The sequence below is a fragment of the Mytilus edulis genome, chromosome 11 (assembly GCF_963676685.1).
Source record: "Mytilus edulis chromosome 11, xbMytEdul2.2, whole genome shotgun sequence".
NCBI lineage: Eukaryota > Metazoa > Mollusca > Bivalvia > Mytilida > Mytilidae > Mytilus > Mytilus edulis.
In genome coordinates, this window is record NC_092354.1 from 40,187,507 (window position 1) to 40,259,595 (window position 72,089).

The following is a 72,089-nucleotide window of genomic DNA, read 5'->3' on the forward strand; positions in this document are numbered from 1 at the left end:
GATCTGAGTCCTAATCTCCTGACCAAAATTTCCAAATCTCCTGATCTGAGTTTCACAGTCCATCACATGTATGTGCAATTTCCAATTTTTCATTAAGAGACTCAATTTTTGTTTGTAATAGATAAGCCGTTTCTTGAATATCAAGACTACTCAAAGTTTTCTCCAACATTTTCATTGTAAAGCTATAGTTGTGTTCAGCAGAAGGGACTGTAAAATCATTTTGATCATCCAACCATTCTGTCTGTCGCAGTGGCAGTCCAAATTTCCCCAACCGTCATCCCAAATGGCCTCTATTATGAAAAGACCTACCTAATGTATATCATGTGAACTTGTTCTCGTCCTGAATATGCATGAAATATTTGCCACTGGACGTTAAGCAATCAACATTCAATCAATGGTAAAATACAATGTGTTGTATCTTGTACGTAAACTCAAGTTGACAAAGTTATTTTCTGTTTTACCTGTGTGACCTGCTTTTCGAATTAGATTGTTTATCGAATCTACATCCGTGTTGTTGGGGAATGTATCGTAAAATTTATCGTAGCTTGATTGTAACGGAGTAAATAAGATGATGTTTCCAAGTTGACAACAAATGGATACGAAAGCAAATCTCTATCGGTTTGAGCCGTAGATTTTGCCATTTCTGATTATAGTAGAAGATATTTTATTTCCAATTATGCGTATCAAAGTGTATAAGTTCCCCTCCAATCGGTTAATAATTCTGTCTATTTCTATTGACCTCTTTTTTTTTACAATGATTACGGTTTTCTTTCAGATTCTAAAGTGTCAGTAATTGATGTGTCCAATTAAAAGGGAAACAGCAATTATATCATACATTAAACGACAAAATTAATTTCTGACACCAGAATTCAAACACAATTATATAGTAAATTAAGGGTTATGTACCCTTGTGTTGATTCAATGCTAAACATTTAGTTTGAATGGGAGTTTCAAACGTGCCCTCGATGACCTAAATTCTAGAGGTCAGAAGGCATTTTTTAAATTGACTAATATATTTAAAAATACTCCTTGTGACATTCAAAATTTTACATTTATATTTGATCATACTGTAAAACCAGTTGTACTGTATGCTTCTGAAATTTTAGGCATGTTTGACACCAGAAAATGTAATAAATATAACAGTGAAAATATATTTGACCAGCTTTTTAATACTGTACCAATTGAAAAGATTAATCTTAATATGTGCAGATATTTGCTGAAAGTAAATAGAAAAACATGTAAACTGGCATTGTATGGTGAGCTAGGCCGTTTTCCATTATATATTGATATTATAATGTCAATGGTTAAGTACTGGATTAGATTATATAATGATAAACCTAAAGATGCTTTACTGTCAGAATCATTAGCTGAAAATATTACTATGATAGATAATAACCAACAATGTTGGCTTGATAGTTGTCTGATTGGCAATCATACCACATCTTCTTTTTTATATTAGTTGTATTAAATGTATTTTGAATGAATGTGGATTGTCACACTTTTATAAGAATCCAAAATCTATTAAAAATAATTTTTTGTTAGTATTAAGAAAGTGTCTTAAGTGTAAATTTGAAAAACAGTGGTCTCAGCAATTACAAACTAGTGATAAGTTGAGAACATATAGATTATTCAAGAATATTTTTAAATGTGAAAAATATTTATCTGTTGTAAATAATGATAATGATAGAGTAAGTATGACAAGGTTCAGAACCAGCAGTCATAAATTTCATATTGAAATTGGTAGATACACTATACCAAAAACTCCTATAGATAACAGGATTTGTAAGAACTGTAATATAAATTTGGTTAAAGATGAGTTACATTTTTTATTAAGTTGTCAAAAATAATCTCATTTAAGGAAGGAGTTAATCTACAACTATTTAAAAATAAACATTACTAATTCCACAAATATTAATTCTCAGTTTATGTGGTTGTTAAGTAATGAAGACACTGGTGTATGTAAAAGTATAGCTAAGTACATAAACATGTGTTTTTTACTTAGTATATAAGTGTGAAATTTTTGTTTGCTGCTTATAATATGTCAAATGATTACTTATATTTTTTACACTAGAGTTACTCCCCTTGGAACACACATACCTTGATACCTGTGTAGTATCAGTTTTAGTTAAGATTGTTTAAATGTTATTCTTTGTTGTATCTATGCTATTAATGATTATGTTCATAATTGAGCTTTCTTTAATCAAATATTTCGTATTTCAAATGGAAATTTTATAGAAAATCCACAGCCTTTTATCCTTGGACTCTCATATTTGGCAATTTGATGACTGATAGATATAGGATTATTGCATGCAGTGCTAGCATTGCTTTCCTAAAAAAAAAGTTTATCAATGTAGTTATTGGTTCAAACAAATAAAAAAATGGACAAAATCAAGTACACCTTTAAGGGTGCACTCGAATTTGGTGACTCAGCACGAGGTATTTTGATCTTTAAAGACCCAAATGTTGCTAAACACTTATCCGACCTCCATGATAAAAATGTTGTTGTCCCCGCAGACAAAGCCCCAAAATAACATCGTTTTTGTCTGTAAAAGTCATTACATTAATTGCTTGATAAACGAATTAGGTTATAGACAATTCACTTGGAAACTCAACATATACCCTCACGACACTTACCAAAGAGGAAATCCTGGATAATCATAGGTCTGTTCTTTGTTCCTTTGGTATTTCAACCAAAGATGAAGAACTGGATCTTCCATCACTGTATTAGATACCTAAACTACATAAGTGTCCTTACAAGCAACGGTATATTGCTGGGTCTTCCAAGTTATTGTGAAACTGCCTATTCTAGAGGTGGCGTGAATCAGATGTGGATACTTAAAAATTCCAAAGATCTTTTAGAGTACATACAATCTAACTCTCTTTCATCTGGTAACAGTATTAAAACATTTGACTTTTCTACTCTTTATACAAGTATTCCACATTCCAAACTTAAAGACAAATTGAAAGAGTTGGTATTACTTTGCTTCATAAAAAAGAATGGCCAACGTAGATACAAGTATCTTGTCTTAGGGAGGGATAAATCATACTTTGTAAAGAATCACTCTGATTCAAACAAAAAATTCTCTGAAACCGATATTATCAAGATGCTTGATTTCTTGATTGACAACATATTTGTAACGTTCGGAGGACGTGTTTTTCAACAGACTGTCGGCATCCCAATGGGAACAAACTGTGCCCCTCTACTTGCCGACTTGTTTCTTTATTATTGTGAGGCTGACTTCATGCAGGAACTTCTAAGGAAGAAAGATAAGACTCTACTTTCCGCTATATAGATGACGTTCTTTCACTAAACAATTCAAAATTTGGTGACTATGTGGAACGCATCTATCCCATCGAATTGGAGATAAAGGATACTACAGATACAGTTAAGTCGGCTTCATATCTTGACTTACATCTAGAAATTGACAATGAGGGTCGATTGAAAACTAAACTTTACGACAAAAGAGATGATTTCAGCTTTCCAATTGTGAACTTTCCATTTCTAAGTAGCAACATTCCAGCAGCACCTGCATACGGGGTATATATCTCCCAATTGATACATTCCCGTGCTTGCATTTCCTATCATGATTTTCTTGATAGAGGGTTACTGCTCACAAGGAAGCTATTAAACCAAGAGTTCCAAATGGTGAAGTTGAAATCATCCCTTCGTAAATTTTACGGACGCCATCACGAGTTGGTTGACCGTTATGGAATAACCGTTTCAAAAATGATAACGGATATGTTCCTTACGTCGTAACTACAATCCCTTTCCCTTTCATGAATATGACCTACCGAATTAGACTATTTACCGGATTTGTAATCACATAAGCAACACGACGGGTGCCACATGTGGAGCAGGATCTGCTTACCCTTCCGGAGCACCTGAGATCACCCCTAGTTTTTGGTGGGGTTCGTGTTGTTTATTCTTTAGTTTTCTATGTTGTGTCATGTGTACTATTGTTTTTCTGTTTGTCTTTTTCATTTTTAGCCATGGCGTCGTCAGTTTGTTTTAGATTTATGAGTTTGACTGTCCCTTTGGTATCTTTCGTCCCTCTTTCTTTTACAACATTTTGCAGAATATTAACACTAGCAAATCATAGTAAAGCAAGTGAGTTATCTATGTTTCAAATTTTATGACGAAAATCTCTTTATTAAAGGCTGTGGATTTTCTATAAAATTCTTGGTTTATTTGCCACAAAGTACTCTTTTTCTAGTAAATGCAATGAAACAGTAAATAATTATGCTTTCCATCAAGTTTCCCTTTGGTATATGTACTAAATGCCCTATCTCTATTATTCATTATATCTGTAGTTTTATTACAATTGAAGTTTGAAAATTTAAAGTTTGAAAATTTCTTACAAAAATTGCTACAGAAGGGGTCATAAACCTTAAAGATTGATTGTTCGCTGCATTTTGTAATTTAAAGATATGTTGTTTCTATTTGATAAGTAGCGTTCATGACTTCCATGACCGATAGTCACAAGTTAATTGCCATCTGATGCATCCATCTTTACTGCTGAAGCAGAAGCAATAATTTTGGCTTTGAAATTTATTGCTTCTTCAGATAAATCCAAATTTATTACAAGCTATACAAAATACTAAAATTAAAAACCCAACAGTTCTCCAAATTTTATATGTAATGAGGAATTTAAAAATTCTTCTGAAAGAAATAATATTTCTATGGGTTTCGAGTCATGTTGGAATCCTTGGAAACACAGCTGTAGACCTTGAGGCAAAGCATGCCCTGGGTGAACCTTTATCTAACTGTGATATACCATATACTGATTTTAAATCTAATATTAGAGAATGTGTGTTTAATATTTTAAAAAATGAATGGAGTAAAAAAGATGATAATAAATTACATGAAATTAAACCTAATATAGGTAAACCTTTTAATAATTTTATGTGCAGAAAAGATCAGTGTATTATTTCTAGATGTCGTATTGGTCATACTAGAATAACACACGAGTATCTTTTAAAAAATGAAGATGAACCACAATGTGTACCTTGCAACTGCAAGTATACTATTAAACATGTTTTAATTAATTGTATTGACTTTGCTGATATTCGTAAGAAGCATTTCAATGTCAATAATATGTATGATTTATTTAATAATGTTCCATTTACAAATATTGTTGCATTTTTAAAAGAAATTGGAATTTATTATAGAATATAAAAATGTTATTTTATTTAAGTCGTTTTTAATTTTTATCACGTTATTTTACTCATATTGATTTTTATTTGTAAATAATCAATTTGCTTTAGTTTAGAATTTTAGTATATTGAAGGACTTTTTGTCTTATTTTAAAAATATGCTTTAAATTGTAAAAATATTCGAATTAGCTCTCGCCGCGATATAGCCTTTTTGTGCTAATGCGGCGTAAAGCAACCAACAATCAATCAATCATAAGTTAATTGTAAATACCCAAAATTAAATTTTTAATATATACCCTAGATTGGTCGATGTGATTTGGCGACAGAGAAATAGTCCTAGGGACATCCCACTGCATTGATTTGCGTATAAATCTGTACTAATCCAGCTGCCCAATCACCAAACGGATGAGGGCGTCCATTTGCTCAGCCTCGCTAGGAGTGATGGGTACACATCGCACATAAAACCCTTCTCTGCACTCGTCACATCTGAGTTGGTATTATAAAATGAAAAGAAAAAAGAATGGCGAACGAAGATCTGAAAAGGAGTGGAAGTGGATGTTGCGCTTTCCGTCCTCGAACGACACAGCCGGACTAAAAAAACTTTGAATATGAAAATTGTGCATTTTTAAGACATCTGATATGATACGACTAATCCATTATTATGAGTACAGTACATTCTTGGTCCTGTGTTGAATAAATATATAAACATATATGGGTGTAAGATATATCTTATTTTTTTATAGACCTTTAACTTCATAGCAGTGTGGTTCTATTATCGTACATCTACTCTTTGCATGTTGAAGAACCCTTGCAACAACTCTTTGAGAGGTCCGTAGGGGTCTGTTGCAGGGCTAAATTTCTGCCCCTATCCATTATACCCTCATTTTCCAGTGGCAGTCTAATATGTCAAGACCTACGTATTGTATGTATTGTGAAATCATTCTCGTCCTGAATATGCATGAAATATTAGCCACTGGATTTAAGCAACCAACAATCAACCATAGTAGTGTGGTTCTATGAACATACATGTACTCCAAACATTCCAGTCTTCATCATCTGATATGCAATAAGTTTTTCTCTTGACACCTGTTGATGTTAAGTTTTCTATGAGTGACAAGAGAGCTCCCCCATTTCTCACCTGTATTTTGCAATGTATAAACTGTTAAAGTTTTTACGGTAATTAATGAGAAGGTCAATTCATATGTTGATTGAAGAGACATACTAGTATCATTGTTGTGAAAATCCATGGATGGTACCAGCGGGATTCGAACCCTCAATCTCGGGATCTAAAGGCAGCGCTCTAACCAATTGAGCCAAAGAAGATCTTCCCTAACTCAACTAGTTAGACTACCTTTATACTCTCCAGGTCTACAACATCATTAAGAACTAGAGTGTGCCACCCATGTTCGGTCGCATTATCACTGTCCATAAGAAATAGTTAGAACAGCAGTCAATTAATACAGTTTCCATCTAAGCTGTCTTCTCACATGGGTTGAGCCCCCAAGGGTGACTGGGAAATAGAAATATGGTCACTTGGTCTTCTCCCGACCGGCAGTAAAACGCTTGCCGAAGTGGGGCGTCCGTTTGGCTGTGCGGGATGTATTAAGTTCGCAGTCACGTCCGGTCAGAAGGGGGACGTTAAATCCGATGCCTCGTGTAAAGAGAGTGCCACTCTCTTTGCACGTTAAGAACCCTTGCAACAACTCTTTGAGGGATCCGTAGGTGGCCTGTTGCAAGGCTAAATTTCTGTCCCTATCCAATATACCCTCATTTTCCAGTGGCAGTCCAAATTTCCCCGACCATCATCCCAGATGGCCTCTATTGTATCAACCTACCTATTGTATTTATTGTGAACTTGTTCTCGTCCTGAATATGCATGAAATATTTGCCACTGGACGTTAAGCAACCAACAATGGGTTGAGGTAAACAAAAATCTGGTTGCTGACATACGGGAAAGGGGGAAATGGGATGAGACAGAGAACGTATGTACCCATAATTCATCAGTCGGCCATATTGTCAGGCAAACCAAGCGAAGATACTCCGGTGAACGAAGTCGATAATTCAAACGGCTTTTAATCCTATTCAACAACAGACAACAAAAACAATGGTTCTTACCTGTGTCTTGTGGGGCTGTACGATTCGAGCGGGAATTGGTGAAAACCGAAGAAAGTTCGTTTTGGCTGCTTTGATTTCCAATCCCTTGCACATCATATCCGTTTTTATTAGACTGCCAACGTGGCAATTATCCATAAACGTATAAGTAATGTTTAAAAATTTTACCTAATTTCATGTTGTTAAACCTTTATTGTCAATAAACAAAATTCAGGAAACGTTCATTAGTAGTCTTGATAACTCCGATCACAAGCGTTTTGTATTGTTAAACTCGTCCACTCGTTTAAAACAACTAGGTTAACATTAACTATGTATAATGTGTTGTGACATTAACATATCATTGCGTTCTAATCTTTTTGCTTATCTAAAAGAATATGTACCATTATTTCAAAATCTTGATACATTTAATCAACTAAAACACATTCTAAACCCCATCCCTGAACTTGTTTGTCATATTGGAGCAGTCTTTAGAACTGAGGGGGGTCAGATCCATGTCAGACAAGCTCATGATTGTGTTTTATACATCAGTTTATAATTTGAACTCTTAAAATATGTTCTTTTATATTGTATTGTATTTCATTGCAATTGCGTTTAAAATGTATAAATGTTTGTTTGTATTGCTTGACCCTTATGGGTGTAGTTTTGCAATAAAGATATATATAATGAAAGGAACATGAGAAAAATTCTGCTACAGAAATTAGATTGTCGTATCGGGATTGGGTTGTTTTTTAAAAATTGTCCGCTGATTGGTATATACTTCGTCTGTTTATCCATGGTTGTGCTTGAGATATCCATTGATCATATTGAAAGCAGAGTGAAATTTCATATAGACTCCTCTTTGTTTGACAAACAAGGCACGTATATTTTATTTTGATTTAAATATGCTTTCCTTGGAAGATTTAAATTTGTTCAGTTCCTTGAAAAGTAGATTTTTCTGAATAGACATTTCCTTCAATTTGTAAACTCCAAACACATCAAACGAATGTAGAACCAATTGTCATATCTATGACGCGGTACAGGCATTTTCTTATGCTGAAAACAATGGATTAAACCTGGGTTTAAAGCTAGCTTAACCTCTCACTTGTAAGACAGTCGCATCAAATTCCATTCCACCCCAAGGGTGACTGGGGTATAGAAATATGGTCACTTGGTCTTCTCCCGACCGGCAGTACAACGCTTGCTGAAGTGGGGCGTCCGTTTGGCTGTGCGGGATGTATTAAGTTCGCAGTCACGTCCGGTCAGAAGGGGGACGTTAAATCCGATGCCTCGTGTAAATAGAGTGCCACGCTCTTTGCACGTTAAGAACCCTTGCAACAACTCTTTGAGGGGTCCGTAGGTGGCCTGTTGCAAGGCAAAATTTCTGTCCCTATCCAATATACCCTCATTTTCCAGTGGCAGTCCAAATTTCCCCGACCATCATCCTAGATGGCCTCTATTACAACAACCTACCTATTGTATTTTTGTGAACTTGTTCTCGTCCTGAATATGCATGAAATATTTGCCACTGGACGTTAAGCAACCAACAATCAATCAATCGATCAAATTCCATTATATTGACAACGATATGTGAACAAAAATAATGGACATTAATCAGTAAAAAAGGGGTACAACAGTTAATATTGTGTAACAATCGTAATCACTATAAAAACAAATGTAACAAAGAAGCATAAAACGGCATTATGACATCATATAAGCAAAATTTAACAAGGAGCATACACAATTGACCATAATACATCAACACAATGACTGGATGTATAAGTACAGAGCCATGTCATATATGTTGCAAAGAAACTTCACAAGACAGAAAGACAGAAATACAAAAAGTTTTACAAAAGCATCATTACGGGATGTAAAAGTAAGATAAAACATCTTTCTCTCAAAATGTTGTTATAAATTATAACAAAAGAGGGACGTAGTTGCGTGAAACAGAGACTAGTATCAATATTCAGTGTGGGTGTATAATGATGGCAATACCAACTACTTACTTTATAATCACTGCCTATGAAATCAAGTCCTTCTGCTAGACTTCCACTAGTAAGACAATTTTCTGATCCCACACCACTATGGATGGTAATCTCCTGACTATTATATCCTCCTCTGGACCAATTTGTTGACTGCGATATTAGTATCAACATAACAATCATTATCAAGTCCTTCTAGACTTCAGGTATTTCACATCCAATTTTTTATGGTAGTATTCTTTATTAAGCACAAAGGTGTCAGTATTCACCTCAGAAACTTACAAAACCTTTGAATAGACTTATTAAGAAGGGATATAATTACGATACTGTTGTCAAGTCATTAAAGATTGCATATTTTGGCGTTAATATTGAGTCACTGATAAGGTCTTTGCATCGGAACTAAACACATTTATTCTAAAAACAGTTGTTGGCATGACACGGGTTATGTTCTTCTCATATATGTTATGATGGTATGATACTAAACCCCTAACGGGAAGGATTGTGCCTGATGTTCATATGATGAAATCATAATCTTTCAGTCAGTTTAGTTGAAGTCTGGAGCTGGCATGTCAGTTAACTGCTAGTAGTCTGTTGTTATTTATGTATTATTGTCATTTTGTTTATTTTCTTTGGTTACATCTTCTGACATCAGACTCGGATTTCTCTTGAACTGAATTTTAATGTGCGTATTGTTATGCGTTTACTTTACTACATTGGTTAGAGGTATAGGGGGAGGGTTGAGATCTCACAAACATGTTTAACCCCGCCGCATTTTTGCGCCTGTCCCAAGTCAGGAGCCTCTGGCCTTTGTTAGTCTTGTATTATTTTAATTTTAGTTTCTTGTGTACAATTTGGAAATTAGTATGGCGTTCATTATCACTGGACTAGTATATATTTGTTTAGGGGCCAGCTGAAGGACGCCTCCGGGTGAGGGAATTTCTCGCTACATTGAAGACCTGTTGGTGACCCTCTGCTGTTGTTTTTTATTTGGGCGGGTTGTTGTCTCTTTGACACATTCCCCATTTCCATTCTCAATTTTATTCCACTAGATATACAGTTGACTGATCCGACGCCACCTACTGTGGAAGGTAATCTCCGGAATTTTATATCCTCCTCTGAACCAATCTTTTGACAGAGATATAATTAGCAACACAAACAATCATTAAATCAAAATCACTGCCTCGTATATCAAGTGCTTCACCTAGACTTCCACTAGTTGTTTCTGATCCGACTTCACTTATTGTGAAAGGTATCTCCTGACTTAAATATCCTCCTCTGAACCAATCTTTTGACAGAGATATTAGTAGCAACATAACAAACATTATTAAATCAAAATCACTGCCTTTTAAATCAAGTCCTTCTCCTAGACTTCCACTAGATATACAGTTCATTGATCCGACGTCAAATGTGAAAAGTATCAAATGAATCAGAATTAAATCAATTTGAAATGTTTTGAATAAATATTTTATAAAAAGTACAGAACATTGTAAGCATAATTGTTTACAAGCCAAACATGGTCATGTTTATTCCAGGCTCAACCATGCATGTCGGCATGTGTTCATATGTTGGTATTGCTTTGCTTCATAAAAAAGAATGGCCAACGTAGATACAAGTATCTTGTCTTAGGGAGGGATAAATCCTACTTTTTTTTTTGAAGGATCGCACTGATTCAAACAAAAAATTCTCTGAAACTGATATCAAGATTCTTGATTGACAACATATTTGTTACATTCAGTGGAAATGTTTTTCCAACAGAATGTCGGCATTCCAATGGGAACAAATTGTGACCCTCTACTTGCCGACTTGTTTCTTTATTATTATAAGACCGACTACATCCAGGAACTTCTTAGGAAGAAAGATAAGATGTTAGCGATAGATGATGTTCTTTCACTAAATACTTCAAAATTTGGTGGCTATGTGGAACGCATCTATCCCATCGAACTACAGATACAGTTAAGTCGGCCTCATAACTTGACTTACATCTAGAAATTGACGATGTGGGGTCGGTTGAAAACAAAACTTCACGACACAAGAGATGAATTTAGCTTCCCAATTGCGAACTTTCCATTTTTAAGTAGCAACATTCCAGCAGCACCTGCATACGGGGTATATATCTCCCTATTGATACGATATTCTCGTGCTTGCATTTCCTATCAGGATTTTCTTGATAGAGGATTGTTGCTCATAAGAAAGCTATTAAACCAAGAGTTACAAATGGTGAAGTTGAAATCATCCATTCGTAAATTTTACGGACGCCATCACGAGTTTGTTGACCGTTATGGAATAACCGTTTCACAAATGATATCGGATATGTTCCTTACGCCCTAACTGCAATCCCCTTCCCTTTCATGAATGTGACCTACCGAACTAGACTATTTACCGGATGTGTTATCACATAAGCAACGCGACGGGTGCCACATCTTACCCTTCCGCAGCACCTGAGATCACCCCTTGTTTTTTGGTGGGGTTCGTACGTCACAAGACTCAGGTATAATATCAAGGGCTGAAACATCGGTGAAAAATTACTCATATCTACCAGGGGTGACGTCAAGTATTCTGGTTATGTAGGACAAGGATTACAAGACTCAGGCATAATATCAAGGGCTGAAATATCGGTGAAAAATTACTCATATCTGCCAACGGTGACGTCAGGGTATTCTGGTGATGCAGGGCAAGCATTTTTTCTATGTTGTGTCATGTGTACTATTGTTTGTTTGTCTTTTTCATTTTTAGCCATGGCGTTGTCAGTTTATTTTCGATTTATGAGTTTGACTGTCCCTTTGGTATCTTTCGTCCCTCTTTTTCAAGATATATGTGTAAGAATGTTCAACCATTCACAAGTAACGACATGGCACATATTTTTTTTTATATTTCATTATGTGCGATTCTTAAACATTATTTATAATAAAAGATCACAATGTATCATCACGATTATTTATGTACAATGTAGAGAAAGTGTGCAGTATAAAATGAATGATTTAACTTGTGCAATTGTACACATACACGACGGCATACAATAGATTAGTAGAAAACTGGAACAGCAATTGTGTACTCACCAAAGTTTATAAAATAAGTTAAATCATGTTTTATATTAGAATATTTAGACACATTCGATCATCAGATAACGCACATGTTTGCTGCACCAGCACTTTGCCCAAATTTCCTTTAATGGAACACGGATCATATGATCAAATCGATAACGGAAAGGTTGGGTATAAAAAAGGAAAGAAAAAACAAAGATCTGTATGTGTTTTCATATTATTATTTATATTTGTGAAATTAATTTTTGTTATAGATACTGATATTATGTTATATCTGACCAAATAGTGCTTCCCTTAACTATTAGGGATACTAAGTTATAAGCTGTCAATTAAGTTAGTTGTTACAGCCAAAATGCAATATAGATATTGTTACGATATAAAAAAATATATATATTCCCGACTTGGAACAGGCATTTCTTAAAATAGAAAATGGTGGATTAAATTCAGTTTATATGTGTTATTCTAGTGGGATTTTGTCTGATGCTTGGTCCGTTTCTGTTTGTGTTACATTTTAGTGTTGTGTCGTTGTTCTCCTCTTGTATTTAATGCGTTTCCCTCGGTTTTAGTTTGTTACCCCGATTCTGTTTTTTGTCCATGGATTTATGAGTTTTGAACAGCGGTATACTACTGTTGCCTTTATTTAAAGCTAGCGATACCCTTCACTTGATGACAGTCACATTAAGTTCATTATATCGACCAACATGCCTTTGCCTTTCCCTGATGTGTTTCCTTTGCCTTTTCAATGACGCTGTCTGATGTTCCAGGTGAATCATTTCCAAATTTTGCTTTTTGGCAGCATATCCTTATCAATATCTGTACTCTTTGATAGTGATAGATCTGGGGATTCCTCCATTGATTACATTGCCTTTAAATGATTGACATGACTTTAAACCATTGTCTGCTAAGAAAATTGGAGGTTAACGTTGAAGGATCCTTGTTTACTAAAAAGAATAAATAAGACGCCACATGGGTTGGGTTTTTTTTTATATGATTCCGTTGATGGCTATGTTGAACGTGGTCTGTATATCCATGGTTGTGTTTAAGATATCCATTGTTTGTATTTAAAATAATCGCATCAGAATCATTGCCTCTTAAATCAAGTCCTTCTCCTTAACTTCCACTAGTTAAATAACTAATCCGATTTCACTTATTTGCAGGCTAATTGTCTGACTTTTACATCCTTCACGGAACCAATATTTACAGATAAATTGTAGTATCTCTCTGATGTCCTTAATAGAGGGACGAAAGACATCAGAGACATTCAAACTCATATATCGCAAATAAATTGACAACGCCATGGCTATAAAAAAAATAATTTAAAAACCTGACAAGAAACAATATAGAAAAGTAAAGACTAAGCAACACGAACCCCACCAAAAACTGGTGGTAATCACAGGTGCTCCGGAAGGGTTAGCAGATCCTTAAAACATAGATACTTTTAATCTGAAAAGTTTACGGACATTTTCTCTTGCAATACACTAAACATAGAAACTAATATTATTAGATCCTTAACAACTGAATAACCCATACCATTCAGTGATTTCTGAGTTCAGTATTTTTGTGATTTTACTTTTCATGGCTCAGCTTCATAATGGCTTCATAAGTGCCTAGTTGATGAACAGTTTCAATTAATCTTTTGGTATAACCTAAATTTACCAATCATAACGTGTGTCATCTTTGCCCATATTTTTAAATATTATAACAGATATTTATATAAATCAAATACAAATTAATAGGTCCTTAGTTTGACCAGTGTGCATAGTAACATTGAAAAATATTTTGAACAGGAAAAAAGTTGTCTGCATTATGCTTATTTTCCTAAGATCCATATTGGTGAAAAACACTTCTACTGTCGATGCGTTCCTAGTAACAGAAAACACATACAAAATTACACTGACATTTGTATAATATAGACATATATTTGGGAACAAGATTTATAAAGTAAATATCAAACTTTAAATAAATTTTAAAAAAAACATTTTGACTAATTTTTTTTTATAATTCCATAATTATAGAATAAATACTTACTTCACCTCTGTTGTCCATAGAGGTCAACATTTTATCTAAATCAATCACAAGGTTATTGAAAGTATGGTATGTTAAAAGACCTTTTGATATGGGTTTGAAAGGCAATCTACAAAATGGCTGGGTCCACCCCTGTTATTTTATGAGTATATAAGATGGATAAATCATACTTGTATTTAAGTCTTCTTCCAATTCCTGTGATAAACACAGGTTCTTGTTTTGCTGCATAATATTCCAATAGATTCTGGTCATTAACAAGCAATATTTTGAGCTCTTGGTCTTCTGGTATGATCTGTTTATAAAGAATTATCTTATTTAGTGTGCATGATCATAACTATTTTACATGGTTAAATTAGTGATGCGTTTCTCTCATTGTGAACTTGTTCTCGTCCTGAATATGCATGAAATATTTGCCACTGGACGTTAAGCAACCAACAATCAATCAAACAATCAAGTAATGAAGCGTCTTTCTCAGACAAGAGGTGAAATTAAATTATCTATGAAGTTAACAATAAATACAATAGGTAGGTTGCTATAATAGAGGATGATGGTCGGGGAAATTTGGACTGCCATTGGAAAATGAGGGTATATTGGATAGAGACAGAAATTTTGCCTTGCAACAGGCCACCTACGGACCCCACTTCGACAAGCGTTTTACTGCCGGTCGGGGGAAGACCAAATGACCATATTTCTATACCCCTGAACACCTGTTTTTAATAATGTTTAAAGAGAATAATTTATACTAGCAGATAAATATGTTATTGAGATTTTTTTTTCATATAAACATATAAATTCTGTGATATATTACGAGTGATTACATGTGACTTTTTATATACCATATTAATAGCTTATATCTACATGAAATCAATTTCAATCTTTTAAAAATTTGAAGATCTACTTTCACAGATAGAAATTCGGCTGTGTCAGTTTCATTTTCGATCTCGAGGTTAAACAATATCTTAATCTATATGCAGTTATCTAAAATTACCCAGATAGATAATTTATTCTGAACAACTGGCTCACACACGCGAATTAATTAGATATGGAGTTCCGTTATCTGGGCTTTCGATTAATTTTGCAAATAAAAATCTTGGAATGTCTGACGATTGAATAATTATTGATATGTATTCTATTTGAAAGTCGAAATTATTATATTTCTAGTGATATATTATGTTTAACCCTTTTGACGATTGTTGTTTTAAATGCAAAAAGAATGATATTTATTATTTTTTCGATTCGTTTTGAAAAGTAATTCAATTAACTCGGGTACTTGTATGTACACTCCATTTCAATTTCAGATAAGCACGCCTGGTAAACCATCTAATCTCAACCAAATGTTGAGACGGAAAAAAGTATTCTGGCACTTCCTGTTGAGCTTTTCTGGTTCAAAATATTCAAAATAAACACAGGGTAGGTAAACTTTTCGTCAATTTACTGAAAATCAATGAGTTTTTTGTAAAATCGGAGAATGTCATGCCATAGATATTGGAATTACGGTTTATCTCGTGTATAACACAAATGAATATGATTTAAAATGACATCGTAATGACTTTTCTCCAGCAGGTAAATGTGGCCTGCGCAGTCAGCTATTGACAAAATGACAGTGATATCATTGATAAACTAGCATATATATCAGTAAATTAGTATTTTTCTAAAACATTATAAACATAAAATTACTGTTTGTTCTTTTTCTTTACTAATATAATTTCTTTAAGCTAAATATGTTATAAAGTATGTCATGTTGAGATTTTCTGGTATCGGTTGAGATATTCTGGAACAATGTTAAGATCTTCTGGGGAATGAAATTTTCAACTATAAAAAAGAAGATGTGGTATGACTGCCAATGGGACAACTGTCCACAAGAGACCAACATGACACAGACATTAACAACTATACGGCCTTCAACAATGAACAAAGCCCATACCGCATAGTCAGCTATTAAAGGCCCCGATATGACAATGTAAAACAATTTAAACGAGAAAACTGAAGGCCTTATTTATATATATATATAAAAAAAAAATTAACGAAAAACAAATATGATTCAATATGTAACACATAAACAAACGACAACAAACTGAATTACAGGCTCCTGACTTGGGACAGGCACATTCATAAATAATGTGGAGGGGTTAGCGGGATCACAACCCTCCCCGTTACCTGGGACAGTGGTCTATATAACAGTACAACATAAGAACGAACTATAAAAATCAGTTGAAAAAGGTTCAACTCATCAGAAGGACAAAAATACAATAGTCGACTTTCATATTATATTTGATGTAAGCGGTTATGCGTAACGTAAGCGGCCTACGTCACGTGATACTCGACAAGTTTTTTTCCGCGAAAATATAAACAAAGTAAAAAAGAATGGTAAAACGTTGTGTTTGGGGAACCTGCAACAGCGATGACAGATATAAGCATAAACCTCATATGTCAGGAGTGGAATTCTTTCCTATACCTAAGCCTAAAACAAGATTGGAAGAAACTTTACAGTGGGTAAAAGCTTGTGGCAGGAAAGATTACGCCGTATCCAATGTAAACAAACATTCCTATGTGTGCAGCAAGCACTTTGTTGATGGGAGACCTACCACCCAACATCCATACCCAATCATGGCTACCCCTTTAAAGCAAACTGTGCACAAATCCAGGAAACTTCCGTTTGACAGAGCCACTGTACATATCAAAGCCAGCATAACCACGCCCACTACCAGTAAAATTGTCGATCAAGTATGGAGGGATGTTGGGGCGTATGTAACTTTAAATGGATCCAACACATCAAAAGACCAACCTCTTCAGGCAACACCACATTTCTGTGAAAAACTTGAAGGTAATGACTGGTATAATATATATATGAAATGACAAGGCATTGACCGATAATAAGTAATCAAACTCCGAAAAAGGGGGGGGGGGTGAATTCCAAGTATCATGCGCCTCTAAATTGATGTATGTGTATGCTGTCCACTTGCTCTGTTTCTTAATAATGTCTGATGACTTATTATGTCTGTGAATCATTTAATCAATGTTGTATACCTGCTGTGCCGTACCTGAGATGCTGCATTGGACTACCCTATCAGTAATCATCTAATGTTTTATGTGCATATATCCACCTATATAGTATATGTCCATATTTTTCTACAAAATATATGTCATCAGTTGGTTTACAAATAATTTTGAAAATTGAAAATCAACCAAGTCATGCAATATATATTGAATCTTGATGTTTCAGTGGATGCAGACCATACTTACTATGCTGTAAAGAGGGGATTTAATGTACAAACTACAAGTATATCTACACAAACAGACATTACCATGGCAGAAATGGATTCTCTGACCGATAATATGATGGACACTGGTAGCATGAAGAGAAAGAATCTCATGAATGACATTATGAAAGACAACAAATCCTGCAAATTCCATACAGGTACATGTAACTTAAATTTTTAAAGATTTAAAAATGTATGGAAGCTTGATGGTATTTTATGCACATTTATAAATGGGTAATAAATTACAAATGACATTTATTCTGTATATTAACCATGAAAATAAATTATCACCCGACCACAAAAGGCTGAATTCATTTTGCCTATGGGTCAAATTGTCTAGACTAAGTATGCTTGACACAGTACATGCAGGTGGTATTGTTTCAATTTCTTTAAAGTTTGAGATTAAATCCTATCTGTAGACAAAAAATATAATTTGATTGCTCAAATTTGCCTTTTTTAAATTGTTGTGTCAATATTTAGACGCTTTACCATGAGAAATAAGTATATACATTTTGTTTTCTTCATTCAAGGTGTATCACTGGCAGTATTTTGTTTCATCCTAAATTTCCTGAGGATAAAGGCTTCATCCATGGTGTACTGGAACAGTGCAGATACATCCGAAAGGGAAAATTCTGAGGTAAAAGATATATTAAGAGGTTTATACTTTTTAGTGTGTCCTTTAGCATGTTTAGTATACCAGAAAAAGCAGACGACAAAATTTTTGTACACTTGTGTACATGTACATGTATTTATAATGTAATGTCAGTACCTTAAATCTGTTATCCAAATACATAAAACAAAATTAATATAAGAACAGTGTAAATGGTGAAAGTATTAGGACAGTTTCTGCTTGATATTCTGGAGCATCTAGCTACATTTGTTGTAATGTCATTTGAGTTTTTAAATTTTCACCATGGAAAAACTTCTAAGTCAATGAACCAATTTTTGCATGACTCGAGGTGCAGGTACAATGTGTAATGTTTTTCAGTCTGTGCGTATGTTTGTTCAATATTGAATTGTTTGCCAAATTGATGTTTTGACCCGGATTTCGTGTTCCACCTATTTAACATTGAAAAATGACAGCACAAGTCTCAATAACAATTGATGGTAACTGAAAACATGACTCTAGAATCAATATAGGTTTCAGATTATATGAAGAATATGCATCATCATTTGTTTATTTCAGACACCTCGCAAAGGACCGAGAAGAATATTAGACATAAAGGAGGAACTAGCACTCACTTTGTTAAGACTAAGAAGAGGATTCGATACCAAAACTCTTGGGGACATGTTTGCTATATCAGAAAGCACTGTGTGTAGAATATTTACTACTTGGCTAAATCTAATGTATCATGATTTGAAGTTTTTGGTCAGATGGCCTTCAAGAGAACAAGTTCTTAAAAAAATGCCAAAATGTTTCAAACACTTTAAGAAAACAAAATGTATTATTGATTGCACAGAATTTTTTTGTACAAAAACCTAGTCTGCCATCAGCTCAGCGAATTACATATTCTAGTTACAAACATCACAACACTTTTAAGTGTCTTGTTGGAATCACACCCAGAGGTTCATTTAGTTTTATATCCGACTTATTTACTGGTAGCATATCTGATCGTAAAATTGTACAAGATTCTGGCTTCCTACAGAAAGTTGAGTATGGTGATGATATAATGGCAGATAGAGGCTTCCTTATTCGAGGTGACTTAGCGCTTAAAGGGGCAACTTTAAATACCCTTTCTCAATGGAAAGCAGATGTGTGCAAATGCAACTACAAAGACACGCAGAATTGCACGTGCAATTCATGTGGAAAGGGCAATAGGAAGACTGAAGAACTTTACACTTTTACAGAGAACTATTCCACTGAGAAGGAAACATACATTTAATCAAGTTGTAAAAGTGTGTGCCATTTTGTGCAATCTGGACAGTCAGTTGGTTAAATAATATATAACTTATTGTTGACTTTTTATTCCATTTCTTTAAATTACATGTATAAACAAATACATGTACATACATAGACATGATAAATAAGGTGTTGATCAAAAAAAAAATTTAGGTCAAGTTTAAAAACAAAGATGATACGGTATGATGAATACCAATGAACTCTCCACAAGAGACCAAAATGACACAGAAAATAACAACTATATGTCACATAACAGACTTTAACATTGAGCAAAGTCTAAACCGCACGCATAGTCGGCTATAAAAGATTCTGAAATGACAATGTAAAAAATCAAATGAGAAAACTAAAACCCTATTTATGTTAAAGTTAAGTCCATTCAAAATTGAATATAAAATAGAAGATGTGGTATGACTGCCATTGAATCACAACATTCAGACAAGTATCCATACAAGAGACATTTTATTGTAGTTAAAGTACTAAGCAATTATAGGAGACAGTACAACCTTCAACACAGAGCTTAGGCTCACCTTTATTAACAATCTATAAAGGGCCCAAAAGATAACCAGTGTAAAACAAATTATAAACTGGAATACAAAATGAAAGAGACACACTGTAAAACCTGTTTAAAAAAGATTTACTCATCAAATTGATATGATGTTAATTATTAATAAGTAACATGTACATTTTATGACAAAATTCATTGACAAGATATAATTGCATTAGCCAAATGATTTCGGAAGAAAAGCTGAAACTTTTTACACATTCTTTCAAAAAACAGAGGATCAAATGTAGCACTAGCAACAGCAATTCCTTTCTTTGTGAATACAACCAAGTCTGATTTGTGGATTCCATATATACCCATTTGTCCTTGAATTTGATGGTAATATTCGCATTTGTCAGTTACTTGAAGTTCACCACTTGAATCTAGCACACATCCCTTTTTAATGGCAACTTCCTTAGGATTCAAGTTCTTGTCAGCAAACGGACATTTAACTTCCACTAAATTCTCACCATGACACTTACATGAGAACAGACCATCGACAGAACATCCAACATAAGGCAACCTTGTGTAAATACGAAGTGCCTTTTTCTCTAACATACAGCCTTTGTGTTTATGTCTGTTTACACGTATGTAAAGTCCCCCAAGGGTGACTGGGGTATAGAAATATGGTCACTTGGTCTTCTCCCGACCGGCAGTAAAACGCTTGCCGAAGTGGGGCGTCCGTTTGGCTGTGCGGGATGTATCAAGTTCGCAGTCACGTCCGGTCAGAAGGGGGACGTTAAATCCGATGCCTCGTGTAAAGAGAGTGCCACGCTCTTTGCACGTTAAGAACCCTTGCAACAACTCTTTTGAGGGGTCCGTAGGTGGCCTGTTGCAAGGCAAAATTTCTGTCCCTATCCAAGATACCCTCATTTTCCAGTGGCAGTCCAAATTTCCCCGACCATCATCCCAGATGGCCTCTATCATATCAACCTACCTATTGTATTTATTGTGAACTTGTTCTCGTCCTGAATATGCATGCAATATTTGCCACTGGACGTTAAACAACCAACAATCAATCAATCAATCACGTATGTAAAGGTCTAATGCAGCTTTCTCTTTCCTCTTCCCCCATTCAAGAGATGGTACTTTAAAATGAGATAAATCATATTCCCCTAGTAGACTTTTCATTAACGAAGGAGGGCATTTCAAATTGTCAACAGCTCTACAGACTTTAAAAAAAAATTGACGCAGTTATTCTACCTTTCCTCAACTTAAACCAAGTATCGTTATCTGACTGATCAACAGTACAACGTTCAACGTGCAACACTTCATCTCGTTCTATCAGAATAGTTGACAGGGTTTCTGGAGTAGCATTAGCATTAACAGCTGCTGACATCATCGACCAACTTTCACATCTATCACATGCTACGAAATCCACCTCTTCATCCAATTCTGATGGGTCCTCTAACAAATCTAATGCCTGCAGTTCTGGTGATATCTTGAAAAAGAAAAGATGAAAATATTAATTATGCAACTGCAAATGCACCATGGCAATTCACTATATATACATATATACTAAGTTTAGTTGGTGTAGACTTACCTATTTTGAAAATTGCATGGTCATAAAAGTATTGTCTGTAACACAGATACTGTTTATATAATTTTTCCAGCTTTATAGAAATTATTGCAATATTTTTAAAAAAAAATATACTGAAATATGTTTGTGCCTGTCCAAATCAGGATCCTCTGCCCTTTACTCGTCTTGTATTGTTTTTTAATAAATTTTGGAGATAAGTATGACATCCAATATCACTAAACTAGTATATATTATTGTTTAGGGGCCTGCTGAAGGACGTCTGTGAGTACAGCATTTTCTCAATGCATTGAAGACCCATTGGTGTCCTTTGGTTGTTATTTGCTTTTTGATCAGGTTGTTTTCTTTTTGACACATTCCCCATTTCCATTCTCACTTTTATACTCTCTAACTTATTACAGGAGACATCTCATTAGGGTCTAGCTAATTTATTATATACATTATGAAAATTTTTATGTAAATTTAATCACATACATGTAGTATTATAATTACTGAAATAAATTGGGTAATCAATTATTAATCAGAAAAATATTCTAAGATAATTAAACATCTATGAAATATGTGTTATGTTTGAATTAAAGTAATCAAATAATCACTGAAAAATTGTAAAGTTATCAAATATTATATAAATGAAATTGTTTGTTTCTATCTTATGAGCAGTTAAATTAAGATGCTCCCAATACCATGTGAAATATGGTAAATATATTACAGTTTAGAAAATCTAAATCAAACTTACTGCTTTTAACTGTCTAGCAATGTTTAACCTTTGTTCAGCTCCATAATCATCTCTGTTGTCTGAAGACCGCGGGTAAAAATCATGGGCACCATCTTGCATTCCATTGTCAGCTTGATCAGCAGTTGAATACCTGAAAAAAAGACAATACTTAAAATGCTTTGTTTTTATTTCATGCTTTTAGCTCAAATTTACAGAAAGATAAAATCTTGTGACACACAAATTCTGTTGTGTGCCTATTCCAAGCCATCAGTTGTTTCTAATGATGTCAAAGTAAACTAATTTATTTTTTTTATTTCTCAATTTCAGTTTAATATGAATATATATTCTTGTAAGGTTGTATAAGAGTTTCTCAATGCAAGTGGTGTTGTTTTCACTCAAATGAAATTGATCGTTATTTTGTCATCAATCAGGCAATTTTCTGGGCCTGTGATAGCTGACTGTAAGAATTAGCTTTGCTCATTGTTGAAGGTGGTTCAGTGACCTATAGTTGTCAATAATACTTTATTCCGAAAGCAACACAGCTTATAGGATACATATACATAATTTTACACCAATATAAGAATTTCACAAGAGATATATAATATATATAAATATAAGGTGTGCATGAAAGAACATATAATACATAATACAAAATACGAGCGGAGAAGGATATAATACTTAAATAAAGTGAGAACAAAAATATTATTTACTCCAATTAAATTCTAAGTTTTTCTGCAGATTTTAGAAATATACCCAAGTTATTCAATTCTTTAATATTTCTGACAGATAACAACTGGCTCAGTTTGAATGTAGAAGGATTTCTACAATAATACTTTTTTATATACTTTTCTCGAATCTGACTATATTTTGTAAATGTCTGTGTTAGTTGGTTGCTTGTGCCACAGTGGAGATATGTCTCAATGGCTATTATACCACATCTTCTTTATTATAAATACATGTAATAAAACATTTACTGTTGTAATGAACAAAATCTTTTTTAAAAATATGAAATGTTAATAAATTTATACTGTTAATTATATTTACATGTAGCTAGTATACCTTGCTTTCATAATTTTCAACTTTTTAATTGGAACTGGACAATCATGCTGCCTTGCTCTTTTCAACCATAAATTGTCACCATCAGTAACTGATTTTGCCTCAAATCCTTCAATTTCATACAGTGTTGCACCTATGTGTCGACAACCACCATCAGCACTGAAAAACACAAATACAAAATTAGTTAGACTACACATGAAAGAAGGAAAATATATTTCAGACAAAATGTACATGTAGGATTCATGCAATACATTTCTACATGTATATAGAAATTTTTGTTAGTCTGCAACTTAAACATGACTGGTTGATTTTGTTACAAATTTTCTCAAAATTATAAGAAACTGTTTCAATCAACACGCACACACATTAATCATACATGTATATTGGTGTATTGCTACAACGCTACATGAAGTACGGGTGATCTAGTATTCTACATGTATGTATCTCTAAACAACTAACATAAATAACTTTCACATAAGCTATTTAATAGAAGCTGATATTATGTAATTAAAAGAAAATAGAACTTTATAATACATGTAATTATATTTTCAGCAGTGTTTTTATTTTATTTTTGATGCATGGACAGCCTTGAAAATCATCATAAAGATGGACTATGGTGTACATGTACATACATGTATTTAAAAAGTACAAACAGTTGTATTAAAGCCAATATTGGTATGGACCACATATTCAAACAGATACAATGCAGTCTAAATTTTCATTCAATGTAACACTTCTTAAGCTATTTTCCTCAAGTGATTTAATATATGTGTATCCGTGACAAAATTGATTTATAACGGCTATCAAGAAAGTTTAATGCACCTTTTTAATTCAGTGATTTATAGGTGAAAAAATTGGATGCTTGTTACATGTACTTACCCTCCTATGCATGTACAATATGCTGCCTTCACATCACCAGCATTGTCCATTACGATCCAGGCATCATATGTGGAGGTATTAAGATATGTTTTGTCTTTCTGTGTAGGTTTGATGGCAGCCAAAAATATAAATAAACTTTTCAACTCGGTCATTTCAAGACTCTCTACATAACCATCGAAATACAAACGGTAATCTTCAGAAGATTTGTAGGCCTTCAACTTTCTACGATCATAGTTTGAAGTGTTATACAGCAGATAGTTAAAAACATCATACAGTGACACATTCGGAATATTGGAAAGGTCCTTGGTGAATCCTTGTAGAGAAGACATGTTGTCAATCCCGTTGCTTTTCAGCAATTCTGCTACAGTGTTTGTGACCCGGTCCGTACACATATCTGGGTCAAGTGGTAGATTTAGCCCGTCAACAGCAGTGCACAACCTCACTAATTCATTCCTTTTCATGTTGGTTACACCTATCCCCCTTAATCTCAAATATTCTTTCAAATCGGTAACTTTCATTGACGCGCAATCCACATTGTTTACTTAGTTGTCTTGGTGCTGATGTCGGGTATCACGTGACTTAAGATAATAAAAGACGGAACCGACTACGGAAAGGGAAATGTATATGAAAATGGACTATTGGACGTGGCCGGGTTCTTGAACATCCTGACAACAAAAAGACACTAGGAACAGATCTGAGAGTACTCGCAGTTATCTGACAGCTAGTTCAAAGCCACTAACAACTAATAAAAAATAATGCATCTAAGACTAAACCAAGAATAACTGCCAAGAGTATACCATGAGAAGTGAAGTCAGTAATGTGTTTAGATGATTGTTTTTATGACAAATATGTAACTTTATAATAACATACATGTAGCAGTTGCATGTTGGTAATTTAACATTACGAAATCTGAATCTAGCTTTTTGCTCTAAATGAATTAAGAAAAATCTTTTAATTTTTAAAAATTTTCACTACAGCATTTTAACATTCATGACATTATAAAACAGTTACATAACCACATTTAGTAACAATGAATGGTAACTTTGACCATAATCATAAGGTTTCCCAACCTCACCACACACCTTTCAAGTAACAAATTTCGAAAACGTAATCCAAAAACAAATTAAATAACAGTTCATCTGTTGACTAAACCAACTTTGTGTGGGCCAGCATAAGAATTGACCTCATTTAAGATTAAAAAAAAATCATGAAAATCTGGAAACTCATATGAAATAAGTTTCATTTAAATGCAACTGTTTGTCATTCAATAAAATATAATTTTTGCTCCCATGTTTATCGTGTGTATTCCATTTATTATAGTGTCAACAAATACATACTGAGTCAAAATGATTTCATTTCAACAAGTTAAATAACATGTTTCATCTTCAGTATGTGCTCAGAGTACCAAAAACAATCTACACCTTCAGTATGTGTTTAGTTCCAAAACAATCTACACCTTCAGTATGTGTTCTAAAAAAATAAACACAAACACTATGTAAATACATCATGTATATCATAAAAGCAAATATCAATTTAATATATCATCAAAACCAAAACAAATGCTTAAACATGTTCAAGATAAAAAGCTAACATAAACATGATAAATCAAGAAAACTTAACCAAATCAGTATTCTTTCCTTAAACTGATAAATGCCATTTTCTTTATAATTATCATATTTATGACTTAAACGTCCCAAAATATTAAGCTCTTAACAATAACAAAAACAAAAAACTTAAGTGCTCTGGGTGGATAGTTAGAAGTTCCTAATCCACTCCTCATTTTGCTACAAAGTAACAAACAAATAGACGAAAGTGACAAACATCTGATATATTCAGTGAAAATCAACATTGTAAAATTTCTCATTGCTAATGTTGCTAAAAACAAAGCACATCATATAAAGAGATTAGTACTCATTCTTTCTACTGAACATAAAAGTCGTTTAACAATGTTTAACTTGTAAAACAATCCAAAAAAGAATGATAAACACTTACAGTACTACTGTATGTAACTTATGTAACCTACCGAATTAGACTATTTACCGGATTTGTAATCACATTAGCAACACGACGGGTGCCACATGTGGAGCAGGATCTGCTTACCCTTCCGGAGCACCTGAGATCACCCCTTGTTTTTGGTGGGGTTCGTATTGTTTATTCTTTAGTTTTCTATGTTGTGTCATGTGTACTATTGTTTTTCTGTTTGTCTTTTTCATTTTAAGCCATGGCATTGTCAGTTTGTTTTGGATTTATGAGTTTGACTGTCCCTTTGGTATCTTTCGTCCCTCTTTTATGTAAATTTACAAGTCGGAATCACACACCTGATATTGTTGATATCTGGATCTGTTCAAAACTATTTAAATCTAATCATGAAAATCTCTAACCTAAATTTTATTTTACAAGCGCATGAACAATAATGGACAGGCATGGGAACCAGACACTTGAACCGGAAATATCACAAATCTTTAAACACAAACATAAATCTAGACCCTCCCTGTGGCAGTAAGTCCGGAGGGTCTAACACCTTCACAAATTCACTCATTAAAGTTAAATACTTTTCGTTTTCGAGGGACCACAGGTTTTTCTTCTTTTTGTAGTATTTGACCCAATGTACGCCATTCTCTTATTTTCGCTATCTGCAAAATTAAACTTATTTATTGACATGGAATTCCACCAATCATACTACAGACCAACTCACCAAACTATCATTATTATTCCACTTTTTGTAACTATTGACATTGGAATATTCGATTGTGTGAGACTATCTTTTATGACATTAAACAAAATTCATATTTTCTATAGATGTAAAGCAATACAGAAAACTAGTTTTCAGCTTGGTATTATCTGAAGTATAACTAGAACAAGCAAATTGATTAACTTTAAAAGTATAAATCACTTACCACTGCTGGTAGCAATTGTTTGCCATTAGAAATGGAAACATATGTCCAAACAGCTGGTGATGGTGTTACTATGAGATGTGTCACGGTACTTATCTATCCCAAATTCATGTGTTTGGTTTTGATGTTATTTGTTATTCTCATAGGATTTTGTCTAATGCTTAGTACGTTTGTGTGTGTGTTACATTTTAATGTTGTGTCGTTGTTCTCTTATATTTAATGCGTTTCCCTCAGTTTTAGTTTGTTATCCCGATTTTGTTTTTTTTTGTCCATGAATTTGTGTTTTGAACAGCGGTATACTACTGTTGACTTTATTTGACACTTTGGGTGACTTTGGTAGAGGTGGTTGTAATTTGAGTAATGTATGGCAATCTGGACGTGAGAAGTCCAGTATTCTTGGTGGTGATGACTCTGGTTGCTGTTTTGACTCTGGGTGACTGACTGCCTTGGTGACTGGTTGCCTTGGTTACTCTGACTCTGGTTGCTTTGGAGACGCTGTTTTGGCTTTGTGACTCCGGTTTTCCACTGACCCTCAACGTGATTATTTGTTCGATTGTCCATGTCCTTGTTGTACACATTCCAGGTTGCCGGTTGGAACTGACCATTGCGCTCAAAATAGAGCAGAAGTTCTTTCAAGCTATGATATCTCCTGCATAGGTTTCTGGTTTCTACATCTTGCACAACCAAATAAAAATTCTGTCGCACTTATTTGTTAGGCGGGAATATCGTATCTTCAGATGTCCCAAAATTTGGCGATATTTTGCCACATTTCTGTCAGTCATATAGAATACAAGAGGTATAACTCTATCCCTATAAGATCCATGGATGATTAGAAATTGTTTGTAAGGAGCTGGTGTAGATTTAAATGTTGCATCAATATAAATGTCGTTCTTTGACCCAAACAACGGAGTGCTTGTATCGTGCAAAAAAACAGCAATGCCCCGTCCATTATCCAATTTATTTAGAAAATGGTTCTTATCTAGCGTAACGCGCCAGCTTCCACGAATGTCGACGTCATTTATTGATGCTGCTATCTCAGGCATGTATCTTCTTCTAGTTCGGTCAAGAGTAGATATGACACTGTCATACGTAGGGATATTATCCCTTTCTGCTGGAGGGATCTGATTGGCTATATCGTCATATCCTCTCGAACTGTAAGGGAAGGGTTATCAGCCACCGCAGCCGTCATCTGTCGTCTTATATTGGAACTCAGAATCAAGTCTTGCTCCTCTGAATGATCATTTTGACCAACCTGGGAAAGATTTTTTTAATATCAAATTATGTTTCCTAGCATCATTTAGTAAGATATATAAAAAGGATCAGAAGTTTATTTTAGTGGATTTATTTCGTTTTCCAAATTAATATTATTCGGTCAAACAGGTATCTATCCTTCGATATATTTACTAATTATGGACTTTTAACAAGGTCAGGTCAGTACTTTATTGTATGAGGACTTGTTTAGATTATATGGACCGAGGACGAAGTCCGAGATTCAATATAATCTTACAGGTCCATCTAACGTATTGACTAAGTGAAAACTCCTACATTGGTATATAACATATGTAGATAATATTATAAGTTTGAAAACGATATTGACTCGATGTTACTATTTTTGGAATTGATATTGACGATTTTTACCGAGATATATCAATATCGAGGATATACTTCAATAAACTCATCATAGATACCAGGACTAAATTTTGTTTATACGCCAGACGCGCGTTTCCAATTTTGAATATATATCGGCTTACAATCTGATTCCTAACTATATTAAGACTTAAACAGTGTTTTGGTATATTTAGTTTTAAATGGTTACGGTGGTATGGTTGTCTTTCGCAAATTATTGTAAATAACAGAGAATCTAAGAAGCAGATTTTCAATCAAATGAGCAAAATTTGAGGAGAAATACCGATACATAATGTGAGTTTTCATTCAAAAGAATTAAAAAATAAGATTTTAACTTATAAACATAAATATATTTACATGCATAAATTAGTTTTGATTGATTTTTAATGTTTTTAGATTGGCATGTTAAGGGGAGGTAACTCTGATAAAAAGAGTTTTCTGAAAGATTCAAGATAAAATTTCGCCAGTTCTTATTTTAACCGGAGAAAAATACGGTAACACTACTTTTCTTTTGATATTCTCAAAACATTTTGTAATAGCTATCTTTTCGTATTTTATTTTTCAATTATATCTTTCAGTTTAGCTTTTAATCACAATCATAATGCTTTTTTTCTCTCTGTATAATCCATATAAAATGTGTCATTGTGCCCCGACCTGTAGCTTTAGTAAATACTCAGTGACGTATCATTTTTATTTTTGATTGATTGATTGATTGTTGGTTGCTTAACGTACAGTGGCAAATATTTCATGCATATTCAGGACGAGAACAAGTTCACAATAAATACAATAGGTAGGTTGATACAATAGAGGCCATCTGGGATGATGGTCGGGGAAATTTGAACTGCCACTTGAAAATGAGGGTATATTGGATAGGGACAGAAATTTTGCCTTGCAACAGGCCACCTACGGACCCCTCAAAAAGTTGTTGCAAGGGTTCTTAACGTGCAAAGAGCGTGGCATTCTCTTTACACGAGGCATCGGATTTAACGTCCCCTTCTGACCGGACGTGACTGCGAACTTGATACATCCCGCACAGCCAAACGGACGCCCCACTTCGGCAAGCGTTTTACTGCCGGTCGGGAGAAGACCAAGTGACCATATTTCTATACCCCAGTCACCCTTGGGGTGTTTATTTTTGAACATATCACAATCAATACTACGTTTTGGCAAAGTACCTCCTCTACAAGCACCTCTTCCCCTTTTACCAACACTTCAAGCACGCCTAAAACACAAAAAGTAAATGTGATTAAACATGTTATGCTTTACATAAATAAGCAAAAAAAAGAGAAAATCCCATAATCACTCAAAGGAGAAAGAAGTGATTTTTGCTGACTTTGCCATTTTCATATTTAGTTTTTAAAATTCATCAATTGTACTAGACTTTGGGAAAATAAATATAATAGTTTGATGTCCGTCTTCTCAAATATTTGGTCAGGTTTTTATACGTCCGTCTTTTAGACGGGACGTATTATGGTATACCGTTGTCCTTCCGTCCGTCGTCCACACTTCGGACAATAACTCAGAAACACTTTCACCAATTTCCATGAAACTTAAGTGAATTGTTTATATCTATTGACGTAAGCTCCCTTTGTTTTGTTTTTTTAATTTCAGATTTTAAGTTTTGGATTTATGGGGTTTTATTCATAAAAAAGGGGGGATTTTCAACACTTCGGACAATAACTCAAAAAGGCTTTCACCAATGTCCATGAAACTTTGGTGAATTGTTTATATCTATTGATGTAAGCTCCCTTTCAATTTTTATAAATTTCAGATTTTAAGTTTTGGATAAATGGGGTTTTATTCATACAAAAGGGGGATTTTTAACACTTCGGACAATAACTCAAAAAGGCTTTCACCAATGTCCATGAAACTTTGGTGAATTGTTCATATCTATTGATGTAAGTAAGCTCCCTTTCAATTTTTATAAATTTCAGATTTTAAGTTTTGGATTTATGGGGCTTTATTCATAAAAAAGGGGGATTTTTAACACTTCGGACAATAACTCAAAAAGGCTTTCACCAATGTCCATGAAACTTTGGTGAATTGTTTATATCTATTGATGTAAGCTCCCTTTCCATTTTTATACATTTTAGATTTTACGTTTTCTTAAGTAATGAATTTTTAACTTTAAAAAGGGGGATTTTATGCAACTTTGGTGAAACTTTGGTGAATATATTAATGTAACATCCCTTTTGATTTGTATAAATATCAGATTTTACATCAACTATACCAATTTCGTCAGATTTCACATTTTATGCTGTCTTATTAAAAAAAAAATTCGAAAACAGCCGGACAGTTAATCGGTGAAAACAGATCCTTTGTATGATGATCAACTATACCAATTTCGTCGAAGCTGTCAGATTATAATTGTAAGTACAACATAAAAGTATATATCTGTATAGAATTTTGCATGTACATGTATGCTTTTTCTCACCTGTGCAACTGCATAGTATATCATTGTATAATTATTCATTCCTTCATCTGTGTGGACTCTCATACTAAACTTAAAAAAAATATATGAAATATATAAACTTATAACCTTCTAGTGGCAACAAGGAAAATTTGAGGTATCTGAAAGCCTGTTAGAATTATTATTTCAATACTTGATATGTTTATTATTCATTGTTATTAATTAAGAAGTATTTATAGTGCTAAATTTTTTCATAAAGTGTATACCTCAAGTTTCCCTTTGTGATTTCTGGTTTTTTGAAAACTGGTAAATTCTTAATTATTTGAAAAAATTTATTGCATGACTTCAACAAATTGATTCTTTTTTGCTGAATTAATTATAAATAGAATGAACATAATAATTTAATATTCATATTTCATAAATTCAAAATTCCAAGCAGATTATACCAGGAATAACAAAAAGTATGACAGCTATATTTGTATCTATCATCACATTCCTACTAATATAGTCCTCCACGTTGGTGTTGCTGGGCAACATGCAGCAGTATGGATACAATATTCCATTTATTTTAGATTTATTTAAAAACTGTCTAAGCAGATTATTTATTTATTTGCATACAGAAAATACGCAATAGAAATTTATAGCAAAGTACCGCAATAACAATTTTTACAAAAGTACAGCAATAGAAATTATTCAAAAGTACATACTGCTGGATGGCTAAATGTCATGCTTACACATTGTGAGGGTTGTCCACTCAGCGGTGAATGGTTCCTACCCAGTGGTAGAGTAAATCAATTCAGAAATTATTCATGATCTGTACGTGCATACTGCTGGATGGCTAAATGTCATGCTTACACATTGTTAGGGTTGTCCACTCAGCGGTGGATGGTTCCTACCCAGTGGTAGAGTAAATCAATTCAGAAAGTATTCATGATCTGTACATGCTTTCACCCTTAGTTTGATTTTATGTTAGGCAACCAACAACCTTAATTAAATCCATTATTCCTTTCTAATTACATTTTATAAGTAGTAATCAAATTTTTACCAATAATTTGATACAAAACAAAATCTTACTGAGCTGTCGGCATTTTTTTCCCAGTTTGATATTGTCTGTTTAATTGCAGATCAATTAATATGGACAATTATTCTGAAAAAAATGCAACAAATGGCAGATGAACTTGTAAATAAATCTTACCAGCTGAGAGGAGTGTTCAGCAACTTTTCTGCAACAGTCAGTAGTGATGATGCAGCTTTTTTTTTAGAAAAACATCTGAGGACATCAGAAAAATTGGCCAACAGTCGAATGAAACTTCAAAACAAATCAAAGACAATGCAAGTAAACAGCAAAAAGTGGACTTAGAAAAGCATAAAAAGGACAGAAAAGAGATGGCAGCATTGGAAAACAAGAACTTTTCATTTTCATCTCAGCAGTCATCTACTAGCTCAAATAAGCCACCTTCAACATCTCAGCAATCATCTACTAGCTCAGTTAACCAAGCTTCACCATTTGATAGCTCTGTTGATCAGGTATGTTAAGTCGTGCATAAAATTAGCACAGTTCAATATTATTACTGCACATGTTAGTTGTGCTAGGTAACAAATTTGATGCTCTATAGACATGAAGCATTATTTGCATAAAAGAACAAACAATAAAATAGGATGAGCAACATAGGATATCATAATCAGATGTCCCAAATACTGTAAGCATTATCTGCAATTAAAATCACATACTGTTGTTTTAAGAATTTAAATTTTAGATTTTGTAGCTATTCCAATGAGCAATGATTTGACTTAACACCTAAGGAACAAGATATATTCTTTGTTTCTTTATGAGGAATTTATAAGGAAATGCATGGTCAATAAGCATATATATTTTTTTTATGCAGCTTTCATTGAAGATAAAGACAGCATTGATTTTACAGATTCCTTATAATATATATATACCCATTAAATTGTGGCTCCCTATAGTTTTTAGTCTGTCTGTCTGTCAATGATTTATGTTTTCCAGTAAATTCTGGTTTGCATTAACCGTTTTAATAAGTTAACTTCTTGTATTTAATATCTAGGAAAGTTAATGGCTACAAAATTGTAATAATAGTCATATTTTACTTTATTTCCAGAGCAGCAAAAGTAGAGCAAACTATTTTGCCATGTACAAAAGATTACAAAGGAAAAGCAAACATATGAAGGCAAAAGAAAAGCAGGCAAGAGAAAATAAAAACCTAAACCCCCTGTGGAAGAAAAATCAAACAGAGAGAGAGACTAAAACTCGACAGGATAAACGATTAGATCCATTGTATAAGGAAGGTGAAACTGAAAGAGAAACTAAAATTAGGAAAGAAAAACGATTAGATAAAACATATAAGAAAATTGAAACATTAAGAGATTCAAAAGATCGTAAGGATAAACGTTTGAATCCATTTTATAAAAAATGTGAAACAGGAAGAGAAACTAAAACTCGACGGGGTAAACGTTCAGATCCATTGATTAAGAAATGTGAAACTAAAAGAGAAACTAAAACTCGACGGGATAAACGTTCAGATCCATTGATTAAGAAATGTGAAACTGAAAGAGAAACTAAAACTCGACGGGATAAACGTTCAGATCCATTGGTTAAGAAATGTGAAACTGAAAGAGAAACTAAAACTCGTCAGGATAAACGTTCAGATCCATTGATTAAGAAATGTGAAACTGAAAGAGAAACTAAAACTCGTCAGGATAAACGTTTAGATCCATTGTATAAGGAAGGTGAAACTAAAAGAGAAACTACATGTAGAAAGCAGAAAAGACTCTCTGTTTCATCAAACATAACAAATGTGATTGAAAAGTTCCATTCAACTGTAAATAATGGACCAATATATGTTTGTACAAGCTGTCAACAACTTTGGTATAAACATAGTGTAAGAAAATTCAAATCTGTTTTTCCCAGTGCTGATGTAGATGTGATTCAGAATTGTCCACAAACTGCAAGTGTAGATGACACTGTATGGATATGCAGTACCTCTCAGTCACATCTGAAGAAAGGAAAAATTCCTCCTTCATCAACTATGAATAAAATGACTTTCCCAGAGCAAGGAATATTGAAGAAAATGAATCATTCAGAATTGTCATATGTATCTGTCCTTTTGCCTTTCATGAAAATTCATCAAGAACCTCGTGGAAAACAAAAATTCATTCATGGCAATATGGTTTTGGTACCTGCAAATATTTCAAGAACAGTGACAAATCTGCCACAAATGACATCTGAAACAGCCACTATTAAGGCAACATTGAAAAGAAGGTTAAAGACAATAGAACTGATCCAAAGGACACTGGAATTGAAAATTATGACATTGGAATTGACCTAGGTTTACAGCCCTCAAACCAAGAGCAAGACTGAACAGAGATGTTATTTACAAATAAAAATCAACAGAATTGATTGATTGATTGTTGGTTGCTTAACGTCCAGTGGCAAATATTTCATGCATATTCAGGACGAGAACAACGTCACAATAAATACAATAGGTAGGTTATTGTAGTAGAGGCCATCTAGGATGATGGTCGGGAAAATGAGGGTATATTGGATAGGGACAGAAATTTTGCCTTGCAACAGGCCACCTACGGACCCCTGAAAGAGTTGTTGTAAGGGTTCTTAACGTGCAAAGAGCGTGGCACTCTCTTTTCACGAGGCATCGGATTTAACGTCCCCCTTCTGACCGGACGTGACTGCGAACTTGATACATCCCGCACAGCCAAACGGACGCCCCACTTCAGCAAGCGTTTTACTGCCGGTCGGGAGAAGACCAAGTGACCATATTTCTATACCCCAGTCACCCTTGGGGTAAAAAAAAATCAACAGTAAGATAACGTGATAAAAATTAAAAACGACTTAAATATAATAACATTTTTATATTCTTCATTAATTCCAATTTCTTTTCAAAATGCAACAATATTTGTAAAAGGAACATTATTAAATAAATCATACATATTATTGACATTGAAATGCTTCCTACGAATATCAGCAAAGTCAATACAATTAATTAAAACATGTTTAATAGTATACTTGCAGTTGCAAGGTACACATTGTGGTTCATCTTCATTTTTTAAAAGATACTCGTGTGTTATTCTAGTATGACCAATCCGACATCTAGAAATAACACACTGATCTTTACTGCACATAACATTATTAAAAGGTTTGCCTAAATAAGGTTTAATTTCATGTAATTTATTATCATTTTTTTACTCCATTCATTTTTCAATATATTAAAAACATATTCTCTAATATTAGATTTAAAATCAGTATAAGGTTGTAAGAAGCCAATTAGAAATGGAATTATTCGAAGGAAACAGGCGCGTAGCTGCCTTTACGCAAAAAATCATTTGCTTGCACATGTTTTTCACCAAAAAAAAACAAAAAAAAATAAATCCTGAAATTGAATTTCGGATAGTCTTTAGTCTTTCCGGATTATCGTGTCTGGCGGTGTCTGTACTTGCAACTACAATCACGACACAAAGTGTAACCCCGGTAGAAATCAAAATAAAAATGAAGAAGCTAGATTTTTATTTTAGCAAGAAGGCAGCGGATAACGAAAGCCAAAACGTTTTATCTAATTCGCCCAGCAAAGATGTAAATGTACATCGTTTTCACAAGACGTTACTGCAAAGAAAATAACATTGTTTGACCCCCCTTATCCTGATATGTCTAGCCTAACAAATGATGAGTTGTCAAAACATGAAACAAAAGTCAACCTACTGCAGCAAAAATGGGAGCCAAACTCGTATGGAAACTACTCTTTCCCATCTAGGTAATTAGAATATGAAAAAAACAATATTACTTTTATATGTTATGATATAAATACCCCACCCCTTCCTGGCTCTCTGTAGTAACTTAGTCGGCTTCTGTGTTACAAATGACCTTCTACCGTTGTCGTAGAAACCTCTCATTTGATTTTAAAATGACCCTCGTGAGAAACACCACGGATGTCTTGCAAGAAGCAGGACCTGCTTACCTTCGGAGCACCGGAGGTCGCCACATTTTTTCGGGGTCCGTGTTTTTCTTCTGTAGTTAGTTTTCAATGTTGAAAGTTTTTGCTTGTCATTTTGTGTCTTATCTGTTCCATGGTTTCCAAATTACGAAACCCACTAGGATGTTACTATCGTTTCTTGAAATATGGTATAGTAAGAAACAGATAGGGTATTTATCATTTTCATCATAAAATGGTCCAAAAACATTTTCGACTCGCTCCGCTCGGCGATATATGCTTGCACTTTATTTCAACTCAGCTATGCCCCTGAGGAAAGGAAGACAGGATTAAATAACAAAAAAGACTTTTCCGGAAGACCTAGATCTCTTAGGATGGAGGGTTGTGGGTTTTAAGTACTGGTGTAAAATTGCGCGTTTGAAATTCGCACAGGTAGACATAACTTAATTTTGTCGTTTAAAGTATGACGGGATACATAAATACAGTCACGTAAAATAGATATAACCAAAAACAGACTTAACAGTAAAAGTAATAATTGATTGATTGTGGGATGCTTTACGCCGCATTAGCACAAAAAGGCTATATCGCGGCGAGAGCTAAATCGAATATTTTTACAATTTAAAGCATATTTTTAAAATAAGACAAAAAGTCCTTCAATATACTAAAATTCTAGACTAAAGCAAATTGATTATTTACAAATAAAAATCAATATGAGTAAAATAACGTAATAAAATTAAAAACGACTTAAATATAATAACATTTTTATATTCTATAATAAATTCCAATTTCTTTTAAAAATGCAACAATATTTGTAAATGGAACATTATTAAATAAATCATACATATTATTGACATTGAAATGCTTCTTACGAATATCAGCAAAGTCAATACAATTAATTAAAACATGTTTAATAGTATACTTGCAGTTGCAAGGTATACATTGTGGTTCAATTGCCTTGGGGTACTAGTGAAATGTATCTAGCCATATAAGGAGAGATGAATCGATATCGATTGAGTCACACAATGACCATGTCAAAACGATGAGTCAAATCCCTATCCACGAATCTATTACTAGCGAAATGCATCTGGCCATATAAGGAGAGATTAATGGATATCGATTGAGTCACGCGATGACCATGTGTTGGTCAAAATATGAATATGTTCTAACAAAGAAAATCCAAAAAATACTTCTTGAATTTCCATTCATACACTCCCTTGCAAACGGAAAAATACTTCTAGAAATTTAAGTTCTTGTGTATCGAGTCTTCATTGATAAAATCAGATAATTATCTGAGCGTTTGTTTGATAGGTCTGGGGGAAAACGTTAGTTAATCTAGACAGTTTTTCGTGTGTATCAGGTCATCTTGGGTCAAACACATGATTGAAAATTCGAAAAGTACTTTTTCTGACTATTTAAATTAAAAATATATTATAGCCGAATGAGATCAGAAAAAATACTTATTGAATTTCCATTCATATTCTCTTTTGTAAAATCCGCAAACGGTAAAAAATACTTCTTGAGAATTATTGACCTTATATGGACTTATGAGTCCTGCTGTGTCGTCCTAGTCTTTTCTGAAGTTTGAATGCTGACCATATTAGGTCAGCCGCAGGAGACGTTTAGATAAAGGGGCGGGGCTTGACCATATTTGGGTGCGCCCTCTCGCCCTGCGTTTTTGGGGTGCATAAAATGTCACCGTCCCTACTACTTCTGGTTTTTAAAAGTTTTATAAATTATGCCACAGATGATTCTTCTAGAGCTATTGTTTTTGAGATGAAACATTTTAGAGGATTTTCTATAAGTTAGTTTCTAAAATTTTCTTCGCCCCTTCAATTATTTTTAAACACCGTTATGTTCGTAAATTATGAACAGATAAAATTGTGCATATCTGGGATATATGTTATTGAAAGAAAGTGTGTACAGCTGTCTTATTTTAAATCACCAGATATGTTTTATCCTTTTAGCAAATTATCTAGGTTGTCGTTTTAATAATCACCGTATATAATTCATTAAAGGTTTCGCAGAAGCTGATAGGAAAATAAAGAAAATGAAAATGATATCTTTCACGAATTGTTAAAGAGATAAATACTATGTCTCTTCTCAATTATGATTTAATGAACTGATGATTATTTATCAGCATATCCCTATTGACCATTATTTGGTAAGTTTTAGGTAGAATTCATGGTTCTTAACATAAAATAAGATTAGAAAAATTAAGACAGGCTGTCATTTACTAAAAGCTATCAGTGGAATAACTATAGAAGTCCGCCTATATTTCTTACTATTAATGGTTTTGAAACTAAAGAGATGCTCATTTTAAAAATGCAGTTGGCTATTGAAAGGGAACACATTTTTACAAGACACGTGGAAGTTTGGGGAGATATTTTCCGTCCACATTTTAGAGTGAAGAAGATATGGATACTTGTTTAGAGTTAATAACTGATCAAGTAAAGTTATTGGAATCGGAACCGGGAATGGATGTAGTTTGGATACTCCATCATGCCTGCTCCAAATCAGTTGGTGTCACATTGAAGAAGGGTAGCTGGCTTTCCACTAACGACGTGACCAGTGTTGTAGAGGTCGTGGGTCACCACATCAGAATACTGACGATGTTTCCATCACAGACGGGAATATAAAAAAATAAATACCAGAAAGAGATGGTGGCATTGAAAGTAGTGTAGTATTGGGGATTCTAGCGAGTTTTCTTGCAATATATTGCAATGTCTGGAATGTGTGACGTCATTCAGTATGTAAGGAATGTTATAGGTTAAGAATGTGTAATACCCTTCAGTATGTGAGGAATGTTATAGGTTAGGCATGAGTGACATCATTCAGTATGTATGGAATGAGTGACGTCATTCAGTATGTAAGGAATGTTATAGGTTGAAAATGTTTCAGTGATATGTTATATTATTAAGCGTAGTTTCCATATATTTTAAATGGCAACATTGGTGTGTGTAAAGAAGTCAATATTGAATCAGTTAGGATATAGAGACTTGCAGCATTGGATGTCCAATTCAAATAATGTGTATATAGGTAGAGGTATGCCATCTTATGTTGAAGGCAGTAAATGGCAGAATCCTTTCCAGGTAAAGACATGTGGACGCAATAAATGTATCCAGTTATATAGGAAATACATATCTACTGATACCACGGTCTATAATGGTAAGACATTGTCTGAATCATTGTGTGAACTTAGAGGTAAAAATCTAGGTTGTTGGTGTCACCCAATCCCCTGTCATGGAGACGTTCTGATACAATTGCTTAAAAAAGGGTAACTGTGTCGGACTATGTCATATATTTCAACAACCACACAACAGTTAACATGCTTTCTGATAACTCATCAAGTCAGTATGCAAGCATTAGATCCAGTCTGAGTTCAATATATCGCAACTACGATTTCCATCTAGGCATAATAAAAATTACTGGAATCTGCATCATGCTATCCCTGATATGTACGACACTGGTTTTGACTAGTTCTTTATATAAAATTGATAAAGGATACAACAAAACAGAATGTATACAGCTATTAGATAAGTCAGACTTTCCCTGGAATGACACTCATTGCATTCAGTTATTTGAGCTACCAGACAATGAACTATATGTGAGAGTGTGCAGGTATCAAGAATCAGTTATACTGGACATAAGAAGGTTTCACAGAGGACAAGCTACTTCAATTGGGTTGTATTTGAACTTAAACCAATGGAACTATCTGGAGAGACTTCAGAATGCTATAGACAAGTCCATAGATAATGCATTAAATGTGACACTTCATAAAAATATTGAATAAAAGTAAAAGTTTTGTCTGTGATTCATTTCTTTCCATAGATTTCTATTAGATTCCTGACTGAGGCGGACTATTTTGTTAAGGTCAAATATACAAGATGTCTGATAACAGTTACTGGATACCTAAATTTCAACCTTTTTCTCAGGATTTTTTTTGGGTTTTTTGTCATGTTTGCAGAAAACACTTTGATTTAGAATAATAATCTTTCCAAATGTCTGCGAGGACAAAGAAACATACAAGTTTTCCCAGGATTTTCAGTTCTGATGGCACCTGTAGTAATAAAAGTTCATTTTGAAACGGATGTAAATGAAATTATGTTTTTGATGACTTCTCTTTTCAAAGAACATATACATGTTGCACCATATGCCACTTAAAACAAAACAACAGGTTAGAAAATCTATGTAATTAAAAGTAGGTAATTGACTCAGCAGGTGCATAAGCATTAACCTCTTACAACATACCAAACATCAAAACATGTGAAATGTCCAGTATGAGGTGATTAACCTCAAAGACAGCCTGTGAAATAAATGAAGACATTTTCATAACAATTTTTATTTTCATTCAATAAAAATAATGTAAATTTTTAACAAACAGTATTTTGATATCTAAAACATGTAAAGGTATAATTTCATATAAAATGAGCACAAAATTTAAATAAAAAATTTGGAAGATGGAAAAAAAAAAGAAAAGGGATGAACATTTAAAATTTAATGACAAAATTGACCCGTAATGTAATAATGTAAGGAAATCAAATATTCAAACAATGAATGATAACTTGAATAAAGAAACTTTGGAATATCATTTTCAGTGAACACTATTGTTTTCAAAATATTTAAGATTTTTGAACAGGAAAAAATTTGAATGAAAATTAAAAAAAATCAAAAATTTACAATGATTCAAAATACGAAATCGTTCAACAAAAAACAGTATTTGACCAGTGTAGGAAACCATACTTACTCAGATTTAATTTTAGAAAAATAATGTAAGGAAATCAAATATTCATACAATGAATGACTAGTTATTAACTTTATCAATACAATGAGTAATGAGTATAAAAATGAGAACACACATTAATGCACTAGAAATTATGTTTCAAACATTTAATACTCATTAGTAGTGCTTGTAATATGCAAAGAAATAAATGACTAGTTATGAGTGTATTTTGATACTATATATATATATATAAACATTTGAGGTAGTGGAGATGAATGAAAACAATCACAATAAAAATCACAGATATACACATAATTAATACTATGATGCAAAAAAACTTTCAACAAGAGAAAAAAAAAAACCGACAATGTATAATAGTTTATTATATCTGAAACATTTAAAAGAGTATGTTTGTATAAAATCAACACCATTACAAAGTTTTGAAATGTAAATATGATAAAGGTAAAACTCGAAAAATATACCAGGAATAATATAGAATGTATGAGCATGGGGAAAAAAAGTTTTAGGAAGATTCAGGTTTTTGTTTAAAAAGTTAAAAAATTGTTGAATGAAAGCAATAAATTACAACTTGTTTCAAATCATCCTACAAGAAACCAGTACTTTACAAACCTTATTGAAATAAAGTATAGTCTGTTAATACAAACACAAAAATGTTTGAAATTGTGCAGATGAATGAAAACAATCACAACAAAAATCTCAGATATACACATAATTAATACTATAATGCAAAAAAAAACATTCAACAAGAAAAAAAGAAAAAAAAAACGACAATGTATAATAGTTTATTATATCTTAAACATTTAAAAGAGTATGTCTGTACAAAAATCAACACCATTAAAAAGTTTTGAAATGTAAATATGATAAAGGTAAAACTCGAAAAATTATTAAACGATAAAAATATACCTGGAATAATATAGAATATATGAACATGGAAAAAAAAATTTTAGAAAGATTTAGGTTTTTTTTGTTTTTAAAAGTGAAACAAAGGATAAATTTTAATACTTTTTAGAAACAATAATATGAGTATGAAATTCTGAATAGAATAGACCTGTAATAAAGTTTATCTCAGTCTAACAAAAAAGAAAGTACTGCTATTATCAGGTAAAATTTCAACACTAACAATGTTAGCTAAAAAATGAATGTCGTTAAAAACAAATGTAAAAATAATCTAACCACTACAATAAAAATCACAGATATATACATAATTAATAAGATCATAAACAAGAAAACACATGTGTACATGTAAAGATGTACATAGCATCAAAATAATTTGTAAAACCAAATAGAGGTACAACAGTCAGTAACCCTATATATTTAAAATTAATATATGATTGAAAATAAACATAGAAACCTTGAACATTACTTGTTAAAATAAATGTGAAAGTTGATAAGAATTAGTTATCATTCATTTTTTTTTTCATATTGCCTTGCTGCCTTACTTCATTCACATTTTAAACACACCTCCATTGCAAAATAATCCAATGAAATTTAGTTAAGAAAAGGTTGACTGCTTAACCTTTCTATTACCAAATGGATATATATATATGTATACATAAATTTCAACATTACTGAAACGAACTTTCAACATTACAAAAATGATCTCGCTTTTATCAAATCATTATGGAATTTATCAACTCAATCAACTATGAAATTAGCAAAATGCCCAGCATAGAAATGTTCGATCCGAGACAAATGCCATGCAAATACTGTGTGGAAGATAGGTTTGCAATGTTAGAAATGGCGCAAGTGAACCATGTTTTGCAGGATAATAGCAGTTTTGCTAAAGAATTAGTGGCAACATATCATACGCTGCTACATACAGACATTAGTAGTGGACTGCATTTATTATATTTTAAAGACATTAAATACCCAATTGGTTTAAAATTAATTGCAAAAAAAGTGAATGGAAGGGATGGAGACCTGGAAGATAATGTTATTTATGTAATGGTGACAGATATCATCAACAACAGGTATGTAGTTAAATACAATTTTTTTTTTTACATTTTCCATTGTCCATAGCGATCAGGTGTATTCCTTATTCTTTGAAGTCGTTGAGGAATAGGGATAGGGATATTTTGTGGTGTGGGAACATTAATTTGTTGCCTCTGTTGAACATTCAGTTGATCATCGTTCATTAAGTCTATCAAATCTCGACGAAACTTTATCAGAACACCAACTACAGCTAAAAAAGCACCTGCCAACACTTTAACTACATCTAAAACAAACAAAAATGTAACAAATCATCTATCAGTAAAGATTACTTTAAGTTTGTTTTAAGACCAAACCTGAAATATCGTTGTTTGCGGTTGCTCAGTCATCAACAGATGATGGGTTGGTAGGTAGAATAAAAAAATCTTGTTCAAAATGGTGATACATGTATTTAAGAATATTTATTATTTGTGCATATCATATTATGCTTGAAATGTTTTTTTGTTTTAGTTTTTTTTTTTTATATATATATATATATATATATATTGTTGCATAGTTTAATATAAATCCAGTTATGGAAAAAAAAAATGCAAAAAAAAAAAACATCCCAAAAAATATGTTTACAAAAGGGAAACAGAAAAAAGAGTTGTCACGTTTTAAGTGGGTTGGTAACCGCAAACAAACAATTTTTCATTTTAAATCTAAACAGTGTCCTCTGCAAGTGTTTGTTGTCCCCTTCTTTCTCTCATTTTCTCTGAGATTGATTTTTGTCTATGAAATTGTAATTTCCGTTGCCTGTTCCTTCTTTTTCTTATCTTCATTATTACATAAGCAAAGCTACAGCCAATTGATCCTATGCAATAGAAAATTCAACTGTTATCAATGATTAGAAATTATTCAATAAACTGAAGGTTAAGCACAACCTCAATAGTCACGGCTGTCATTTACAACTACATGTATGGTTAACAAAACAAATTGAAACAAACTGTAAGTTAAAAATATCAAAATATTCTGAGATATATATGTATTTATGAAGCATGCTTACCAACAGAAGAAAGGACAAAGCTGATGATCCATGCAGTTGTAGAGTTCACATCACTTTCTTTAACCTAAAATTAAATGTTTTGTAAATTAATTTAACAGACACAGCATGACAGAGGTTTTGATGGCCCAACCTCCATGGGCATGGAATCAGGATGAAAATAGTACAGCAAGTCCACCTTTTTCTGATTTTGAAGTCAGTGACAAGGAGACAGATGATGAGAGTGATACAAAAAATGAGGTATTTTTTTTCTACATTTAGTAAAAATATATTACATCTATATATTTTTTTTTTACTTTTAAAAATAAAGACTTTTCATCTATTGTACATACAAACTTGAAGTTGTAAATATGAATAGTTTAAGTATCAGATGTTTATTATATATAATTAGTCTTCATGCCTATTGGATAAAAAAAAAACCTTCTTCAAATGAGGACAATAAAACTATTTGAGTAGGCAGCTTTTTTCTGGGTAGATAGCGTTTGGGCAAACACACCTATTATTTATTATGGCCTTATTTCTTTAATACTAAATGTTTAATGAAATAATAACATCTACAATATTCTCTAATTAACATGATAAATTCATAATGGGGAATATAAAAAAATAAATACCAGAAAGAGATGGTCGCATTGAAAACTCGCCAGTGGAAGTTTGGGGATATATTTTCCCAAACAAGTCCACATTTTGGAGTGAAGAAGATACGGATACTTGTTTAGAGTTAATTACTGATCAAGTAAAGTTATTGGAATCGGAACCGGGAATGGATGTAGTTTGGATACTTCATCACGCCTGTTCCAAATCAGTTGGTGTCACATTGAAGAAGGGTAGCTGGGTTTCCACTAACGACGTGACCAGTGTTGTAAAGGTCGTGGGTCACCACATTAGAATACTGACGATGTTCCCATCATAATAAAACGTACTTGGAAAAAGTGTACTACGGTTCCCGGGCTCGTTTGCCGGAGTGGACAAATTGTATCGAGCCGTGCGCAAAGACGGAAAGTTCGTCTTGGGAAGAACCAAGATCAGAAAATGGTTGGAAACGCAGGAAACGTTCGGCCTACACAAGCAGATCAAAAGACAGTTTCGGAGACGTAAAGTGATTGCTCCGTTCATCGACTACCAGTGGGACGCCGATACCGCCGTGATGAAAACGTATGCCAAAGACAATAAACCATGGATTACGCTCTAAATATGTCTTTGTAACATGTGGATGAATAAAAATAGATTAGACTATCGAGTTGATTTATTTCTTTTTTTTGTAGACTGGAAAGTCAAAAACTATATTTCGTTATGACAAGGAAGGGAGGGGAGATAACGACGAAAAGTAGTTTTCGACATTCCGTCAGGCCAGGTGAACAACAATTTACACATGAAAAAATGAATACAGTTGGAAAAATGATCTATCAAATTTAAAAGTTCACGGGAAAATGGTCCCAGTCTCGTGTAATTTCCATTACGTTTTAGAACGTTTTCATTTCGCCCAGTGGTCGTTTCTAATCGCTTTCATTTACCAAGAATGTGTTTTTAGTCGTTCAAAAAAACGGAACTACACTACTGGCTTATACATATAGTGCAAGGATTTAATAAGTAATGGATTCTTTTACACCGGATCGTGTAACCTAACAATGGGAAAAAAGACGACTGTATACAAACAGAACATTTAAAATGGAAACCCAATTATCTCTTCGCTATCACATCAAATTCCCGATTTCGACATCTGTCAGTGTGGTTAAGCCAATCAAACCACACGTCATCACGTGATCAAAAATCCTTTATAAACAGCGTTGGAATCCAACGTTCACAGAGTCTCCATAAACTATCGAGATGGAATCAACACAAACCATTACTGAAGGTAAAGAGATTCGAATGACGATTGATATATACTTGTTCTTATATGCTAGAAAAGTGGTAGAAGAAGTCAGACTTTTAACCAGAAAACATTGTTTTGGATGTAGAAACAATCATCCCAGTCAGAGAAATCATTCCCGTCTCATGATATCCGAGTTAGAACAACTGAATATATACTTCGACGATGCCTTGGAAAATGTTGATTGCGAAGAACTCTTAGAATTGTGGAAAAGGGACACTAAACTTACAGACATACCATTGGAATTGAAAAATACATTTATAAACCTTTTACAAAACTGTAAATGGCGAGAAAATAATCTACCAGACAAAGATGGATTCTATGAAATGACAAAGAAAATGACATACTTCGATTTACACACGATAAAATGAGTACAGTTGGAAAATTGAATCTATCAAATTTTAAAGTTCAAAAATGGTCACAGAATTTGTGTCACACACCATAAACATGTCATTCACCATCCCTATCAAAGTTGGTTTCCAAAAGATGAATCAGATAACGATCGTTATCGTCTAGGTCGAGCTCCGTGATAGTTTCGTTTACTTCCATCGGTGTTTCGGACTCTTCGATTTCCATCGGTACTGGACATAGTTCTATATCGAGGGGAACGGTAGACACCCCGTCTTCTAACACTCTCCTCTTGCAATAGAAATATGAAAAACCATTTCTAGTTTGTTGATATGTGGAGACACCGTTGTTCCTGGCTCGGAATCCTTTGAGCGTCCCATTTCCCACCCGTTGGGTGTTGAGCACGTGTCGGAAGGTGTTCATGGGAGCTTTGACCCGTCTCTTGGTGACACCTTTCGAGCTAAATTTCACTTCTCTGAGTAGACGCGGACGATGAATCAGGCGCTTCGGCGGGAGCTTCTTGGCACGTCTGAGGAGTCGGAAGGCGGTCATCTTTGTGTTAGAAGTGTGGACGAGCTTAGTCTTTTGTACGATGTACGTTTTCGAGCATAGTCCGATCATGACGTCACCCTCGTATTCCACTTTAAATAGTCCCGGGGTCCTCTTGTCGTACTTGGCGTGATTGGTGCAACACGTGCGCGGGAGCCAATCGGGTTCAAAATCGTCCCGACAACAACCGGTGAGAGCTCGTTGGTAAGCGTCTTTCATTTCCGGTCTGATGACGGATGCTAGGTCGGGTCCGGAGAGAGCCATGTAGGCGGAATCGGTGTCCATTTCGCAATGCTCGAAATCGGATCGGTCGACGTATACATCCAGAAAATCGAAATAAAATTCTAACATTCTTAACTTGCTGTACTGTAAGATGAAGTAGCCGATTTGAATGGGAAGGTTGATGTCGAGTCGCTCTTTCGATTTTTCGACCTCGAAATATTCGTCTTGTTCCAATAGGGTGGTCAGTTTTTTGAACTGCGGTTTATTGGCCTCTAGCATGACTCGGCCTTCCCCTTGGACGTACGTCACGGACTGAAACTTTTCCTGGTCCATGATGGTACCGCCGTAACCACTATTGCCTTCAAGTTTGGAGGTTTCGGCGATAATGGCTTTGTCCGGATCGGCGTCTCCCAGTCGTCGATTGTCGCTGACGACTTTTACGAAATCCCTGAAACATCGCTGAGGTTTAAATTCCAGCACCTGATACATTTTGGTGACGAGCATGCCGTGTTCCAGGTACCATTTCAGGAGCGGAGTGGCGATTAACATCTGACGCGCACGCATCCCTCCTACCAGCAGGCGACGAGGTTTCTCCGACAATTCGAAACGACGGACGTGATCTTGCATGTGATCGCCGATGAGGTCGAAAGGAACGTCGGTGGTGCAGAACAAAGGTGACATCTCTGCGAAATATTCGTACGGCGTCATGGTCGGATGTCGAAAGGATGACGGCCATTCATCGGGTACCCGGATGTCGCATTCCACCATACCGAAGAGCCGACCGCTGGCTACGCCCTCTAGAATTTCGGTTTCGGTGACGGATCGTTGTGGGGTCGCCGGTTTGCGGGAGTCGCAAAAGGATTTCAGCTGTCCGTGTCTTCTTATATCGTTACGAAAGTGACATTCCCATTTCTCGACGATGTTATATCCTTGTGCCTGGATGAACGTGGTGGTCTTGACGGTCTTGTCGTACTTGGCTTGACGGGTCTCGCACCATTTCTGGTCTTTGACGTTTTTGGTCATCCAACAGTCGTGACCGTGCCAGTAGCAGCCGTGGAATTGGTAGACGGTGTTGGTATTGGCGTCGTAACCGTCGACGGGATACGAACCGATCTTTTTTTCTTTGCCGGTGTTTAATTTGTGTTTTATGTCTAGACCCCGCGTATGGTTGAGATAGTCCATCCAGTCGTACATGAGGGTGTACTTGTCTCGTTTCTGCGGTTTAAAGCCGTCTTCTACTCGTCGCCGGACAAACGACCCCGTCGGCATCTCTTGATCGATGCAATACAGATATAAAGCATTAGCGTCGAACCCTAGTATCTTTTGACACGGTCTAGTGAAATCGTTCCGGATAAACGTTTGTCCGACTTCGTGGTGGCGATTGAAGATGATGGACGGTCCGCCGATCAAGTTGTTCTTGAGAGTGAAGTAGAGGTCGCTGTTGACCTCGTCGAACAAGGCAAATGACGCACCGGCTTGTCGGCCGGTGTCGAAGAGCATCCGACGAGCTAATCCGACGTTATGTCTAAAAATTTGAAAGTCTCATTGGCCAAACAGGCGTAGCTGTTGTTTCGTTTGACCGTGAATTTTTGTCCCGGTTTGTGCATGTGCAATGATTTGGCAATATGCGTCTTGATGAGGTTCATGTCATATTTAGCCGAATTGAACCCTAATACGACGATCTGGCGACAGTAAGCATCTAGCTTGTCTTTCAGTTTTTCGAAGATCTTCTTCTGCTTTTCGTTTTCTTCGAGAAGTTCTTCATCGTCCATGAACGAGTCCAGCTTAAACTCCTCTTCATCGTCGTTTTCTAACAAGGCACGGTACGGGTTTTCGATGTCAGCCTCCAGTTGATCGAAAGCGTCGGCAAATTTCTCTTTAGCTAGTTTATGTGAGATCAGGGCAATTTCTGTCATGTAGTCCACCATGTGTTGTACGAGCGACTGGACGTCGGAATCGACGATACACTGGGGTTCAGTAAATTCCTCCACATTAGAACAGACAGAAACTGAGATGGGATCGTGGCGTTGGGTCCAGGTAAGTTTATCGGAATTTGATTCTTTGATAGGAATCAGCATGGCCTCAAAATCGTAGACGACAAACCACGGAAATAAACGATCTTTGACACGGATGTCGTGTTCTTCCAGTTTGTCGAAAATCGTCTTTGGATTAGAATAAAATCCACCTTTGAAGTGGTAGACGGTCTGCCCGGTACATTTCAGTTGGTGCCGTTTCATGCTTCTCAGGTGTTTGAAATGGCGATCGCACGTGCCGCACTGGAATTTCTGAGAGTACCTCGCAAAGTTTGAGATGTACGATAGATGATGGTCAAATTGGTTGACGTGCATGGAGTCTGGATAATGACAACGGGATTTGTAGACGGTGAGTGCCACGCCGTCATCCCGTAAGTGGAACACATTCACGTTGATGTTAAAACAATGTTCGAAATAAGCCATCTGGTGGAGCAGAAGTCCTTGAAAGTTTGTTGAATCGAGTTGCTTGTCGGCTGCAAATTGGATCCATCGATCGAACAACGATCTAGTGTGGGTTTCCAATCGGTCTGTCCGATGTCCGTGGTGCACGGCCAGGCAACGAAAGGCGCACAGGTGGTCTCTGTATACGTGTTTTCCATTTCGAGTTTTATCTAAAGCCACGATGGATTTAGAATTCAGAATGTAGTCCGGTAGCTTCACGGTATTTCCCAAGGGATAGTTTAAATTGTACAGTACGAATCGGACATTGGTGACTAAATACGGTTTCCATTTGGTATCGGGACGCTGTCGTAAGATGTAGTCGGTGACGTTAAAGCGTTCCAAACGTAATTTCAGCCGATTGAGGTCTTTACGGCGTGAAATATAGATGGGACGCTGAAAGAGTGCCTCGTTCTGGAATGGTCGAAAGTAACGGTATTCTCCGGTTTCCGTAATATCAAACCAAATTCCAAGTTCAGACGAAAAGCGTGACCCTGACGATCGTAGAGACGTTCGGCTTGCTCCATGAGTTGGGGGACGGTGAAATCGTTGGTGAGTGGGACGTTATAAGTTGATGTCACGGAACTCTCGCTATGATTCTCTAAGATGAGGGGTGCGTTGGCCTCATACACGGTTTTCAAAGCTCCGTCTTCCTCCACTTCCCAAGGGGCTTCATCGTGGGTCCAAGGTCGAGATTGTAAACCGCCGGCACCTGTTTGATAGTGATGTTGCATGCCGTGTAGGTATAACTCGCGGCGATTGGGAAATCTAGCCGTACATCGGCGGCACCTAAATCCTTCCGAGGGTCCCGGCTCGGGATCTGTTGAAGGTTCATTTGTAGTAGATTTGACCTGAAATTAGTACTTTGATTTTACGTACATGGGAGACAACTTGTGTTTTCCTATATGTCATTGTGGAGTCAAGACAGAGTTAACTCTCTTTCCACAATAAAAAAAAATCATATTCATATATATATTATCTATCTAGCTATTCCTCACAAATAAATAAACCCTTATCTGAAATTGCAATAAAGTATAAACACATACCCGAATTAATTAAACCATCATTAACGATTGTGTATTCTATTTGAAGTGAATATGTTTAACCCTTTTTCTTCTTCATTGAGGATTATTATTTTTTTATTTTAAATGTGAAAAGAATGATATTTATTATTATTATTTTTCGAATCGTTCTGCAAAGTAATTCCTGCTCCGAGAAAAATAATGATGGTTTAATTAATTCGGGTATGTCTATATACTTCATTGCAATTTCAGATAAGGGTTTATATATATATACGGAATAAGTTAAATGATTCGTTTTCGTAATTGTTTATTTTGTGTTTAAAATGCTTATTCCATGAAAATTTCTTAATGAAATGACATAAACCTTCAGCTTAATCGTGTTTTATAATATATAGGAAATAACTCTGCTTTACTTTTACCGGAAACCTTCATCAATCAATAACTCCCCATTAATCAACTATCTAAAAATTGGCCAGATAGATAGTTGTGTACAACTGAATCACACAATCACACTTTTAATAAACGGAATAAAAACCCGGCTAATTCGTGTTTTCTAATATTGCATATGGGAGATAACTCTGCTTTACTTTTTCCGAAAATTTAACATGCATCTGATAACTCCCCTGGATCAATAATTCCACATTTATCAGCTATAAAATTAGCTTGATAGATAATTTATTGCATACAACTGGAATACACACATACTTTTAATTAGATATGGAGTTTCGTTATCTTCGATTCATTCTCTAAATAAAAATCTTGGAATGTCTGACGATCGAATAATTAACGATTGTGCATTCTATTTGAAGTGAATATGTTTATCCCTTTTTCTTCTTCATTGAGGATTATTTTTTTTAAATGTGAAAAGAATGATATTTATTATTAATATTTTTTTCGAATCGTTCTGCAAAGTAATTCCTGCTCCGAGATAAATAATGATGGTTTAATTAATTCGGGTATGTCTATATACTTCATTGCAAATTCAGATAAGATAAGTGAATTTAGGGTTTATTTATTTGTGAGGAATTTTTCAATTAACTCTTTACATTAAAACTTGTTACGGAACAGATAATTCTGATGAGTAAAATAATAATTGGGGTATATAAAGAGAACTCCTTTGTTTCTTGTTCATTCAGATATGGAAAGTACACCAAAATTCGTAAGTATATTTTTTCATGTATTTAGTCTAAATAATTATGTTTATAAATATAAATACGAAATTATCTGAAAGTTTCCTGTTCGAACTTTTTGTTCATGTAACCGTCTTAATTGACACACACATTTCCGTTTACGACCTTAAGAAACGAGTATACATTGATTTTTTTTTTAATATAGCTTTTATACAAGATTTTATTACTGAATCAAGAACCCGAAATGGTGAATGGGAGATTTTCACACAGTGGGAGAAGAATATCATTGATAGAATTATATGACAGATACTTATACTTTTCTGTTTATAATTTTTCTATATTTTTCTGTATTTCAGAATTCCCACTTTCCATCACAGGGTGGTTTTTGGACGAGGGATCCCCCTTCGTCCATTGGACCAAATGAAAGGGGTCCAACCCCAGTAAGTATTAATACGTTATTTACCTTAATTATAATTGCGTTCAATTTAGCTATCTTTAATTGATTGTAAACTTATAGTCATACATTGATTTAAAATGTAGACTAAATGTATATGAGAATCCGGAAGATTTATTCATATGTATAAATACGGATGGATAATTATATATTCTTTATTTCGTTGATGATCTTTAGACTTATTTAAATATATCTTTTATATGACAGTCCCTTATTTTTAAATATTTGTTTATAATTTACATTATATTTTTCTGTCTTTCAGAATTGGAATAATCCCACCAGAAGAGTACTCTGGACGAGAGGTCCTCAGTCCAGGCTGAGGACCTCCAGCACAAAGGGTCCATCCCCTGTAAGTATTAATTTTTACACTATCTTTACCTTAATTATAGTAAAGTTCATTTCAAATTTAGTTATCTTATTGGAATCATAGTCATAAAATAATTTTAAATATGTAATAAACGTATCAGACATACAAATGTGAGACAATTGATACACGACGTATTTAAATGAGTTTGACTTGGAAGAACGATAAAAAAAAAAAAAAAAAAGCGTTGTTCCATTTACATGCGTAATTTGGATCATGTTTCATTTTTATTACTTCATTTCATTTAAATTAAAACGTTTTATCTTAAAATCGTATACTCAATAATGATTTTTTTTTTTTTTTTTGCAGACTGTAGAATGGATGGACCCGGAAGTGCGCTCCAGAGGGAGATGGACATTTTGAAAGAGGACATCAAAACCAAAACAAAGACCTATATGAGGCCTGAGGTTGTATACCTCAGGCCTCTCCCTCAAAAAAAAAATTAAAAACAAATAATAAAAGTGTAAAGTGTTCACAGTTTTTTTTATGCTTTTCATCAGAATATTATGGATTTTCTCTCTAATATATGGAATTTTACCGTTACTGGGGATAATAAGCTTTCAAGGTTTGATTTATATTGTATCATTACAGATTTGTGCAATCTGTATTCACTCGGAATATTGTCTTTTTAATGCTAATTTTATTTTATTTTTAATTGAGGAATACTTCAATTCTTTGTACAACGAAAACCTTTTGCATACGCCCTGAATTTACAATTTCATCTTTCTCTTAAATTTATATAAATCCTGAGTCAATTTAATGTCTCAACGGAAAACTTTTGATAATAATAATTCATAATTGTACACGCTCAAAATTTACCAATTAAGCGAAAACGGGGTTTGACCATATTTGGGTGCGCCACAGCCACAGCCGCCACGCGTTTTTGGGGTGCCTAAAAGATCACCATCACTACTACTGGAAGTTTGGGGAGATATTTTCCCAAACAAGTCCACATTTTGGAGTGAAGAAGATATGGATACTTGTTTGGAGTTAATAACTGATCAAGTAAAGTTATTGGAATCGGAACTGGGAATGGATGTAGTTTGGATACTCCATCATGCCTGCTCCAAATCAGTTGGTGTCACATTGAAGAAGGGTAGCTGGGTTTCCACTAACGACGTGACCAGTGTTGTAAAGGTCGTGGGTCACCACATTAGAATACTGACGATGTATATAAAAAAAAAATACCAGAAAGAGATGGTGGCATTGAAAACTCGCCAGGGAGTAGATACTTCCTTAAGATTTAATCATACATTTGAGGAGTTGGTTGGAGTGACGTTTAAATATGGCTGTGTGTATGTTCTCTTTTCTTAGAGAATAAAGATTCATTTCCAACTTATTAATATATCTGTATTTAATTCAGTTGGATAATATTACAAAGATAATCGGAAACCATTTGGAGGGGGAGAATGTAAGTACCTAATCTATTTTTAATAGTTTTCCATATAAAGATATCGTAAACAAAACCACGTGATAATATGACCATAAACGAAACAGACATATATTAATGAAATATTCAAAAAACTTTTCACTCACCTCACATCTGTCGATTTATTTCTGTTGAAAATAATATCATGAGTATGTGTATAAGTAAACAATTTTCTTCCTAGTGGTTATACCCATTAAAAACAATTATTTAAGAAGATGAGGTATGATCACTAATAAGATATTTAATGATGTAGAAGTTAGAAACTATTAATCTATGTGATTTTGTGAGATTGCCTATCGGTATACTATTGATAAGTAAGTCTGTAAAGTAGTACTTTGCTTCACGGCATACGATAAGCTACATGCTTCTGATATTAGGTTGTCCAGTGACAAATAGTTCAAACATGATGTTTACTATTCCGTGTACAATTGTAGAGTATGATCTTCAAAGTGGTAACTTTGCTTCACGGTACACGTTAAGCTACATGCTTCTGATAGGAGTTGTCCAGTGACAAATAGTTCTCACATGATGTTTACTATGATGTTCATTATTCGGGTACAATTATAGAGTATGATCTTCAAACTGATACTTTGCTTCATGGCACACGATAAGCTACATGCTTCTGGAATGAGGTTGTCCAGTGACAAATAGTTCACACCTGATGTTTACTATGTTTATTATTCGTGTACAATTATTGAGTATGATCTTCAAAGTGGTACTTTGGTTCACGCCACACGTTAGCTACATGCTTCAGATATTAGGTTGTCCAGTGACAAATAGTTCACACATGATGTTTACTATGATTTTATTATTCATGTACAATTAAAGAGTATGATCTGCAAAGTAGTTCTTTGCTTCACGGCACACGATACGCTACAGGCTTCTGATATTAGGTTGTCCAGTGACAAATAGTTCACACATGATTAGGATGTATCTAAAATAGAACACACATACGCATACATTTAAAAGAATGGTTTTTAATTATTTTCACAATTGAGGAAGGTGCATGACGGATGTACAAAATAATACAATCATTGTTGATGAAGTGGATAAATTTTTTAGCACATTTTTTAAAAATTTAAAAAAAACCCGAGTTTAATTTCGTCATGGCAAAAGCTATATCAAATGGTGAATGCAAATCGTTGAATAATGGGTTTGTATGTCGACAAATCAAGTTAAAGATACGTAGAGCTGAAGTGCATTTACCAAGTTATAGTTTCCACGATTTTCTCATCATAGATAGGACCTTTTACCGCTCAACGCTAGTCTAATATACCTCGGAAATAATTGCACATCAATTATTATATAATTAAAGTGTGAATTTGTACATTTCTTCTACACTACGAAAGAACTTAACATGTGAAAACACAACACAAAAGAAATCAAAATAATTTTCTAATTAAAAGTCCACTGCAATTGTTCACACATTTTCACATGTTAAAACTAATAATTTACAAACTATCTTTTACGAAGTAATTTTCTTTTTCCTTTTTAAGTACACCGAAAATTCACACTGAGCTTCTGCCATTCTTCATCACTCAGTTATGACTAAATTTAATCGATCTTTCTTTGTCTAAAATCACGGCACAAAATAATTTTGTCATTATAAGTACACTGATATTTTTTCAGTCAGCTTCTTCATGTTGAAACTGGATATTTGACAATCTTTCTTTACAATGAATTGTAAGTAATTTTTTCACAAGTACATTGAGGATTTGTACTTGGCGTCTGTGTTTCTTTTAAAGTACGTTATGACCTATGTTACTTTTTTTCTTTGTCTAAAAACACAACACAAGGTAATCAAAATAATTTTGTCATTTTTGGTACACTGCAATTATTCACTCCACCTGGTAACTAAGTAAATTACAATCTTTTTTTCAAACGGAATGGCATTGTTTTTTTCATTTTTTTAAGTACACTGAAAATGTGCACTTATCTTTTACAATTCTTTAGCAGTAGGATATGATTATATATAAATGATCCATGAAAAATAATTTTGTCAATATAAGTACACCGAAATTATGCATCAACAGCTTTTCTGTTTCTAAGTGTACTTATAATGACAAATTGTAAATTAATATTTCAGAAGTACATTGAAGATTTGTACTAAGCGTCTGTGTTTCTTTTAAAGTACGTTATGACCTATGTTACAAATTTTCTTTGTCTAGAAACACAACTCAAGGCAATCAGAATATGTTGTCATTTTTGGTATACTGCAATTATTCACTCCACCTGTTAACTAAATAAATTAGAATCTTTTTTTCAAACGGAATTGCATTGTTTTTTCATTTTTTTAAGTACACTGAAAATTTGCACTTTATATATTTTACAATTCTTTAGCAGTAGGATATGATTATATATAAATGATCCTTTCTGCGAGCTGAAATGAAAAATAATTTTGTCAATATGAGTACACCGAAATTATGCATCAACAGCTGCATGTTAGCAACACTGAAATGAAAATGTAATTTTGTCATTTTACGTCCACTGATGGAGTAACAAATTGTCCATGTATTTAATAATATACTAAGAGAAGGATTAAAGATTCTTAATCGGCAGTCAAACTCATAAATCAAAAATACAGTGGCAAAGCCATAGCCTAATAAGAAAAGAAAACAGATAACATCGTATCCAAAGGGTGCGCGGGGTATAGAACAGTGGTCATGTCTTCAGACTGGCAGTGAAATCCTCGCCATAGTGGGGCGTTTGGCAGGCTCTGGGATATGCATCAAGTTTCCAAGTACGTCCGGTCAGAATGGGGACGTTAACTCAGATGAAGAGTAAAGAGAGTACTACGCTCTTGGCACCTTTAGAACCCTTTATGCAACTCTGTGGTGTCCTTAGGTGGCCTGTTTCAAGGCAAAATGTCTGTCAATGTTCTATATACCTCATTTTTCAAGTGGCAGTCCAAATTTCTCTGACCATCATACCAGATGGCCTCTACTATTGAACGACCTATTCATTATTGACTTGTTTTCGTCCTTATCATGCATGTTATATTTGCCGCTAAACGTTTAGCAACCACCAATTAATCAGCTAGTAGTATCTGTGTTGCTATATGATTGATTGACTGTTTTGCAACTTCTTTATTTCTTTTATCTTCTTTAATTTCTCTTTCTGTTTTTGCTGTCTGTTGTCTCTTTGGTGGGATTCGGCGAATTGTAACTCCTTTTGATTGCTTAAGTTTTTGTATCTGTTATGTTGTCTAAATCAGGAATGTCTGATTTTTCAAAGGCAAATAAATAATTGTATGCAACAAACTTTTTAATTAAAAATTCACCAATTTCTTTTGAAGGTTTATTAAAAATTAATTCAGGAAGATTATCTGTTGAAGGTTTATTAAAAATTAATTCATGAAGATTATCAGGTTTTGTTTCGTACATGTAATACACATTCTTGTTTGGTATAGTTGATATTCCTCCTCGTCGTAATATAAGACCTGTAATTCGCAGAATGTATACAATATCAGTTGAATTTAAAGATATGTCTGGTAAAGACTTCTTTTTCTTTATGTGTATTATCTTTTTCTGTAATACTTCTGTGAACATCATTTTAAGAGTCAACCAATGACATGCGAGGTATTACAGATTCCATTGTAGCGCCGGACCTAAATGCTTTTATAACATCTTGATTATCCATCCGTCTCTGTGCATCAAGCGAAAAATGTGTACTGCTACCTTTGTGGGGAGTAGTAAACAATGCCATTTTCATATTCTTGTTGAAAGGACCACACTTGAGATGTGAATGTAGCAGTTTATTACAGTAGGCTGTATATGATCCATTCAGAAAAGAAAATGGTAATGATGACTTCCCAGCTGCAAGCAATAAGTGGTAACAATTCCTCCCTCCAAGTCTCTCTGACAATTCGATGGCACTTATTTCGTCACAATGTTTCATCGTATCAGCATGTCAGGCAAATGTTCCATTTCTTGATTTTCCTTTTTCCATAACTCTTCTAATTGAAGTTCCCACTTAGCACGTGTACATAAAGGAACAAATGAATACCAAAGGGCGTGACAGTCTCTTTACACGAGACATCGAATTTAACGTCTCCATTCTGACTGGACATGGCTTCAAATTTGATACATCCCGCACAGCCAAGCGGACGCACCACTTTGGCAAGCGTTGTACTGCCGGTCGGGAGAAGACCAAGTGACCATATTTCGTTTCCCCAGTTACTCCCATGTTCCAAAAAATCAAAGTCATCTTTATAGTTGTTAAATAAAGTGTCTATTTTAGATTCGTCTATCTCTATCGTGCAGAATATGGTTTTCGTTCGCCTCGGTAAAAGGTTTTTAAAACTCTGACGTAGATATCTTTTATTGCAAGTTCACTTGATGTATTTTTCCAAAGCATTTCTTTTCAATTTGGTACACAACTTTCTGACAAATATAGAGGTGTTCGGTGTGGTGAAAACAATATCTTAGGGATGCTGCAAGATTCCATTTCTACAAAAAGCAGAGGTAAATATGTCATTTGACATGTTACAATGTTTAGCGTTTGGTGTCATTTTAAAGTCTGGTCCATAATTTTTTTTTATATATGATTGATTATACAAAATGGCAATATTAATTATGCCTACAAATTATCATCCCCAATTTTCCCCCAAAAATACGACATGATTTTTTTTCTAAAACATCTGTTAATTATTGGCAACCATAAGAATGCCATTAATATTCTTAAAATGTGTAATATTTGCTATTGTGCAAAAAAATAATAACATTTACTCTAGTAATGGACTTTTGGCGTTTCATATAATAAATCATATTAAAAAAGGTAATCCTATTTGCAATTTTAACATGAATTATAATAGTATTATACCTTAATAGTTTTCTTTTTCATGTCAACATCTGTCTGCAGCTTTCACATTTTAGGATGTCTTAACGTCTTTCTATTTCTATATCAATATCAATATTCACTACAAATAATTTATACACACATTTACGACTGTACTATACAATAAATCCTCAAGATAATATATATTAAGTAGCATGATATGCATGTAACCAGTTATTCAGGGGATTTAGATAAATAAAAAAAAAACCAGCATGGTATATGGTCTGGGGTAATTGGCATTGACATCATGTCTGACTAGACAACTGCTACAAAGTAGCAGAAGATTCGGGCTTATGTCTTAGAGTGAAATCAAACTTAGAAATTAACTCATCAAAACATATTAGGGTGATTTCTTGTGTACGCAGGAGGCTTGTTTCGTTTAAAAAAAACTCACGAATCAAACAATTTAAAGGCAAAATAGAGTGCTTAGACGTTAACCCAATACTTCGAAAAGGTTTTGCCACATTCAGCTAAATACACAAACTCTTCTTCACATACTAGTACTTGAAAATGTGAAAGCCTAGATTTTGCTGCAGACAATGTTGTTTTACACTTCAAATTTTTCAATTTCTTTCAATTTCCCTATAAATTAAGCTTGTCTCCGACCTTTGTATGAATATGGTACAAACATTTAATCATTTGGATTATAGCTCTTCATCTTTTATATAAGCTTTGGATTGCAAATATTTTGGCCACGAGCATCACTGAAGAGACATGTATTGTCGAAATGCGCATCTGGTGCAAGAAAATTGGTACCGTTAATTTTATTAATCACGATTTGATACCCAACTCATGCTAAAGTTAAATCTAGAGCATGCATATATATGGCAAAGCGAAGACTTGAATTCGTGAATCCTTACTGCTCCCAAGAGTGGTTACAGACTGTTCATAAGTCTTCAATATTTTCAAAAACTATATTTACTTCTGTTCGCATCATCAATATTAGGTAACATCTAAATAACAACTACTAGTTTCCCTTCGTATTTTTCTTGGTTACTGACTGTTCATAGGTCTTAAATATTTTCAAAATTATTATTATCACCACTGGGTCAATGCCACTGCTGGTGGACGTTTCGTCCCCGAGGGTATCACCAGCCCAGTAGTCAACACTTTGGTGTCGACATGAATATCGATTATGTGGTCATTTTTATAAATTTCCTGTTTACAAATCTTTTAATTTTTCGAAAAACTAAGGATTTTCTTATCCCAGGCATAGATTACCTTAGTCGTATTTGGCACAACTTTTTGGAATTTTGGATCCTCAATGCTATTCAACTTTGTACTTGTTTGGCTTTATAAATATTTTGATATAAGCGTCACTCGATGCATCTTATGTAGACGAAACGCGCGTCTGGCGTACTAAATTATAATCCTGGTACCTTAGATAACTATTTACGTTTGTTCTAAGGTAATATCTGATAAACAGTTAATAGTTTCCCTTCTTATTTTTCTTTAAGACACTGATGGTCTGTTTGTGCCAAAAGTTCACACACAACAATATTTATGATTTAATTGAGAATGGAAATCGGGAATATAACGAAAAAGTCAACAACCCCACCAAAGAGGCCACCTATCGGTCTTCAACGCAGGTAATAATTAATTTGAAAATATACTCTCATTTTCCAGTTGCAGTCTAAATATCCCCGACCACCATCATCGCCCTGAACATGCATGAATTATTTGCCACTGGACGTAATGTAACCATTAATCAATCAATCACTCGTTCGGGGAAGTTAGGGAAATTTGGACTGCCACATGAAAAGGAGGAAATATTGGAAATGAACTGAAGTTTAGCCTTGCAACTCTCTCAGGGTCCTTATGTGGTCTGTTGCAAGACCAGATTCCTGTGCTTATCCAATGTACCCTCACTTTCAAGTGAAAGTTCAAAATTTCTCCAACCTTCACCCCGGATGACCTTTTTTACAGGACTTACCTACTATACTCTCGTCCTGAACTACCATGTCATATTTGTTACTGGACGTCATGCAAACCAATAATCAATCCTATGTAATATAATGTTGAAGTAGATGTGGGCAAATTTTTATTAGTTTCTATTTTTATTAGTTTCTACTTCACCCATAGGGTGACTGAGGTATAGAAATATGACTCGCAGTAAAACGCTTGCCGAAGTGGGGCGTCCGTTTGGCTGTGCGGGATGTATCAAGTTCGCAGTCACGTCCGGTCAGAAGGGGGACGTTAAATCCGATGCCTCGTGTAAAGAGAGTGCCACGCTCTTTGCACGTTAAGAACCCTTGCAACAACTCTTTGAGGGGTCCGTAGGTGGCCTGTTGCAAGGCAAAATTTCTGTCCCTATCCAATATACCCTCATTTTCCAGTGGCAGTCCAAATTTCCCCGACCATCATCCCAGATGGCCTCTATTGTATCAACCTACCTATTGTATTTATTGTGAACTTGTTCTCGTCCTGATTATGCAGGAAATATTTGCCACTGGACGTTAAGCAACCAACAATCAATCAATCAATAGTTTCTACTTTAAACGTGTGGGCCAAAACAGAAACATAACGTTAAAATGAAACACACTCAGAAACGAACCATAATATGCCAATGGCCATATTCCTGACTTGATATAGGACATTTTTTAAAGAAAAAAAATGGTGGGTTGAACCTGGCTAAACCAGATTACCATATTTATGTTACAAATACTTATCAAAGGTACCAGGATTATAATTTAGTACGCTAGACGCGTTTCGTCTACATAAGACTCATCAGGGATAACAAATGTCCTATAATGACATAATTTCTATTTTACAACTTTCAAATCATAATTCTGGAAACCGTATTTACCTGAACATCAAAATAATTTTTTTTTTTCATTTCAATGAGGCTACATTGAGGATTTTTTTTAATCAATTGCTACTTTTTCATCAAGACCTAACACACGTTGACAAAATAACAGCGTTTTTTTAATGTGTTTTGGATATGCCATATTAAATGTATATATTGCAATAATAAGGCCCAACACAGCTGAAATTATATCACATGATCTGCTCACAATCACATTATCAACAGTAACTTTGAAGGCATCATTTTCTCTCGACAGAACATAGTAAAGGAATTTAAATTATATTTCTTTTAAAGACTTTTTACATGTCACTGATAAACTAAACTATTCAAAAGAACTACTTAACAGTATGTTAATGTATTTCTTACAAGCAATTTTAACCAACAAAAGTTTACATAACTTAAGTAAAATGTTTAAAATTGAATTTGATAATTTTTTTAACCAAAGTTTTAAACCAAGTTTCAAATCCATACATGACATATGTAATGAAACATACATATGTAAAGACAAATACATATGTAATAACATATACTTTTTCTATTTAAACTTGTCAGCTTTGAGATACTATCAATGATAGAATAGATACAAGCAATTTCTTAGAATAGATTCAACATCCTTTTGTTCGCTGACCATGAGTGTTCTACTGTGGTGCAGCGTAAGATCCATCAATAGGCCAACCTGGGTAATATCTTGATCATCTATTTTTTCTTTACTCTTTTTGAGAAGTAGTTGTTTAAGAAGTTCGGTCATGCGTGCGCTTAAAGAACGTCTGTAATCATAGCAAGATAACTTAACCAAATCAATATTCTTTCCTTAAACTGATAAATGCCATTTTCTTTATAATTATCATATGTATGACTTAAACGTCCCAAAACATTAACAAGCTCTTAACAATAACAAAAACAAAAAAACTTAAGTGATCTGGGTGGATAGGTAGAAGTTCCTAATCCACTTCTCATTTTGCTACAAAGTAACAAACATATGGACGAAAGTGACAAACATCTGCAAACACTTCAGATATATTCAATGATAATCAACATTATGAAATTAATCATTACTCATGTTGCTAAAAACGAAGCACATCATAAAAAGGTACATCATTTATAAAAAAAACTATCAAAACAGTCTGTAACAGTGTTTTCTGTGTAAACTTGTTAAAAACCAGCATAAAATTAAAATCACAACCACACAAAATATACATAATAAATACAATTATAAAACTGTCAGTGGATAGGTTCATATCAAAACAATACAACGTGTTAGTTTGTAAACATCAGCCTATACTTTGCATCATAACCACAAAAATTGCAATTTGTGTTGTTTTAAATGTTCCTTGTTTGATATTAATGTCAAGTGACTAAAAATACTTTCTATATGCACGATATGAATATCCGGTAATTTGCCATAAATGATTAGTCTATAGGAATGAACATTCAATGAGCATTAAATTTCCAACCCCCATGACAACCTGAAAAAGCATTTGTAAAGTTTGAAATATAATTTCTAAAATGATTTTCAAAACTAAAAGTATATCATTAGCTCACCTGGCCTAAAAGGCCATGTGAGCTTTTCTCATCACTTGGCGTCCGTCGTCGTCGTCGTCGTCGTCTGTCGTCGTTAACAATTTTTCAAACATCTTCTCCTCTGAAACTACTGAATGGATTTGAATGAAACTTAAAATGATTGTTCCTTAGATTATCCTGCACAAAGTGTGTGCTTCGATTTTTGATTCGTCAAAAAACATGGCCGCCGTTACTTAAAATAGAACATAGGGGTCAAATGCAGTTTTTGGCTTATATCTCAAAAACGGAAGCATTAAGAGCAAATCTGACATGGGGTAAAAATGTTCATTAGGTCAAGATCTATCAGCCCAGAAATTTTCAGATGAATCAAACAAACCATTGTTGGGTTGCTGCCACTTAATTGGTAATTTTAAGGAAATTTTGCAGTTTTTGGTCATTATCTTGAATATTATTATAGATGAAGATCAACTGTAAACAGCAAAAATGATCAGCAAAGTAAGATCTACAAATAGGTTAATATGACCAAAATTGTCAATTGACCCCTTAAGGGGTAAATGTCCTTTAATGACAATTTTTCACAATTTGTTCGTCATATTTGCTAACTTTTAAAAATCTTCTCCTCTGAAACTACTGAATGGATTTGGATGAAACTCAGCATGATAGTTCCTTAGATTATCCTGCACAAAGTGTGTGCTTCGATTTTTGATCCGTCAAAAAACATGGCCGCCCTTACTTTAAATAGAACATAGGGGTCAAATGCAGTTTTTGGCTTATATCTCAAAAACGAAAGCATTTAGAGCAAATCTGACATGGGGTAAATATGTTCATTAGGTCAAGATCTATCAGCCCTGAAATTTTCAGACGAATCAAACAAACCATTGTTGGGTTGCTGCCACTTAATTGGTAATTTTAAGGAAATTTTGCAGTTTTTGGTCATTATCTTGAATATCATTATAGATAAGGATAAACTGTAAACAGCAAAAATGATCAGCAAAGTAAGATCTACAAATAGGTTAATATGACCAAAATTGTCAATTGACCCCTTAAGGGGTAAATGTCCTTTAATGACAATTTTTCACAATTTGTTCATCATATTTGCTAACTTTAAAAAATCTTCTCCTCTGAAACTACTGAATGGATTTGGATGAAACTTAGCATGATAGTTCCTTAGATTATCCTGCACAAAGTGTGTGCTTCGATTTTTTGATCCGTCAAAAAACATGGCCGCCCTTACTTTAAATAGAACATAGGGGTCAAATGCAGTTTTTGGCTTATATATCAAAAACGAAAGCATTTAGAGCAAATCTGACATGGGGTAAAAATGTTCATTAGGTCAAGATCTATCAGCCCTGAAATTTTCAGACGAATCAAACAAACCATTGTTGGGTTGCTGCCACTTAATTGGTAATTTAAGGAAATTTTGCAGTTTTTGGTCATTATCTTGAATATCATTATAGATAAAGATAAACTGTAAACAGCAAAAATGATCAGCAAAGTAAGATCTACAAATAAGTTAAATATGACCAAAATTGGCATTGTTTACCAGGTGAGCGATTCAGGCTCTTGAGAGCCTCTTGTTTTTGTCATTATTTCAAAAGCATTTGATTTCCCCCCGAATTACCCAATTTATTCAGGTGCATTGGGGTTCGTGTTGTTTATTCTTAAGTTTTCTATGTTGTGTCATGTGTACTATTGTTTTTCTGTTTGTCTTTTTCATTTTTAGCCATGGCGTTGTCAGTTTGTTTTGGATTTATGAGTTCGACTGTCCCTTTGGTATCTTTCGTCCCTCTTTTATAAACAAACACAAAGTGTTTTTTTTTAGCATAACAGATAGAACTACAAAGTGATAGCAAAATGCCCTCAAAATTTAGACTACTAAGGTTTATTGATATATCTGATATATTCATTGAAATCAACATTATAAAATTTCTCATTGCTCATATTGCTAAAAATGAAGCACATAATAAAAAGGGGTATCATTTATAAAACAAAAACATTTTTTTTTATCAAAACAGTACAATGTTTTCTGTGTAAACTTGGTACAAACCAGCATAAAACTAACATCACAACCACACAAAATATAAATAAAAATACAATTATAAGACTGTGGATAGGTTCATATCAAAACAATACAAAGTGTTATTTTGTAAACATCAGCCTATACTTTGCATCATAACCACAACAATTGCAATTTGTGTTGTTTTAAATGTTCCTTGTTTGATATTTATGTCAAGTGACTAAAAATACTTTCTATATGAATATCAGGTAATATGTCTATACATGATTTAGTCTGTAGGATAGCTATACTTTATAAGATATTAACTCGAGAATTTGAACTCACAAATTTAAACTTGAAACCAAAAAAGAGATTAGTACTCATTCTTTCCACTGAACATAAAAGTCGTTTAACAATGTTTAACGTGTAAAAAAATCCAAATAAGAATGATAAACACTTACAGTACTACTGTACGTAACTTATGTAAATTTATAAGTCGGAATCACACACCTGATATTGTGGTTATCTGGATCTGTTCAAAATTATTAAAATCTAATCATGAAAATCTTCAACCTAAATTTTATTTTACAAGCGTATGATCAATAATGGACAGGCATTTGAACCAGACACTTGAACCAGAAATATCACAAATCTTTAAACACAAACCCAAATTTAGACCCTCCTTGTGGCAGTAAGTCCGGAGGGTCTAACCCCTTCAGAAATTCACTCATTAAAGTTAAACACATTTCGTTTTCGAGGTACCACACGTTTTTCTTCTTTTTGTAGTATTGGACCCAATGTACGCCATTCTCTATCTTCGCTATCTGCAAAATTAAACACTAAATATTTATTTATTGACATGGAATGTCACCAATCATACTACAGACCAACTCACTAAACTATCGTTATTATTCCACTTTTTGTAACAATTGACATTGGAATAATCGATTGTGTGAGACTGTCTTTTGTGACATTAAACAAAATTCATATTTTTATAGATGTAAAGCAATACAGAAAACTACAGTTTTCAGCTTGGTATTATCTGAAGTATAACTAGAACAAGCAAATTGATTAACTTTAAAAATATTAATCACTTACCACTGCTGGTAGCAATCGTTTGCCATTAGAAATGGAAACGTTTGTCCCAACAGCTGGTGATGGTGTTGACACTTGTGGTGACTTTGGTAGAGGTGGTTGTAACTTGAGTAATATATGGCAATCCGGACGTGGGGAGTCCAGTATTCTTGGTGGTGATGACTCTGGTTGCTGTGTTGACTCTGGTTGCCCTGGTGACTCTGGTTGTCTTGGTGAATCTGACTGCCTTGGTGACTGGTTGCCTTGGTGACTCTGGCTGCCTTGGTGACTCTGGATGCTGTGTTGACTCTGGTTGCAGTGTTGACTCTGGTTGCCTTGGAGACGCTGGTTGGCTTGGTGACTCTGGTTGCCTTGGTGACTCTGGTTGCCTTAGTGACTTGGGTTGCCTTGGTGACTCTGTCTGCCTTGGTGACTCCGGCTGCATTGGCGACTCTTGGTGACTCTTTTTGTGTTGATGGAGCCCTTGTTATTTCCATATTTTCAAAATTATCATCTATTAAGTTGATTATTGCATCATTCTGAAATCATTTGAAAAAGAAATGCTCATTAGAAAGTCCGTGTGTTGTACTGCATATTCAATATCCCTATACAATTGTACAGGCATTATGTAATATACGATATACAATTTACCTTTTAACAATTGAACAATATTTTTGTTCTGCTTTGGTGAATAATTTGAGTACACCTGATCCTAAGATAACTAAATTCTTCTCCAATGGAGATGTCAACAATGTAAGGTTTTCAATTATTCTGATAATCATCAGAACTACTATCATGACCATGAGGTTTTGAAACTTAGGCAAAAATTTCCAAACAAATGAATCAAAATTGTACTGAAACGTTACAGAAATGATAATTGGCATAAGTGTTTCTTGTTTGCTTTTTTTTATAGATTAAACTGTTGTTTTCCCGTTTCAATGGTTTTACAAAAGAAAATTTTGGGGCACATAATAGCAAGCCTCTGTGTTGAACACCGTACTTTGACCTATAATGCTTAACTTTTATAAATTGTGACTTGGATGGAGAGTTGTCTCATTGGCAGTCATACCATATCTTCCTATATCTACTGTATGTGTAGGGGTTGATTTTTGAATGTTTAAAATGGCTATCATTACCATGGATACAATGCTAAACAATGATATTGTTTACACTTTATGCAACCCAATATAGATATAAAACTAGCAAGTATAGATCTGTGATACTTCCAAAATGTCTGACAATTGGGGGACAAGGGTACCATCTGTTATTGCTAGCAATTCGAAATACAGTTGATATTTCTTCTTCTGATTTTACTTGGAATATATTCAGTTTCACCAGAACAATTCCAGTGCATATCAAAATCTTTGTTGACAGCATACTCCTTGTTTGTCATTCAATATTAGGTCATGACACTTATCTTTCGTCCCTCTTTTATCAAACACATTAAATAAAAAAGTACCCTTTTTCATTCAGACTTGTATTTCTTTGAACCATATTAGTTAATTTTTCTATCTACAAGCATGCGCATTAGAACTACAGGTACATCCATGCATTAACAATTTATCTATAAATTATTATCCATGTCATCTGGTCATACTTCAACCTTTAAAAAATCCACATAGAAACAAAATGATGAAAAAAGCTTAGGTACATGCCATGAGGAATAATGTGTATGGGAAAAAAATGTTCATATAATACAGGTACCTTGAAATTTATAATAGATTACCTTTGGTTTGCATATGTGTAAAATTACTATACAAACCAAATGTTTTGGGATCTGAAATTCTATTATAATAAAGCCTTAAATCTGTTTTAACACGACTGATAAACGTGCTTTCTGCTTTGAATAATCAGAATAATGGTAATAAAAAAATCACCATTTGATGTAAACTGCGTAATGGAAGTTTACAACTTAAAACAGTGATAAAATGTTCATGGTCAGTAGTGTCTTATAATCACCTAAACTGGTGATAGTGGAAGTTACTTTTCTTTATAAATCAATCAGGACTATAATTGTTTCGGCTTTGACAATTACAATCATAATCAACTTCAGGTTTAAGACATCCATTTATATCACACACTTCGTTCAAAGTTTTTAAATTCACTCAAACGGGTGATCTAAAATTTCTAAAACTACATTTGGTAGTCTGAACTATAACTACCCAGAAGTTGCAAGGTTTTACAGAGTACTAACTTAAAAATCGTCTTTTACATGTTTAATAAATAATATTAGAGGCTTCCATCAAAACTATTACATAAGATTTCTTAAATAACACAGGAACAATATTTTATCAAAACAAAACATATGCTCAATGCTAAATTTATTTGTTGTCATAATTTCTTTGAATCATTAAGCTCTAAATCCCCTTGACAAATAAATGTTGTTTTCTCTCAACAAATTAAAAATAAATAAATTCACCAAAACCCCCTTTAAGCCAGATCAAGAAGCCGTTCGTGCATTTGAAACACCATGCACACGATTCCTAATAAATAAGGTTATACGGATTATTTCCTTATAATTATCATTAAATTTAAGCCATGTTAGTCAGTTAGGAGATATTTAATTTTAATGTAAACATGGTAAAATCACGTCTTTTTTTTATTTTCAATGTTACGACAAGTTTCGATTTATATTCATGGGACTTTATATTCAATATCGACCAAAAATGGCAAAATTTAGGGGCAGCAACCCAACAACGAGTTCTCCGATTCATCTTAAAATTTCAGAGCAGATAGATCTTGACATGATAAACAATTTAACCCCACGTCAAATTTGCTCTTAATGCTTTGGTTCCAGAGATATATGCCAAAATCTACATTTTACCCCTATGTTTTATTTTTAGCCATGGCGGCCATCTTGGTTGGTTGGCTGGGTCACAGGACACATTTTTAAACTAGATACCCCGATGATGATTGTGGCCAAGTTTGGTTTAATTTGACCCAGTAGTTTCAGAGGAGAAGATTTTTGTAAAAGTTAACGACGACGACGGACGCCAGACGCAAAGTGATGAAAAAATTGGGGTGCTATAAAACGAGTCAGCGCACCGACAAGACGATCAAGCGCACGCACAAACTGAAAAGAATAAACAACCCCGATAATATTGACATTTTCTCAATTTTTATGCAAAAACCATATACGCATCATGAAAAATCACGCATATATAAGTGATTTTGAAATCAATTGTTTAAGTAGCACCTCTGACTGATGAGCGAAAAGTACTAAAACATGTATTAGACAGTTGGTTTTCCCGTTTCAATGGTTTTACACTAGTAGTTTTGGTGCCCTTTATAGCTTGTTGTTCGGTGTGAGCCAATGCTCCGTGTTGAAGTCCGTACATTGACCTATAATGGTTTACTTTTATAAATTGTTATTTGGATGGGGAGATGTCTTATTGGCACTCATACCACATCTTCCTATATCTATATATGATAAATTCACTGAATTGATAGATGTTCATTAAAATATTATATATACTGCACATCCATTCTGACTAGTAGTTGTAATTACATTGTTGACATATGTGTTTTGTAGTTGTGCTATTCTCATAGCAACATTTAATGCATTTACGGGATTTGAAAAGTTTTTTTGGGCACAAAATGTGGTGAATCTGTTTCAAGTAGGATGTCAGTCAATGGGAAATGTCTTTACTATACTGTGAATATGGGAAGCTGTTGAAATTGTCAGCATATTAGTTATCCCAAACTTTATGTTTTCAAAGAATGTCCAAGAATAAAAGTCTTCCATTGTTCCAGTGAAACAGGGTAAATGGATTTGAGGGTAGTGGGGTAAGTGGGCTCTTTCCATGTAAAATCCGTCCTCGTATTCATTTCTAAGATGCAAAACCACTGGCTTGTTATATTAAACGGCTAAATTCAACTGACTTTTGAATGTATTTTTTGTATGTCTGGGTGGCATGATTTACTGTAATCAAGCCCACATTCCACAATTGCAACACAATCTGGTAACACAACTGCTTTCAATATACTGTTCTACTGTGCTGTCATAAGCACATTTTGGGTGAACTCAACACTTATACAGATGCGAATTTACGACTGGCAACAACTTGTATTCACTTGGGAAACAAAATTTTGCAATGCAACCACAAAATGTATCTAGCATTTTCACTGAATCTAAATGAAAGTTGTAAAGTCTATGAAAAATGTGAAGATGGCAATGAGAGTCAATATACTTAAAACCTACGTTGAATTCACTGTTAAAAATACTTCTATAGATGGTGATTTTTTTCATCTTTAATGGACTTTGACTGACATTTTTAGCTCACCTGGCCCACAGGGCCAAGTGAGCTTTTCTCATCACTTGGCGTCCTGCGTCCGTCGTCGTCCGTCGTCGTCCTGCGTTAACTTTTACAAAAATCTTCTCCTCTGAAACTACTGGGCCAAATTTAACCAAACTTGGCCACAATCATCATTGGGGTATCTAGTTTAAAAAATGTGTCCGGTGACCCGGCCAACAAACCAAGATGGCCGCCATGGCTAAAAATAGAACATAGGGGTAAAATGCAGTTTTTGGCTTATAACTCAAAAACCAAAGCATTTAGAGCAAATCTGACATGGGTAATATTGTTCATCAGGTCTAGATCTATCTGCCCTGAAATTTTCAGATGAATCGGACATTTCGTTGTTGGGTTGCTGCCCCTGGAATGGTAATTTTAAGGAAATTTTGCTGTTTTTGGTTATCTTGAATATTATTATAGATAGAGATAAACTGTAAACAGCAATAATGTTCAGCAAAGTAAGATCTACAAATAAGTCAACATGACCAAAATGGTCAATTGACCACTTTAGGAGTTATTGCCCTTTATAGTCAATTTTTAACCATTTTTCGTAAATCTTAGTAATCTTTTAGAAAAACCTTCTCCTCTGAAACTACTGGGCCAAATTTAACCAAACTTGGCCATAATCATCATTGGGGTATTTAGTTTAAAAAATGTGTCCGGTGCCCCGCCCAACCAAGATGGCCACCATGGCTAAAAATAGAACATAGGGGTAAAAAGCAGTTTTTGGCTTATAACTCAAAAACCAAAGCATTTAGAGCAAAACTGACGGAATAAAATTGTTCATCAGGTCAAGATCTATCTGCCCTGAAATTTTCAGATGAATCGGACATTCCGTTGTTGGGTTGCTGCCCCTGAAATGGTAATTTTAAGGAAATTTTGCTGTTTTTGGTTATTATCTTGAATATTATTATAGATAGAGATAAACTGTAAACAGCAATAATGTTCAGCAAAGTAAGATCTACAAATAAGTCGACATGACCAAAATGGTGAGTTGACCACTTTAGGAGTTATTGCTCTTTATAGTCAATTTTTAACCATTTTTCGTAAATCTTAGTAATCTTTTAGAAAAATCTTCTCTTCTGAAACTACTGGGCCAAATTTAACCAAACTTGGCCATAATCATCATTGGGGTATTTAGTTTAAAAAATGTGTCCGGTGACCCGGCCAACCAACCAAGATGGCCGTCATGGCTAAAAATAGAACATAGGGGTAAAATGCAGTTTTTGGCTTATAACTCAAAAACCAAAGCATTTAGAGCAAATCTGACATGGGTAATATTGTTCATCAGGTCTAGATCTATCTGCCCTGAAATTTTCAGATGAATCGGACATTTCGTTGTTGGGTAGCTGCCCCTGAAATGGTAATTTTAAGGAAATTTTGCTGTTTTTTGGTTATTATCTTGAATATTATTATAGATAGAGATAAACTGTAAACAGCAATTATGTTCAGCAAAGTAAGATCTACAAATAAGTCAACATGACCAAAATGGTCAGTTGACCACTTTAGGAGTTATTGCCCTTTATAGTCAATTTTTAACCATTTTTCGTAAATCTTAGTAATCTTTTAGAAAAATCTTCTCCTCTGAAACTACTGGGCCAAATTTAACCAAACTTAGCCATAATCATCATTGGGGTATCTAGTTAAAAAAATGTGTCCGGTAACTCGGCCAACAAACCAAGATGGCCGCCATGGCTAAAAATAGAACATGGGGGGGGGGGGGGTAAAATGCAGTTTTTGGCTTATAACTCAAAAACCAAAGCATTAAGAGCAAATCTGACAGGAAGTAAAATTGTTGATCAGGTCACGATCTATCTGCCCTGGAATTTTCAGATGAATCGGATAATCGGTTGTTAGGTTGCTGCCCCTGAATTGGTAATTTTGAGGAAATTTTGCTGTTTTTTTGTTATTATCTTGA

At 34.1% G+C, this 72,089-nt stretch overlaps 1 protein-coding gene and 1 pseudogene across 1 annotated transcript; one reads left to right on the plus strand and one right to left on the minus strand.

Annotated features, from left to right (window-relative positions):
* The first annotated feature begins 17,479 nt into the window (after positions 1–17,479).
* On the plus strand, positions 17,480–19,494 carry LOC139495562 (uncharacterized; annotated as a pseudogene).
* Positions 19,495–21,043: 1,549 nt separating this feature from the next.
* LOC139495561 (uncharacterized) lies at positions 21,044–24,835 on the minus strand. The gene is made up of 4 exons (XM_071283828.1): positions 24,182–24,835; positions 23,306–23,461; positions 22,268–22,397; positions 21,044–21,435 (listed from the first exon to the last, which is right to left on the minus strand). The coding sequence occupies exons 1-4, from the start codon at positions 24,697–24,699 to the stop codon at positions 21,169–21,171; spliced, it is 1,071 nt and encodes a 356-aa protein (XP_071139929.1). The 5' UTR covers positions 24,700–24,835; the 3' UTR covers positions 21,044–21,168.
* Positions 24,836–72,089: the final 47,254 nt, after the last annotated feature.

Excerpts from the sequence above, each read along its gene's own strand:
- LOC139495561 (XM_071283828.1), bottom strand. The coding sequence starts at position 24,699 with ATGAAAGTTACCGATTTGAAAGAATATTTGAGATTAAGGGGGATAGGT. Across the intron at positions 23,462-24,181 it reads TATTGTACATGCATAGGAGG|TGCTGATGGTGGTTGTCGAC; the intron begins GTAAGTACATGT and ends TGTGTTTTTCAG. Across the intron at positions 21,436-22,267 it reads TTGCTAGACAGTTAAAAGCA|ATATCACCAGAACTGCAGGC; the intron begins GTAAGTTTGATT and ends TTCTTTTTCAAG.